This window comes from Siphateles boraxobius, unplaced genomic scaffold, assembly GCF_051911475.1.
Source record: "Siphateles boraxobius isolate OS27281-9 unplaced genomic scaffold, OSU_SipBor_1 54, whole genome shotgun sequence".
Lineage (NCBI taxonomy): Eukaryota > Metazoa > Chordata > Actinopteri > Cypriniformes > Leuciscidae > Siphateles > Siphateles boraxobius.
This window is the reverse complement of record NW_027509180.1, coordinates 2,342,717-2,414,805: the sequence shown is the minus strand read 5'-3', so window position 1 is coordinate 2,414,805 and position 72,089 is coordinate 2,342,717. Positions and strand designations below refer to the sequence as shown.

General features: G+C 41.2%; 1 protein-coding gene across 3 annotated transcripts; it reads right to left on the bottom strand.

The window, feature by feature from the left end:
• Positions 1 to 28,745: 28,745 nt before the first annotated feature.
• On the bottom strand, positions 28,746 to 50,305 carry LOC143714425 (GTPase IMAP family member 8-like). Of its 3 annotated transcripts, none has more exons than XM_077205605.1 (4): positions 50,050 to 50,305; positions 49,880 to 49,945; positions 32,867 to 33,514; positions 28,746 to 32,613 (listed from the first exon to the last, which is right to left on the bottom strand). In XM_077205605.1, the coding sequence occupies exons 2-4, from the start codon at positions 49,905 to 49,907 to the stop codon at positions 31,619 to 31,621; spliced, it is 1,671 nt and encodes a 556-aa protein (XP_077061720.1). In that variant the 5' UTR covers positions 49,908 to 49,945; positions 50,050 to 50,305; the 3' UTR covers positions 28,746 to 31,618. The 3 variants fall into 3 exon arrangements, with proteins under 3 accessions (XP_077061720.1, XP_077061721.1, XP_077061719.1); XM_077205606.1 differs by having other exon boundaries at positions 49,880 to 49,942; positions 50,050 to 50,280; XM_077205604.1 differs by having other exon boundaries at positions 49,880 to 50,280.
• Positions 50,306 to 72,089: the final 21,784 nt, after the last annotated feature.

The window sequence follows — 72,089 nt, the reverse complement described above, 5'->3', positions numbered from 1 at the left end:
CAGTAGGTCAGTCTGTACTTGGGTCAGTAAATTCAGGTGAATCTGATGCTGAAAGTGAAAATGAAAGTATTCCTGAACCTAGACGTTCTCAACGACAGAACAAAGGTACATTGCCTGTTAGGTATAGGACTGACTATGTTTTGGAATAATTATATGCAAAACCTGAATGTTTGAGAAGTTTCTTTGAAGGTGAATGTAAATTAAAATTTCTAGTTGATTAACCTTGAATCTTTTCACTGTGGTACTAATGTTTTGCATTGTGAAGAATGTTAACCTGCTATTCTCTGTTATATATTTGTCAGGGACTGAGTTGCTGAATGGAAGTCCGATGGTATGGCAGGGTTTAGCAGGGGGGAATGTAGGGGATCTACAAATTGTGATTGTGAAGACTTTTATTTTGATTTTTGACATGGGCGTGGCCATTTTGGGAGTATGACGAGTTGCACGAGGAGAGAAGAGAGAGCAGCGGTGAACTGACAGTGAATGTTAAACTCGGGTGTTTAATCTCGTTAAAAAGTTACGTCGAGATCCGAAATATACATCAGAGCCGTTGGACGTTGTCTACAAGTCTTCGTGGAGGTGAATAAGTTTGTGTAACGAGTGAAAAACGAGCTCTTGCCGTGTTTGTGTCAAGCGGGGCCTGTTAGTTTCCTAAAGTTTCAGCCGCGAAGGAGTTGAACACTCTCGCGTTTTCTTTGTTTAGACAGTTTTTTTTTGTTTCATTTTGCTCAAACGAACGTGAAACTGTGAAAACTGTCACTGATCGAGTGAAGAAGATTTGCTGTGTCGTCGGATAGAGTTATGTATTGTTAGTCTTCTCATTGCGCCCCATCAGCTGAGATTGCGGCCTCGTCGCGTAAAGCGGCTGTCACCAGGATCGCGAGGACAATCGCAGAGGGTTTAGTGAGTGAAGAGACATTACCCTGCCTTCCGTAGGACATCATTCAGCATCTAATCCCCGAGTTGAAAGTGGTGAAGTACACTATGTTTCCTTTTCTACTGAAAACTGGTAAGCAAATACCAAATTGTTGTCTATGAGTGATCGGAACTGAACTGTTCAATCATACAGTTATCTAACCTGAAACTGTGATAAGTGAATCTGCCTGCAAAGGGATTCATGGACGGTTTTTTCTACATATAACTGTCCATTTGAACACGTGAACTCATAAGTGGACCGAGCTTACTTTCCTTTTCTTTTTCTTGGATTCTTGAGTTGGATTTTTGGATATTTTTGAACCGAATTGGAGTGAACTTTTCTTAAGTGAACCTCTGAATCAGAGTGATCATCCAAGTGAACTTTATCTGTAACATTGAGCCAACTGAATGAATCTGTGAACTGTTTCAGTTAGGTGACTCTGTTGGAGATTGAACTGAAACCAATACAAATTTAGTGATTCTATTTCTTTCTTTATTGTTTTCTACATTTTTATTTCATTGTGATTTTACTGCATTTGAATCTGTTTGTTTATGCTTCCTGTGAAGGCAAGGGAAAGCTGAGAACTAAAATTCATGCAGCAACAATAAATGTTGTTTTTGTTATAACACTGTTATAATTTTTGGGTTATTTAGGCTATACTAAGGAGTGGGGGCGTCTGACCTATCCTGTTGGATCCGGGGACGGTGGGTTTTGTAGTTAATTAGAATTAACGTGAGTTTTCTATACACACACACACTTCAGGTAGCTGCCGTGCACTGAGTAAATCCTGGAGCCCACCTCGCCGCCTCTTGAGCATTACCAACCTTGCAGCACGATAGGCACAACCTACAACTCAGTAGTTGTACCCAGACCAAAAGCATTGGGTGGGGGGACACAGATCCTGTTGCTCACTCGATCTTCCTTAGGATATTGCTGAACATTTCCCCCACAAAGTGGCGGCATATTTCCCTCCGCTACACTAATTCATTTGCAAAATTCTTTAGAAGACCTGCACTACATCCGTCAGGACCAACAGCCTTTTTTGTATCAATAGACTGAAACGTTTTCCTAACATATAACACATAAAAAGGGTTTAAGGTCATGCCGAGAATTTCCCCATTTGGGTCACATATCTTATATTTCACTGAATATGCGCTGCACCATTTCTCATTTATATATGCACAGATGCCACCCCCTTTATTTTTACCTGAAACTTTGTGTCTATCAGCTCGAATTAATGTGAATCCAGAAATCTCAAACAGTGAATCAGGCATTGTAGACTGCAACCAACTTTCTGTGAAGCAAAGCAAGGATGCCTCACGAAATTCATTACAGTACCTTGTGTGTGATCTTATCATGTCCACTTTGTTATTCAGAGAGCACACATTTCTGAAGACAATTGACGGCAACAGTGGTCGTTTAAATCTCCTTCGCAGTCGACTCCGAATTCCTCCTCTCTTCCTCTTTTCCTTCGTTTTGTTCTCACCAGCTCGCGTGGAACTTTTTCGAACAGATCCTTGGATTGGCCTGTTGTCAGCTCTTGAGTTGTCTTGAGGTTAAGCTCCAGCAACGTCTCCCGGGTGTAAGGGCGTGCAACCATTGTTGTGACACCACATGTGTTGGCGTGCAACCATTGTTGTGACACCACATGTGTTTGAGGTTTCACGTGCGGTTGGACATTGCATCGTCAGACATAGTCCACAGAGACCAATCGTCCATAGAATCCAAATCAAGAGCACATTTTTCCCAGCCTTCAGCTTTCCACTTCTACGGGTCCCCAACCAAAGACTTGACAATAAACATAAAACAAACAAACAAAACAAACCACAAACACAGTATACTGAAACGCAGTGCTGCCGCTCAGCAGCGCACCGGAAGCTCGGTGAAAGTGTGTGAATCTCAAAGATTGTCCTTGACCACTAAGTGGCGCTATAACCATTGATTTACACATGTTATGAAGTGGACGTATCACAGCTCTATACAAGATATTACATTAATAATATTTAAATAGATACAAATGTGTTTACAAGTTAAAACAGTGTATGAATTTATAAAGCAGAGCTCAGGGAGTGGGCGATTTGACCAAAATCTTAAATCAAGATCGAAGACATTTTAATTCAAATAATAACAACAACATTGTTATTATCACAATGTAGATATTTTGGTCATTATAGAAATAAGAACAAGGAAGCAAATGACAAACAATAGGACAAACACAAGAGATCAGAGACAGAAATCATATTAGGTTTTTCAGGAACAGAAGGTTTCTTTAACATGTAGTAAGAAACACTGGCAGAGGTCATAATCATTTTTCAGGAAGGTCAAAGGTCATCTTATAGGTCACATGGGTCAGGTTACAGTTTTTCTTTCAAACTTCATATATTTCTGAGTTATCTAGATTTTACTGATGATGATTCGACTCAATCCTTGTTGTTTTTATCCTATCTCAGTTTTGTCAGAGTGTCACAGGCCGGAGGGTGCACAAATCTCCCTCTGCGCACCACTCCTACTAAGCGTACCACCTTAAGGAGCTAACCCCGGAACACCACTAGACAGACAACCAGATAAGTAGTAAATAGTTATTTTCTTTATTAAGTTAAAAATGTCGCAGATCCCAAGTTCCAACAGCAAGACGGGACTAACTCTCTCCTCCTTTACAGACCACGGTAGCTGTTTGAGAGAGCCTCTTCGGAATGGCCAGAAGAAACGTGAACACCCTGAGGATTCTCTTCAAGTCAGCCGATAGTAAGTGGTCCTTCAACGACTCCTCTTCAGGTTCAACCATGGTAGGTACTCACACATTGAATCTTCTTCTAGACAGTCAGAGGTACGTAATCATTCAGGAGGGCTTCTTCGGAACAGCCAGAAGGACGTAGATACACTGGGAATGCTCTTCGGGTCAGACAGTGCTAAGTGGTCACAAAACGTCTCCTTTTCAGATTAAATCATGACATGTACTCACACACTGAAACCTCTTAGGGACGATCAGAGGTACGTACTCGTTCAGGAAGGCTTCTTCGGAACAGACAGAAGGGCGTAGACACACTGGGAATTCTCTTCGGGTCAGACAGTGGTAAGTGGTCACAGAACGTCTCTTTTCCAGATTAAATCATGATATGTACTTGTCACAGGTCGGGGTGTGAGCGCCAGCGGGCCGCCCACCCCCTCAAACCGAAACACCGCCCCGAGGAGCATGACCGTGGAACACATGAGAGGCAGACAAGAGGGTCCAAATAAATAACAATGTTTCTTTATTGGAATGATTAAAAGTCTTTTTAAAAGTTGGCTCTGTAGTTCTTCTTTCCTGGCGACAGTGGCTGAACAGCAGAGGATCAGCAACAGCTCCTAGCTTCTCATTCGCTCACCGTTTCAATGGTTCCTCCAGCTCTGAACATCAGAGGGTCAGTAACAGCTCATAGCTTCTCATTCGCTCACCGGCTCAGTGATTCTTCATTCCCGGCGACAGAGACGGCTCAATGGTTCCTCCAGCTCTGAACATCAGAGGGTCAGTAACAGCTCATAGATTCTCATTCGCTCACCGGCTCAGTGATTCTTCATTCCCGGCGACAGAGACGGCTCAATGGTTCCTCCAGCTCTGAACATCAGAGGGTCAGTAACAGCTCATAGATTCTCATTCGCTCACTGGCTCGGTGATTCTTCATTCCTGGCAACAGAGACTGAACAACAGAGGGTCAGCAACAGCTCTTAGCTTCTCATTCGCTCACCGGTTCAATGGTTCCTCCAGCTCTGAACATCAGAGGGTCAGTAACAGCTCACAGCTTCTCATTCGCTCACCGGCTCAATGGTTCCTCCAGCTCTGAACAACAGAGGGTCAGTAACAGCTCATAGCTTCTCATTCGCTCACCGGCTCAGTGATTCTTCATTCCTGGCGACAGAGACTGAACAACAGAGGGTCAGCAACAGCTCTTAGCTTCTCATTCGCTCACCGGCTCAATGGTTCCTCCAGCTCTGAACATCAGAGGGTCAGTAACCGCTCATAGCTTCTCATTCGCTCACCGGCTCAGTGATTCTTCATTCCCGGCGACAGAGACGGCTCAATGGTTCCTCCAGCTCTGAACATCAGAGGGTCAGTAACAGCATATAGCTTCTCATTCGCCCACCGGCTCGGTGATTCTTCATTCCTGGCGACAGAGACTGAACAACAGAGGGTCAGCAACAGCTCTTAGCTTCTCATTTGCTCACCGGTTCAATGATTTCTCCAGCTCTGAACATCAGAGGGTCAGTAACAGCTCACAGCTTCTCATTCGCTCACCGGCTCAATGGTTCCTCCAGCTTTGAACATCAGAGGGTCAGTAACAGCTCATAGCTTCTCATTCGCTCACCGGCTCAGTGATTCTTCATTCCTGGCGACAGAGACTGAACAGCAGAGGATCAGTAATAGCTCTTAGCTTCTCATTCGCTCACCGGTTCAATGGTTCCTCCAGCTCTGAACATCAGAGGGTCAGTAACAGCTCACAGCTTCTCATTCGCTCACCGGCTCTGTGATTCTTTATTCCTGGCGACAGACACTGAACAGCAGAGGATCAGTAACAGCTCTTAGCTTCTCATGCGCTCACTGGCTAAATGGTTCTTCCAGCTCTGAACATGAGAGGCTCAGCAACAGCTCATAGCTTCTCATTCGCTCACCGGCTCAGTGATTCTTCATTCCCGGCGACAGAGACGGCTCAATGGTTCCTCCAGCTCTGAACATCCGAGGGTCAGTAACAGCTCATAGCTTCTCATTCGCTCACCGGCTCGGTGATTCTTCATTCCTGGCGACAGAGACTGAACAACCGAGGGTCAGCAACAGCTCTTAGCTTCTCATTCGCTCACCGGTTCAATGGTTCCTCCAGCTCTGAACATCAGAGGGTCAGTAACAGCTCTTAGCTTCGGATGCGCTCACCGGCTCAGAGATTCTTCTCACTCTGCCTGTGTCTTCCTCTGTTTACCTCGCCGTTTTTCCTCTGTGTTTTTCCACTGTGTTTTTCCCCTCTGTGTTTTTCCCCTCCTCCTTCTTCCTTCAACTGCTCCTTTTATATCCTTTCCAAACATACACTCTCGTTTGCCACCGTAATCAACTCTAATTTCGTTCAGCTGTGCACAGTCTCTCCGCGTTCTCTCCCGAGATCGGACATGACGGCAAACCGGAACTGGAGCCGGTGTTACCCCGCGAGTGCTCCCCCGGGGGAAAACGCGCCGAACTTCAGTTCCGGCTTAGTCACCCGGTGACATACTCACACAGTGAATCCTCTCTAGGGCAGTCAGCGGTGTGTAATCATTCAGGAGAGCTTCCTCAGAACAGCCAGAAGGGCGTAGACACACTGGGAATTCACTTCGGGTCAGACAGTGGTAAGTGGTCTTCCCCTGCACAGTATACTCTTAACATAGGGAGGTTAAGAAAAAGTAATTTTTCCTCTAGATCAATAAGTATACCAGCTGTGGTCGTGGGTGGAATTGGAATGATAATACCCAAACTTGTGCATATAGAACCAGACTTCAATCTTTACACGTGCTCACTTTCACACTAAGCACTGCAATCCACAATAACTCAGTGAAATAAGACCTCCACTCACAGTCCCAGCCGGCATCCTCTTCTTTGTTCAACTTAAATATCCAGCACTGCACAAGGAATGGACTACAGCAAACACAACTGGCTTGAAAGGATCAAACCAATGTTTTGATTAGCTTCAAGTCACTGGCCCTCAAAGTAATGCACACTAACAAGAACTTGAGGCATGAGGGATCATAGTGCAATACAAACATTGCACTTAACTGCTTTGTGGTGGTTGCATATAGGCGGCTACTCCTCGGCTTACGTTATCCTCTTTCATAGAGCGATCCTTCCTTCCGTGAAGCACTCCGTTCACAGTTCCGTCTGACATCCAGTTTCTCTTCCCCGCTGTCCCTCTCTTCCCCCAACTCTCCCTTTTTATATTACTTTTGTAAATACGCCCTCCTATCGCCACTCGCATCTCGTCCATCACACCTGACGCTCATTTCCTCGTCCATTTGCCCTGATCGGCCATCAAACACATGGGGTAAACAGGAACCGGCCTAGTGTCACACCGGAACCACTCCCCCCTTTGAAACACACTCTGACAAAGTCGTTCCTCTCCCTTGAGTCACCCCGTGACAAGAGTCTCAGGTCTGTAAATTCAGTTCTGTTCACGAGGAGGTTTATTTAATGTAAACTGGATTATAATAATTATGCTCATACTTTCACTGATCAAAGGATTACAGTATGATCAGATAACCTGGGTTTATATATTTTACATTTATTAATAACTGGACATTTCAATTATCAAATTTAACAATTTATTTTATGGATTAACACTGTGTGATCATGTCAATTCAAAGGTTATTTTGATAGTCATATAAAAATTATTTATGTAACACTACAGTAAGAACTGAATGTGTAATGATAATTTGTAATAAATCAAATAAAGTTTGAAAATACACACCGTCACCCATCATGACTCACAAACACAGACTGATCTTACTGTCTATATGAGGATTCATTACACACATTTATTCTGACATGTTATTTCACTGACAGAAGTTCAGCTGTAGAATTAATGTAATGAAGAGAAAATAAGAGACTCTATAACATCTCACTGTTACTGATTTATCATGCAGCTCAAAGCATTATGGGCAGAATCTCTCTATAGTCTGTTCTCATTCATCAACACAGTTTCACTGATGATCCAGGATAAACAGTAAACCCAGGATAGAGTGAGTGAGTGAATGTGGTCTGGACTGTGTGTATGAGGCTCATTGTGTCAGAGACGCTGTAGAAGGACAGAGTTCCTGCACTGTGATCCACACACACTCCTGTTCTCCTGCTGATGGGCTTTACTGGGAGTTTAGTCACCATATTATTATGATAGAATGAGTAACTGGAGGAAGAGCAGATCAGACTCTAGGACTGATCATTATATCCAAACAAACACTCATGACCCGATCCCTTCCTGCTGATGCTCTTATATGACACTGATATACACACACCATATCCACTCCACTCAATCTCCCAGTAACAGAGTCCACACACTCTCTCTCTACACAACACCTGAGGCACATCATCAAATCTGTCTGGATGATCAGGATACGGCTGCTCTGTGTCAGTGTTAGTAATCACTCTGTTCCTCTCAGACAGATGGAGGAGTTTATTCACTGTGTTCAGATCCAGAGTGAACTGATGGGAATCTGATGGAGAGAAAACACATCAGAATCAGGAATTATTAATCTGTCTGATCTTTTATTATAGACCCCTTGCACGTGACGTCACGCTCTTCTCGTGCGAATTCTGAACGCCATGACGGACGGCAGAAGAGCTATTCTGTAGATGGATGGCAAGCTAAACGAGTACGTGTTTGTTCTTGTAATAAAATGGTTATTTCGTGTTGTGACGGGTTGTGTTAATAGACGGTAAAGCCAATATATCTTTTATCTTTTCAATATATCAATATATTTTTTTATCGAATACCATTTGATGGGGAGAGAGGGCGGCGATGGGTTGCTGCTATCAGCCCTAAAGGACTGGCAGCCCTCCAAGTACTCCAGGATTTGCAGAGAGCATTTTTTACAAGGCAAGATTCATGTATTTCCCAGTTACGTGTACTTAATTTGTGTAATACCATACCTTCATCCATGTCAAGATGGAGACCCAGTCAAATTGTCATTTGTAACATGAGTAACCCAGCTATGTAATGAGCAAGTACCAGCTAGCGTGATAGGGCTGTGCTAACGCATTCTCATCCTTTGGCGTCATATGTGACGCCATATGACAAAACGGCGAAATACTACGCACATGGCACCCTTTATCGTCAATATAACACGCACTGTGATGGGTAGGTTTAGGTGTGGGGTAGGGTCTGCGTCTCATATTCACGCTAAAGGATGCCAGTCAACTTTATGACGCCTTGGGTTCGCGTGTTATATTCACGCTAAAGGGTGCCATGTGCGTAGTATTTCGCCGTTTTGTCAAATGGCGTCACATATGCCGCCAAAGGATGAGAACGGGCTCGCTGTGCAGTCTACCCATTCACACCGATCACCCGGCCGTCTCTAACAGTGTCATCTGTACCTGACACAAATAACAACGCAGATTTTGGTGCCACTTAAATGTCTATGCTTCTCTCTGATGCTCATAAACTTACATTAGAGGCAACGTTAACATTGCCGCATGTGAGGCTATTTAACACTACACTTGACAGCAGGTAACATTAGCTAGTAGCTGGATAAAAACGGTTAAAATGTTCTTGCGCTTTAGTATTCACCGGGAAAAGTAGATAATTTATCAAGAACTCCTATTTAGTCAGTATTGTGTCTACAATACACAAAAATTAAGCTGTCACTGCTGTTTTATTAACCTCTGTCATGCAGTTGTCATAAAATTGTCATGTGTCAGTTCCCCAACACATTCACACTTTGTATTTAATTGAAACATGCAGGACAAAGGTTATAAAAGAAGTTGTATATGAGTGTAGATTATGTAATTTAGGGTGGCTTTTATAAACGTGTTGAAAGATGTTTTTGTAAAATAAACCAAACCTCAAACTTTTGACCATGCTGTTGTCCTTTATAAAAGGATTTTAAATGTACGTAGAATTACGCACTGGCAAATCTTACTAAATAATTCAATTCAATTTTATTTATAGCATCAAATCATAACAAGAGTTATCTCAACACTGGAAAAAAGGCCACTCCAAAAATAAGCAAAAAAAAATTAATACAAGATATTTTTACTTGTAATAAGCAAAAAAAGCTGCCAATGGAACAAGTGAAAATTCTCTTGGTAAGATTTCTTAAAATAAGACATTATATTTAAGCCTTAAAAGATATGAGTGATCTTGAAATTAGCTGGGAAAACTCATTTTTAGCTATATTTTACTAGTCTTGTGATGTTTTGTGTCTCATAATAAGCTTGTCATGCTCAACAATAGTATTTTCCCCTCAAAAGTAGCATTTTCTTTTGTCATCCTGTTTGTTTCAAGTGTATTTAACTAATTTTTAGTTCTATAATGGTTATACTGTTCTAGATTTAAGTCACCACCAACTTGAAATAAGATTGGAAACGGGCATTTTGAGACAAAATGCCTTGAAGTTAGCATTCCTGACTCATATTAGGCAGTGCTCTTTTGCCATAATTTACCATCCTGTCATCATCTCAAGTGTATTTACCTTATTGTAAGCTCAACAAAAGTAATACTGTTCTAGATTCAAGACATTTTACCTACTAGATTCAAGACATTAACTACTGTTTACTAGACAGAAAAAGTGAAAAATAGACTTGCATTTAACCATTTTTTGTTTTGTTTTTTTAAACAGCAAAAAGTCCCAGAGGACTGCATAAAAGGGAAACAGCTTAATTTTTCTCAACATTTTGGCTCACAGTATTTATGGAACTGCAATATGAAAACATAGGAGAACATTTTATAGATTATAAATGTAAGATCCCTTTACCCTACTCCCACACCTAAACATACCCATTTTATAGAAAATATTAAAAGGATAAAACGTAATGAACAATGTGTAGGGAAATGGCAGTTTTATTAACAATAAAGCATTAAAATATAGTTTGAGCCACTAATCCTACCCCTAACCATTTCTTAAAACTATGTAACTAATGTTACAATTATAAAGAAAAACAACAGACATAACGTTACACTTTAATCGCAATAATTTATTTAGTGAGAAAATGTCAAAACCGGTACCAAAAGTCGTTCACAGGACGATGTGTCGCAGTCCTCTCTGGCAGTAGGCTATATAATATATTTGTATGAGGTAACGTTACAGAGCAGAATTTAAGTTATTAATCCATGAAAACGCTAATCCGGTTTGCTCTTTGAAGGCGCACGCGATTCTCCATTTCAAATGTAGTACACCAATTAAACACGGCATGTCGCAATCTGTGACGAAGCATGTGAGAGCCAATGAGCGTCTAATATCACTGCCGTAAAACATGTCGTACCGCTTCGGGCGCAATTTTTGAATTTGAATTCACCACGAGCACGGGATGCCGGGATTTGGCGTTTACGGTCTCTGCTGAGAGAAATTATCAAGATCACTGGATGAAGGGCTGAATTTGGATCTGTTTCTTGCAAACAACGCATGGATTCTAAAGATTTGGATTACACCAAGCTAATAAAATTAATGTCTTTTGTGAATTTATGTTGTGTTTTAGTGTATTATGGGTCTATAGGAGAAAACGCCTTTTGTGTTTCACGATAAATAAACCAAATATTACAAAATGGTTAAACAATTAAAGAAGGTATTTTTAACCCATATGAAAAAAACCTGCATGGTTCATATACAGCAACCATAGGTTCATATATTATCTTCCTTACTTAAATTGGCCAGAATTACCTTCTGTGTTTCATATAAGTTTTTTTCATAGTAGGAAAAAAATATACTATGGAAGTCAATGAGACCAGAAACTGTCTGGTTACTGATATTCTTCTAAATATCTTCCTTTCTGTTCAGCAGAAGAAAGAAATTCATTAAGAATTAAAACAACATGAGGGTGAGTATATGATGAAAATTTTCATTTTAAAGTGGAGTATCCCTTTAAATTGTACAGTGCAGATGCCGGTTAGAGGATTACTGTCAGAATATCACTGATCTTTATGAAGACTGTTAATTTTTCTACAGGATTTGAAAGAGCAGTTGAAAATCAATGATATTGTAAGATCGTGTATTAATTGTGAACTGTCTGGGCCTGTTGTTTGTGAACAAAATCATAACATATTATTGCAAATGAACAAAGCGGAGTCAAATATGTTTCTAGAACAGATATTAAAATTGGCTGGAATATGTTTTTGTATATGTGACATGAACTCTGGTGGTGATGCACTCTAAAAACATTTAATATGATTTACTCAATTTTTTTGGTGAAACATTTTTAAACTTAGAATATTGATTAGATTTTTAAGCAGTGAAAGCAATTACTTACACTGTATTAACTGAGTAAATGTTAGTAAAACAAATTAAATAGATCTCAGTAACTGCATTTGGTACATTAACAAATAAACTTGAGTAGAAATAATTAGGGGGAAACATTTAAAAACAAATATTTATGAGTAATATAAACTGTGTTTATATGGCAGTAATATTAACTTTTTTATTTCCTCTAAACCTTTGTAAAAATATTCCATACAACCACCGGTATAACTACATGACATTGGCCTTTATTGTCGATTAGTAGCCTAACATTACAGCAAAACAGCATATATTTTATACTATTTTTAACACGTATACAATATTGCCTACATCTAAACTAATGTAAGAAACATTTTCGAAGTAAAAATTAAACATTTAGACACTCGTTTAAGGTGAGTAACATTGCGTCTCTGTATGTTCCTTCGCATTAAATAAAATTATTTAAAGCACATTAATGATTATACAGATAAAATAAAACATACACACCTGAATTTCACAGAGGAAATGCACCAATTCTGCGAGGCTGAGGAGAGGAGAACTGTTCTGCACTGGAGAGAGAGTTCAAACAGCGCGCGCTCACTCAACCGTCGAGTTGTCGTCACGTCAGAGGGTGGGGGAGGGGTGCGTTGTTGTAATCATAGACAGTAAAATACATTTTAATTGAGTAAACTTAATCAATTTCTTATGCTTGTTAAATATTAATAATATTTATTTTATTTAAGTAATATTTGTGGTTCTTGAAACAGATTAGTTTAATTATCCATTCTCAAATATTGTGATGGAAATTTCACAAATAATTATTAGCTCAGTGTATTTTAAATAAATAATTGGTTAGTCAAATACTAAATTATTTTTGTGAAAAACTTCAAACTTAAATATAACTGTAAATTTCAGACAAAATTTATTGTTGGAGTTTTAGTCAATTATTTCGGTAGGCTATGTTCAACTCAAACTATCAAGTAAATGATATTCAGAGATTTTAGTTAATAAAGTTAATTATTACTGTGATATTTACTAAGCCACTGAATTATTTTTTAGAGTGATATGCATAAGAATCACTTGAACATTTAGGAAAGTTTTATGTTTGTAGGTTAAGAATAGAACTGTTGTATACCATAGTAGCCTAGTACTGTGATAAAGTTTAGAGAAATTGTCACAAATTAAAATGAAATCTGGTGATGCAGGATTTAAAATGAAAACTATTGATATGTGAAATATGCAACTGTATATTGCAGAACAAATTCTAATAAAATATTTTTGTAATTAAAATGTGTGCTTGTGTGTAGTTTAAATGTTTAAAACATATGTGGTTTTTGCAGCATATATGTCCCTTACAATATTCTGTTGGAACATATAAGAATCACAGGAGTTTTTAGCAAACCTTTTCCATATGGGGAGTAACATTAAACTATTAATAAATGCGACTGAACATTTAATTGATAAGACAATTGAATGCAATAGAGTCAAAACCACGATTTTAATATGCATAAGTTAAATAGGAATACATACAAATTTGTACGTCGGTAAAGTTATTTATACGTAAATAAATTACGTTTTTTTTGCCGTCAATATATGTCGTTGTGAGTTGGGCATGTTGACCTGCAGTTTTCAATAAAGCAGATTTGTTGTCTCAATTCAAGTCAAGTCTGTTTCTTGAAACAAGACGATTCATCTTCTACAAATAACACAGCAGCTTAAAAACCTTATGACATGTCAAAAAAGCTTGTTTCATCTGAGATATGACTCAAAACAAGATATTTTTAAGACAGTTTCACTTAACAAGATATCCAAGATGCACGGTCTAAAAACAAGCTCCTTTATCTCACTTAAATCTTGGTCTTTAGGTGATTTTGTCTTATATTAAGTGTGATGAGATATTTTGACTAGAAATTAGAAAAATATACTTGGCAAGATTTTGAGTTTTTGCAGTGAAGACATTTTACAAATAGAGTAGGTATAGACCACACTCCATAATTTACAAAGTAGTGATGTGTCGTTCATGAACGATTCGTTCATTTTAAACGAATCTTTAATATGACTCGGGACTACCGAGTTGTCTGAGAGAGTGATTCGTTCATTTTGTGTTGACCGCGCATGCGCATTGCGCAACATATGGGTTCTCAATCTGAATCTGTACTGGAAATGATCAGTTCATCTCTCTCGAGTCTTCGGGTTCGGGACGGGTCCGAGTCTTTCATTCTTCCTGTCAGTCCCATATTTAATTACTTTAAAATTACAATGTAATTTTGATAATTCAATAGTTTGATTACATCCAACAGACTTACATACAGCTTTATTAGTGTAATAATTTTATGTGGAAATTTGCCACATGATTAATACACATTCAACTGATCACTGATGAGGTCAATAATGGTCAATCATCACTCAATGAATCAATTAATTAGCTCATTAACTTTAACACTCTTGAATCTGGAGCCATATAAACTCCCAGGAGAGTTCATCTAACACTGGAGTTTTGCAATTAACGTTATGAAGATGTTCCATTAAGTGAACATTGTTCTAAGAACGTTTTCTCTCAACATTACAAGAACGCTAATAACGTTATAAGAACGTCCCAAACATTATTTTAATAAGGTTTTGTACTAACATTTGCACAACTCTTAAAGAACGTTAGTGAATGTTCTGGGAACTTTCTTTTTTTTTCTTTTTTTTTCTTTTTAAAATTTTTTTTTATTGAAGGTAACATTGGGTACAAACGTGTTAACCATCAATATACAAACAAACATTTATACAGACATACCAAACCAGAGACAAAAAAAAAAAAAAAAAAACATACTAAATAAAAGAGGAAAAATAAGACAATAAAGAGGAATTGGGAAATAGGTCATAATATTGACATAAAAGTTTTCCATTCTTCTTGTTCTTTACAAGCTTGTGTGATTTAAGAAGCATATTCAATTCCAAAATATAATGTTTAAAACATAAGGAAGACTTGTTAAATTTTTGCTTGTGTATAAAGAACTTGGCATATAAGATTATAAAGTTTAATACAAACTCCAGGGTGCCATCTTGTGGGAAACAAAAGTAACAGATAATATCTTTCAGGGTGAATGAGTGAGTTATATTTTGAGATTGGAGAAAGTGAGTACCCAAATCTTCCCAAAATCGTTTGGTAACTGGACAATTAAAAAATAAATGAGGAATTGTTTCAGTGTCCTGTTTACAAAAGCTACAGCATGTGTCAATGTCTAGAAACTTGGCAACAAAACAATTAGTGAGGTAAATGTTATGTAAAAGTTTAAAGTGGACCTCTTTGGCTTTATTAGAGATACAGTATTTGTGAGGAATCAACCATGTTTTTTTCCAATTTATTTCACTTATTAAGGAATTCCAATAAAACATCCCCCTTGGAGCAATGGAGTTACTCTTTTGCAAATGTCGGCGAATATGCTTATTATTACATTTTTTATCAGACAGTTCTACACCATCCAACATAAGTGAAAGCTGTCTGATATCTTTGTTTCCATAGCTCAGATGATTTTTAATTAATTGTCTGATTCCGGAAGGGATGGCATCAGTGATAGATTTAAACTCTTTAAAAGGTATTGGGAAATCATGAGCTACCATAAACTGTTCATAAGAGAGGATGTTGCCAACTTGCCAGAGTCATCAAATAAGCAGAGTACATGGTTAATTCCTCTATCGAACCACTTAGGGAAGAATACTAATTTATTCCTAATAAGAATGTCGCTGTTGTTCCAAAGGAGAGATTTGTGTGGTGAGAAGTTGTGATTGAAGGATAATTTCCAGGCCAAGAGGGATTGTTGGTGGAAATTGGACAATTTGATAGGTAATTTATTTGGTAGAAAATTACACTTTAGAAGAAATGAGAGCCCACCCAGTTTATTAAAAATAAAGTTTGGAATAAAGAAAAAAATAGAATCAGGATTTCGAATGCACCTTTTTAACCAATTAATTTTGAATGAGTTGACCACATCTATAAAATCCAAAATCTCTAGACCTCCCTTTTCTTTAGGGTTAGAGAGAACGTCTCGGTTACGTATGTAACCCTCGTTCCCTGAGTAGGGAACGGAGACGTTACGTCGGATGACGACGAATGGGGTTTCGCTTAGAACACCTATCGACTTCGAGTATTACAAAACGAGCCAATGGCAGAGAAATGCCATGGGGCTGCGGAATTTGCATAGCGTATCTCCGCCTTACGTCGTGGGTATAAAAGGAGGACGCCGGCAACAGGCAGATATGTTTCTTCGCTGAGGAGCCAAGACTGAGCTCAGGCGGTCCCCACGGTACAGCGGAAAGTGGCAGGAAGACGTAACGTCTCCGTTCCCTACTCAGGGAACGAGGGTTACATACGTAACCGAGACGTTCCCTTTCGTTGTCACTCCGAGTTACGTCGGATGACGACGAATGGGGTTACCAGTCTAATCACGCCACCTTCTCAGCTGTCTTCCAGTGCCCTGCGTAAATCTGAGATCCCTTTCGTGAGACTGGCACGGACGAAGGACTCCTATTTAGCACAGGAATACCAAGGTACACCGGGGAGCATATCCCAAAGTTTAGGGGAAATATGCAATTACTGCCAACCCAGAGGGGGGGACTTAGAGAATACACATATGACCCGAAGGAGACATATGGAGAACACTGGGGTGTCCAGCCGCAGGTGGAATATTTAAACCCCAGGGGTGGCAATGTGGCTTGCCAAGGGAAAGACACATGCTCAAGAGGCTTACAGTGGAAATACACATGTGGGGGTCGCTCAGAGGAGGGACCATGCACACGGGAGGCACCTAGCCAACATGCAGGCAATAGACACTGGGGCCCTAGTCAGGAGTGCTGGAGGAGCTCAGGGCTTTCGGGAAAGCTCACCTGAGGAGAATATCGCACGTATCCAGTCCGTGGAGTGGAATGGCGAGCAAGCGAAGACACCTGAGCAGGTCCGGTACTAGCTGGTTGAAGCGAGTACACGAGAGGACACTGGCTCCACTCAGAGATTATAGAATCTGGCGAATGTGTTAGGTGTCGCCCAGCCTGCAGCTCTGCAGATGTCTGTTAGCGAGGCGCTATGCGCTAGAGCCCAAGAGGATGCCACACTCCGGGTGGAGTGGGCAGTCACACCAAGGGGGCGCGGTCGACCTTGCTGCTGGTATGCCAAAGCAATGGCGTCCACTATCCAGTGAGACAACCTTTGCTTTGAGAGAGCCTTTCCCTTCAGCTTCCCACCATAACAGACAAAGAGCTGGTCTGAGGTCCTGAAACACTGCGTCCTGTCTACATAGGAGCGGAGAGCGCGTACTGGACAGAGCAGCGCAGGGCTGGGTCTGCCTCCTCCAGGGGCAGCGCTTGCAGGTTCACCACCTTGTCCCGGAAGGGAGTGGTAGGAACCTTGGGCACGTATCCAGGCCGGGGTCTCAGGATCACGTGAGAGTAAGCCGGCCCGGACTCCAGGCACGCTTCGTCAATGGAGAATGCGTGCAGGTCCCCTACCCTCTTGATGGAGGCCAGTGCAACCAGGAGCGCTGTCTTCATAGACAGGAATTTAAGCTCGACTGATTGCAGGGGCTCAAATGGAGGACTCTTCAGGGCAGTTAGAACCACTGAGAGGTCCGAAGAGGGAACGAGAGGAGGGGGACGGATTTAGTCTCCTCGCTCCTCTAGGAACCTGATAACCAGGTCGTGCTTCCCCACCGACTTACCTTCGATGAGGTCATGGTGTGCGGCAATAAGGGGCAACGTAGACCTTGAGGGTGGAGGGAGACAGCCTTCGCTCCAGCCCCTGTTGAAGGAAGGAAGGCACAACGCTGATCGAGCATCTCCGGGGGTCTTCTCGGTGAGAAGAGCACCAGCTGACGAAGAGGTTCCACTTCAACGCATAGACGTGTCACATGGACGACGCCCTAGCGGAAGTGATGGTAGCCACCACCGCTGGTGGTAGGGTACTCAAACCTGCCTCGTCCCATCGAGGAGCCACACGTGGAGGTTCCAGAGATCGGGACGAGGGTGCCATAGGTGGCCCCGTCCCTGGGGAAGAAGGTTCTTCCTCAGAGGGATCGGCCAGGGAGGTGCTGTCGCGAGGAGTACTAGTTCGGAGAACCAGGTCTGGGCGGGCCAGTACGGCGCGACCAGAATGACCTGCTCCGCGTCCTCCCTGACCTTGCGCAAGGTCTGCGCAAGAAGGCTCACTGGGGGAACGCATACTTGCGGCCCCGCGGCCGGCTGTGCGCCAGTGCATCCGTGCCGAGCGTGCCCTCGGTCAGGGAATAATACAGGTCGCAATGGGTCGAGTCGTGAGAGGCAAACAGATCTAACTGTGCGTCCCCGAACTGGTCCCACATCAGCTGAACCGACTGGGGATGGAGTCGCCAATCTCCCGGGAGGGGCTGAAGCCGTGAGAGCTCGTCGGCTGCACAGTTCAGGGCTCCGGGGATATAAATGGCATGAAGCGACCTCAGATGCTTCTGACTCCATATGAGGAGGTGGCGGGCGAGTTGCGACATACGGCGGGAGCGTAGACCACCTTGATGGTTGATGTACGCTACAGTGGCGGTATTGTCTGAACGGACTAGTACGTGTTGGTTCTTGAGCACGGCCCGGAAGCGGCGCAAAGCAAGACGTACGGCCAGCAACTCGAGGCAATTGAACCCCGCGGCAGCACGTCCATTGCACATGGCACCCCAGCCCGTGGAGGAGGCATCTGTCGTTACAACAACATGCCGCGAGGCTCGTTCCAGGGGCACTCCGGCCCGTAGAAACCTGAGGTTCGACCACGGGGTGAAGGTCTGACGGCAGGTCGGAGTAACTGGTACTCGGAGGGTGCCGTGTTGCCATGCCCACCTCGGGACTCGGTCGCGGAGCCAAAGCTGAAGCGGTCTCATATGAAGCAATCTGAGCTGCGAACCGCGGCTGCAGATGCCATATGCCCCGGGAGCCTCTGAAGAAACTTCAGTGGAACCGCACTCTTGCGCTTGATAGTCTCAGGCAAGTCAGCAATGGCTGAGTGGAGAAGGCGACCAAGTCCATACCGAGAAAAGAGCTCCTCTGCACGGGGCAAAGTTTACTCCTTCCCCAGTTGACCCGAAGGCCCAGACGAGCTAGGTGCCGGAGCACTGGGTCCCTGTATTCGCAAACCTGGCCTCAGGAGTGAGCTTAAGACAGCCAGTCACCGAGATAGTTCAGGACGCGAACCCCGTGTTCCCATGGAGGAACAAAGGCAGCCTCAACAACCTTGTGAAGGCGCGAAGAGACAGGGCTAGCCCGAATGGGAAAAACAGCGTACTGATATGCGCGCGCCCTGACAGCAAACCGTAGGTATGGTCTGAGTCGAGGGAGAACGGAGACATAAAAGTAGGCGCCCTTCAGGTCGACCGCTGCAAACCAATCCTGTGGCCGCCACATCCAGAAGTGCGTTTGGCCAGGAGCATCTTGAACGGCAGCCTGTGAAGGGAGCGGTTCGGACCAGGATTGGCCGTAACCCACCAGACTTCTCCGGGACAATGAGGTAGGGGCTGTACACCCGGACCTCCTTTCGGCTGGAGGGACAGTCTCAATCGCAGCCTTCGCCAGTAGGGTAGCAACCTCCGCTCTCATGATAGGGCATAGCCAACGCCCAAAGTGGAGCGGACTCCCCAGAAGTGGGGAGGAGACCGTGCGAACTGAATCGCATAGCCGAGCCGATGGTTCGCGCGACCCAGCGGAACAGAAGGGAAGCTCTAGCATCGCAACAGAGCGTTCAGCCGGGGGAACCCCAGTGTACCCAAGGGCAGCGGCCCCATCGAGGGGAGGAAAGGCGGATGAGATCAGCGAGCGGTCCTGAGAAGACAAGGGGGTCTTCTAGGACTTCGAGATCTCATCATGCACGTCCGGGAAGAGAGGTATTGGGGTTTGCCACGGACGAGGGTCGGCGGCCTTACCCAAAACCAATCGTCCCAGGAAAGCATGGCCTTCATCTCCGGATCAGACTCAGGCACAGCCGTATGCACACCGGAAGGTGGCAGCTGTGACGAGCCCTCACTTCCAGAAGACTCAAGCCCACCTAGTGATGCTGCAACAGACATGGCATCTTCCTCTCTAGCTTCAACTGAAACACGCGGGCCACCAGAGGGTAGACTCGCGGGAATCAGCAGTTCACTAGCGGGCACCGTCATTGAAGAGTTCACCGAGTCTCGACCTATAAATGACGCGATGATCACGCTCCCTTGCGAGAACATGAGTCACCCACGAGCGCTGCTCAAGCATGATCAAACACACTAGACAGCGCTCGTGCCCATCAGAGTCCGATACCAGTCCGCTGCAACCAGAAATGCACGGGCGAGCCGTCTTTAAAAAGACGTGCCGCGTGCGAGTTCTTTTATGAGAGGAGAGAAAAAACTCCGGGATGTTGAAGCGCACAGGGAGACACACACAAACTGGCAGATTACTGCACAGATCAGCAGGCACTGTGAGCTCGCTGCAGATCAGCCGACACCGGAGAGAGAAGCTCGTCTCGTAGAGCGAAGTCAGAGATGACTGTGGAGTGAAGAAATACTCTTGGCTCCGAAGCGAAAACATATCTGCCTGTTGCCGGCGTCCTCCTTTTATACCCACGAGGTAAGGCGGAGATACGCTATGCAAATTCCGCAGACCCATGGCATTTCTCTGCCATTGGCTCGTTTTGTAATACTCGAAGTCGATAGGTGTTCTAAGCGAAACCCCATTCGTCGTCATCCGACGTAACTCGGAGTGACAACGAAAGGGAACATTCTTTTTAAGCCTTTGAGACTTGTTCTTCCAAATGGAATCTAAAAAAGTCTTGTTGACTTGATTAGCAATTGAGTCCTTTACAAAAAGAGACAAGGAAGGGTAAACAAAGCGAGAAAGGCCTTCTGCCTTGGAGAGTACTACTCTACCTAAAACGGACAAGTCTCTTTGTAGCCAGCAATTATAGGCAGGCTCCCAACTGTGCCAGCGGCGTTGAGAACCACAGACGTCCCCCTGGTGGTGCAGCGAAGCGGAATGACCGGCCCAGACGTGGACGGCATAGCGGCCCGGTGTGGGGGCAAGGTCAAAACCGCACCCTGACAGAGGAGGCCAGGGAAGGACCAGCGTTCCAGGGGGGCCTGCTCTGTCAGGGGTCTGGCGACAGAGGGGGACAGGGGCGAAGCGGTCGTGGACGGCACGCCGTGTCAACCACCTCCGGGACAGAGGGGGACGAGGAGAGCACGGCATGTGGGCGGCGCTCTGTGACGTCCGAACTCTCTGTGCTCAGAGACGGGAGAGTCAGTTCTGGAGAATAAGGATTCTTCCCCGGCCCTCACCCGGGGAAAGGAGTGGTCCTGCTACCAGCTCCTGGAAAAGAACTGAGTCCCATCTCTGAGGAGCCCATCTCAAGAGCGCCGCTTAACCCGGCGTGTAGCGGGGGGCGGGGCTGGAGAGGACTGTTTTGGCGTCCGACCGCGGCCTCCAGAGCCGGCCCGGGTGAACGGGCGGGGTGGGAGCCGCGGGGGGGGGGGGGGGGGCGCCTTCGGCGGTGGGCAGACCGAGGGACCTGGGCGGACGGCGGGGCCGTCGGGACAGAATCAACGTCAGTCTGCTCATGAGCGGCCGAGAGCTGTTGGTCAGCCCTCAACCGCACCGCCGGAGAGGCCAACCTGGGATATGGGAATGTCGGACAGACGGGCCCGCGCGACATCCAGCACATCAGACAGGTTCAGCCACAGAATGGTGAGCATCACCTGACCCAGGGAACGTACGGCCACTTTCGTCGCTCGGAGAGCAAGGTCAGTGACGGCGCGCAGCTCAGTGAAGAGCCCTGGGTCAGTCCCGCCCTCGTGCAGGTCCATGAGCATCTGTGTCAGGTGGACCAGCAGAATGACCATGGCATGCAGTGAGGCGGCTGCCAGTCCCGTGGCACTATAGGATCTCGCCACAAGCGTAGACGAAAAACTACAGGCCACGGGCGGGTGCTTAGGATTGCGCCGAGAAGAAGCACTCTGAGGACACATAGCATCGCAACAGAGCGTTCAGCCGGGGGAACCCCAGTGTACCCAAGGGCAGCGGCCCCATCGAGGGGAGGAAAGGCGGATGAGATCAGCGAGCGGTCCTGAGAAGACAAGGGGGTCTTCTAGGACTTCGAGATCTCATCATGCACGTCCGGGAAGAGAGATATTGGGGTTTGCCACGGACGAGGGTCGGCGGCCTTACCCAAAACCAATCGTCCCAGGAAAGCATGGCCTTCATCTCCGGATCAGACTCAGGCACAGCCGTATGCACACCGGAAGGTGGCAGCTGTGACGAGCCCTCACTTCCAGAAGACTCAAGCCCACCTAGTGATGCTGCAACAGACATGGCATCTTCCTCTCTAGCTTCAACTGAAACACGCGGGCCACCAGAGGGTAGACTCGCGGGAATCAGCAGTTCACTAGCGGGCACCGTCATTGAAGAGGGGGGCTGGGGTCACGGACACATAGTCGGCGCCTTGTTCCAGACCGTAACCCTCAGGTCACCCTGGCCACCAGCCGAAGATCGGGGGGTGGATGAGGGGACTCTCACTCTTGCGAGTTCACCGAGTCTCGACCTATAAATGACGCGATGATCACGCTCCCTTGCGAGAACATGAGTCACCCACGAGCGCTGCTCAAGCATGATCAAACACACTAGACAGCGCTCGTGCCCATCAGAGTCCGATACCAGTCCGCTGCAACCAGAAATGCACGGGCGAGCCGTCTTTAAAAAGACGTGCCGCGTGCGAGTTCTTTTATGAGAGGAGAGAAAAAACTCCGGGATGTTGAAGCGCACAGGGAGACACACACAAACTGGCAGATTACTGCACAGATCAGCAGGCACTGTGAGCTCGCTGCAGATCAGCCGACACCGGAGAGAGAAGCTCGTCTCGTAGAGCGAAGTCAGAGATGACTGTGGAGTGAAGAAATACTCTTGGCTCCGAAGCGAAAACATATCTGCCTGTTGCCGGCGTCCTCCTTTTATACCCACGAGGTAAGGCGGAGATACGCTATGCAAATTCCGCAGACCCATGGCATTTCTCTGCCATTGGCTCGTTTTGTAATACTCGAAGTCGATAGGTGTTCTAAGCGAAACCCCATTCGTCGTCATCCGACGTAACTCGGAGTGACAACGAAAGGGAACATTCTTTTTAAGCCTTTGAGACTTGTTCTTCCAAATGGAATCTAAAAAAGTCTTGTTGACTTGATTAGCAATTGAGTCCTTTACAAAAAGAGACAAGGAAGGGTAAACAAAGCGAGAAAGGCCTTCTGCCTTGGAGAGTACTACTCTACCTAAAACGGACAAGTCTCTTTGTAGCCAGCAATTGAATATTAATTTGGTTTTCTGTATCCTATTCGAAAAATTTAAGTCCTGTCAAACTATAATATTTTTACATACATGTATACCTAAATATTTTACATTCTGTTTAACTGGAATGTTATCAATAGCAGAGTCACTACAACAATGAAGTGGCAACAGCTCACACTTGGATCTATTAAGCCTTAAACCAGACGCAGAAGAGAATTTCTCCACCAGTTCAAAGACAATGCTCAACTGCCCAGTGGGCACCTTGACATCAATTTAACATCAATATGACATCAAACATTATGTCAAAATGACGTCACGAAATAGGTCAAAAATGAAAGTCATATTGATGTCAAAGTGTCTATGTCAATTTGATGTCAAAATGTTGTCAATGATGTCAAAAATGATGTCAAAATACACACTTGTTTTATCAGAACAACTTTGATAAATCCTTTGGATTAAATTTAAAATTCATGATTATATGCTATAGAATACAGTGATGCTATAATTACCAATATAAATCTTAATCAGAGATTAGACTCTAAATGAGTTCAATAACACAGTTCAAATGATGATTATGTCAAAACATAACCAACACCACCAGATAACCTTTACTCTTTGTTCATGCGGCTGTTCACCACTCAGTTTCAGCAGCCAAACAAACTCTAATGTTAAACACTTTAGGGTCAAGAGTCCAACTAAAGCAAACATTGATCACCAAAATGGTGGCTTAAAATTGTGATTTTCTCCTTCAGTGATTCTGCTTGTTAACATCAGGTGTCTTCAATATTGGCCAATCATCACTCAATTAATCACATCAGCAGAGGTCAAAATCTTGACATCAAATTGATATCGACACTTTGACGTCAATATGACTTTCATTTTTTACCTTTTTCCTGACGTCATTTTGACATAATGTTTGATGTCATATTGATGTTAAATTGACGTCAAGGTGCCCGCTGGGATTCCAATACGACTGACCCAACTTGCTCCAATCCGCCGGTAAATAAATTCTAAACTATGATCTATGATACAATTTTGAGCCTATATTGGCTAGTGTGATAATGGGATTAAGGAAATTATTGCAAATTCCAATTGTAAATCTGTAACATAGCCATGTTCAATTTACAAAAAAGGCTAAAACTGGCAGGAATATTAATTGGACAAGTTGTAAAAAGCCCTAGAATGAAAACCAATTTTGGGACTAGAGGCTTAATAATTTCGGAAATGATCAATGTAATGCTTGCCATGTGCACAATGGTACAGTATTATATTGTCATTAGATATAGGAGATACATAGGACTCTCCTCTACCCTGTTAGCAATCTTGCATCTGATGTTTTCAACTGCTAAGGGGGTAGAAACAGGAGAAACAAGAATGGTCATGTATATTATAGGAATAATGACATTAGGAGTTATGGTTATATCAGAACCCTATAATGATCATAAGATCTTCTGTATTGTCATGATGATAATCATTAATGTCTGGTTTTCATAATGAAAATGATGAAAGCTATCAAGATGTGTTGGAAAATATTGAACTGACAATCACTTCCGTAACATTTAACTAGGATGCTGAAATTACTGCTAAAAGGACAAAGATGATGCATCTAGATGGGACCTTAAATGGGAAAAGAAGCCTGAGAAAAGGATATGCAATTAATAGGAATTGTTTTGGATGTGATAAAAATAATAGAAAATTAAGAATAAGATGTTATTTGAAAAATCAATGGGTTAACATGTGTCAACAATGTACTGTGAAATTTAATGTGAAAATTGATGAAATAGGTGAAGTATCCATAACCAATCCAAGAGAAAGAATGGATGAAAATGGACCATGGGTGTCCAGTGACTTTCTAGCATGGGGTAGTCTAGCACGACTAAAGGATAGGCTCTTTAGTTACCGCGAAGTTATACAAATATTCTAAATGGGAATATAGTATAATTGGGAACGGTATTAATCGTGACAATCCATCGCAGTCACCATTGTTGAGATGCATAGACTGAATCTGTGAGTGTCTATAAGAGGATTTTTTTTTAGAAACAACTTTTAAGAACTCTTTTTTATTATCGCTAAAATTCTGGATTTTTATTCAGAATCACAGTTATGCTGTAACCAACAACATAAATCAAAAATATAAAGTTCATATGATGATTGTCATAAAATAACCTAATAAAATAACAACATCAGATCACTTTTTTTCGTTGTTCACCTGACAGTTATAACTCAGATAAAGAAACCAAACAAACTCTAAAGTTAATAATATAAAGGGTCAAGAGCCCAACTAAAGCAAACACTGATCGCCATAACGGTGGCTTACAATTTGAGTTTTTCTCCTTCAGTGATTCTTCAGGTGTCTTCAATAATGCTCAATCATCACTAAATTAATCACTTGATTATCTCATTAACTTCAACACTCTTGAGTGGACTCATATACACTTGCAGGAGTGTTAATTTAACACTGGAGTTTTTGCTGTGTACAAAGAGCCGTAGTTAACTGACAAGCTGAGCCATATTGCATTAATTATCGCTGGCGATACGTCCGTGATATTGATGCGATATGGCTCAGCTTGTCAGTGAACTACGGCTCTTTGTAGTAAATGCCGCTCCATCTGAAAGCAGGTGAAGGTGATTTACTACTAATCAAGGAACCGGCTTTACTGACGAGATGCGCATAACAATATCGTGCGATATATCGCCCAGCCCTAGTCTGGGGCCAAATGAACTCTTAGGAAAGTTAATTTAACACTGAAGTTTTTGCTGTGTGAGTTCATGGGTGGAATAAACATATGGCAGGACTTTTACTTTCTGACCCTGGACTTTACACCTCTGCTTGATGGTAGGGACTTGAGACTTGACTTACTCCCATCTCTGCCTTCTACCTTATTTTGTTTATAATCTCAGGTAAGGTAAAGTATAGGTCGAATTCTAGATAATAAGTATTCAAATTCATACTCACAGTCTAGAAGAAAGGCCCCTCCGTGGTTTAGTTCTTTATAGAAAACAGAGACTTGTGGCAGGCAATCTTTTTTATAATAATTATAAGTAATTTTATTACATTTAGTTTTTCAAAGTTTCCATACAAAGTAAAAAGTTAAAGTATAATAAAATCAGTTCACAGGTTCCACCAGCAGGTGTCAGGCTTGGATCATCAGACAATGGAGAGGCTGGCTCATCTTCCAGCGTCTAACACATACATGGAATACTGTACTTTTTATAATGCATATTACATATCACACCTCTTTATTGCATATTCAATCTCATATGCACAATTTATCCAATCCCAGATCTTGAACAATGATTAACTCCTTTAGTCTTTTCACAAGACATTCACAGTGAGAAAGAGAAATTTTACATCTTGTCAATATAAAAAATTAAAGGTGCTTTACATAAGAATCAATGATATTATTTATTTTAGAAACCTTTGAGTTTAAAGGTTTTGAAATTTTCTTAAAAGAAGAAAAAAGGGACTTTATATCAGAGGAGAATATTCTTAAATCAGGATCATTGAATGGTTCTGTCTTTATAAGGATGAATCTTGCCCAGAAGACAAAGTAATAATACCGTATAATCAAGATTTTTATCGTTAGAATGAAAATCTGACAAAAAATTATAGATTCTGTCATTTGTGTGTTAAATAATCTGCTAAAGTTATTGTTGTTTAGCAATGATGCAACATTTATTATTAATAAACAATTAGCTTGGTATAGGTAGCCTATCAATTCATTTCTATATCAATGGATGGGTCTATAATTTATTTCGAGAGACAAAAAGTACTTGACGGTCAGGTTTATGTTCTATCTGGCTTAAACTCAGCTATACCACGTGTAGGTTTAGTTGCCCCTAGTCTTCTCTACTCACTTTAAAATGCATTTTCTTTTTAATTTTCTTTTGTTGCCTGTGTTTAGCTTGTGTGAGATCGCCTCTTCTGGTAAGACCCTGTTTACTCCTTACATTAAAACACACTCCACATGGTTTCTGGGGCAACATTACAGTAGATATTGGAAATATCTGAACTTGTTTTTTTTACAGTCTATGATGTGAACACACAAAAGACACATTTATAATAGGCATGTATACATGTATGTAAATCTCTCTCTAAGTAAAGAGTTGAACTGCACACTCCCTCAAATATTTTGATTATTTCCAACATCATTTTTTAAAATAGCTTACTGGTCGGGACTAAAATGTAGGCTATGTGCACTCAATGTGGGTTTTATCATACTCTGTCTTTACCAAATTATTTTTAACTTGCATCTCATAAAGGTGTGTTTGCTTTAGCTATAAGAAAATGAAAATCTATCTCTAAACTTATAAACACTCATTATTTTGTATGCCTTACAAAATAAACAACTTACAGAGACATTCATGGACATGGTTTTAATGTCATTTTCAATTTTCTCTGCACAGTCCATCATTGGTGGCCAAAAGAAATCAAAGTGGCTTGACACTTTTTTCACTATTGTTCCATCAATAAGTGCTTGTGTCGCTGTACTTTGAAGATCAGGAGCAAATTCACACACACACACACACACACACACACACACACACACACACACACACACACACACACACACACACACACACACACACACACACACACACACACACACACACACACACACCATGGATGTCCTTTTAAAAAATAGTTAAAAAAGAGGGGTAAACCATAGGGGAGTCATCATAATTCATAAATGGTGTCAATAAAAAAAATTGTGAACAACAGTATTGTGTCTTTCTTTAAAATTGCCCTTGGAATTTTAGAAAAGGGATAAATTGTGTTTGTCTTCATAAAATGCTGTGTAGGATACTGTTTTGTAGCTGTACAAAACATAACGACCAATAGAGAATGGTACTACAGCTAATCAAGGATCCATATGATTACACGGTACTGTATGTCTAATGGGCTAAATTTGGTTAATATCTGAATGTAACTATAAATTCACAACAACATATTGCACTCAGTCTTCCATATAAAAACCTATGGTGAATAGGCCTATAACTGCATTAGGTCATATACTTTTCATAACATAGTTGATCCAACTGTGTATTTTTAAATTTTCAATTCACAAAAACACATAGTCTTCTGTAGGCTGAGTGAAGAGAGTGAAGCCCAACTGAATAGCTAAAGACATTTTAATCCGTGCAGATCTAAACTGTAACGTTTATATTTAAATGAACAAAAAACAAATTCATGTGTAAGAGTCGATTTAATTATGTTATTTTGAAGTATATTCCCCTATTGGACGCATCAGGAACAACAGGGACGTAAAACTGTCAGGGGCGTATATCTGCCGGCTCCAGGTCTGCAGCCTCCCCATATAGGGTCTGGAACACAACACTAAGGTAATACTTGCTTTTTCCTTACTATATGCATGCCTTGTAAGGCCGTCTAACTCGATCCAATGGCGGTATTCAAATTAGCGGTGAAGGTCTTTGCGTGTTACTGTCTTTTCTCGCAGCAAAGTATTTTTGGTTAAATGCAATACATTTTATCTTATGTATTAACTTGTTTCTTCTGACTCCATAAAATGAAAAGGTTTTTCAATGATATCTGTGCATCATTAAATATACGTTAATGTTTGACTATTCCTTTTAACTCCAATGAAAATAAAGTCAAAGTCTGTTAGAATAATCAAGTATAACAATTTATTATGTCAGGTAAATGTATTATTACAATTCCATAATCAATTGAAAGATAATCAATGCAAACCATCAAATGTTCTAGAACAAAGAGGAAAATCCTTTACCCGACACTGTATGGCTACGTGAGCTGAGAGTCGCGAGAACCTCAACCACACGGGCTAATCTGAATACAGAAAACAGCCCTGAGCTCTCGCTGCGTTTCATAATATACCCAGACCTCATTTCAGATCTAAACATCATCCACAGTGGAAATTTACCTGTAAGTCACCATTTGCTAGCAGTGGAAAATTAGCATTCAGTCAAATGGTCAGAAGGTGTTAACTCAAAGACACACCCTCCAGTGTGGAAGATATTTCTAAACTTCCTAAGTACTTTATTACCTTTTGGGTTTACTTCTTTGGGAATGAGACATTTGTACCAGTCGCACCGAGACATTTCAAATAATACCAAACATGTATGATAATCATTCACATGAAACCATTTAGATTCTTGTGTGAGTTTGGGAGATCTCTGCCAGGATGAAGAATGGGGAGAGAAATGTAGATTAGGATGAGGGAGGTGAGACCTTCGTCTCAATAGTGCATGAGGGGGAGTTCAAATGTTAATTCCCTTTGTTTTCTCAGAGAGTGGCCGTCTCTTAAAGTCCTTCCAGTTTTTCCAGTCTTACACCTAATATTTGTTTCTTAATACTGGTTACATTCCATTTATTTACTCCTTGCCTCAAAATAAATTTCCCAAACACGGCTCACTGTGTTTTCTTTTATCATCTTCCAATACATTTTGTTCTCACATTAAACCAGTCTCTGTGTAGTCTTTATGAACCCAATAAAATATTTTTATCAAATTATGTATAAATTTGCATCATATAGCCATGAATGTGTTTTGTGTGCTGGCATGAAGAACGTCACCATCATTGTGTTTCATATACCGAATGTTGATGTCTGTGAGTGTTTGACTGACTCAATCTAGTTTTAAACCGAGCTTTACCATATACAATATTTCACAAATCAACACTTAACAGCTGAAACAATAATATTGTTGCAAATTATATATTTTAGTCCTTTATCAATTCCTTGAGTCATCAATCACAGAAAAATCAGACGTTTTGTCTGTTATTTAAACAGGCATGTTGATCTGCTTTATCAATGCAGAAATGTTCTTCATTAACACCTGCAATTGCTGATAAGCAATGACTAAATAAGATTCAAGGGTCAAGAGCCCAACTAAAGCAAACACTGATCTCCATGATGGTGACCTCAAACTAAACATTTTCAATGTTTATCCGACTGCGCCACTGTTTGTCCGACTGTTTGCACTGTATTTTATTTTATGTTTTAATTATTCTGATTTCATTTGATTATTTCTGTATTTTATCTTTTATTCTAAACTGTTTTAATTATTCTGATTTCTTTTGATTATTTTAATTTCTTCTATGTAAAGCACTTTGAATTACCATTGTGTATGAAATGTGCTATATAAATAAACTTGCCTTGCCTTGCCTTGCCTATAAGATCTTCTGTAGACGTGACAGAAATAAAGTGAGTCTAGTCACACATGCCAACCCTCCCGATTTTTCCGGGAGACTCCCGAATTTCAAAGCCCCTCCCGAAAATCCCCCGGACCGACCTTTCTCCCGAATTTCTCCCGATTTCCACCCGGACAACAATATTGCTACACCATCCGTCACTGGGCGCCGTTTCAGACCGAACAATAATAAAAGTTACACCTCGAAGTCAAGCGCGGCAATCAGAACAGAAAAAGAAGCAGAAGAAGAAGGGGAAAAGGAAGAAAGAAGAGACCATGGCGAATAAAAAGAGAAAATATGCCTGCTAATTCTTAACTGAATGGAAAAAAGAATTCATGTTCATCCAGGACAGCTCGAAGGGGAAGGGATATGCTGCCTGCAAATTTTGTAGATCAGACTTCTCCATTGAACACGGTGGCCGAACGGATTTAATTACACACATAGGGTCAGAAAAGCACAAGGCTGCGGCAATGCAGCACCGGTCACAGCCCAGTATTTTGGGCCATCTTTCCAAAGGTAGACCCGATGGTGTTATTTATGCCGAGACAAAGATGGCTATGCTGTTAGCTACAAGCAACATCCCGTTCACATTTGCGGATGTTTTCAACAAATCCGTGAAGAATGTGTTCCCTGATTCAGATATTGCTCACCAGTACGCAAACAGAAGAACAAAGGCTACTCAAATAGTGAAAGGTGAGTGTATATAAAATAATACTGTTTTCTAAGAGTTAGGGTTGAGACTTGTCCCTTCATAATACGGATTTGTCCCTTATTTTAAGATTGAATTGTTAAAGAAAAATAATAAATGAATGTAAAATAAATGAATTACATATTTCTTTGCGTTTGTGATATATATGGGAGTCTTATATTGGGAATAACTGACAAAAAATTGCATGCTTTCCACAACAATATATATATATACTGGCATAGACTCCTGCTGTACATAATGCAAGATTAATTTGATATTGTTTCAAAGTAAATGAAATTATTTAACTTAAGTTGAACAAATATTAATTTTATGTTGATCTTGATCTATTTTTCATCTGATGAAAAATCAATGTTAAGTTTCAACCTTGATTCAATGTTGGTCTACTATCAGGGGTATACTATGTTTTCACTAGGGAAGGTTTACATCTATCTTGAAATTCTTGTTTAAAAATAACAACATGGATTTGAAAAGTAATAACATAAAAAATATGTGGGTGGACGATGTACAGGATGGATTCAGAGAGGAGGTGGGCCTAAAAAAAGGTTGAAAATCACTGATATACTTCATTTCATTCACAGTGGGGTAACTCAAAGTTTGTCTTGTGTGTCTGATCAGTTCCTTACTGAACTGTACACATTTTCTGTTGTGCTAGTTTCCGTGTGGCATTGATTGCAAGTTTAACAGCCTCAGCATGTCTGAATCCTTTGCTCTCAGCCTCCTTTATTGTGCTCTCCTTCTCCTCAAGGGTCACCATCTTCTCCAGTACTCTGCGTATATCTGATACTGTTACAAGAGGACTCATAAGAAGCTCTGCCATAAACGTGTCAGTAAAAGATTTCTTAGCTTCATGTCGTGACTGCTCTGCTAAACGCCAGTATATTTCCTGCCATTCTGTTTGAGTGACTCGTTTGTTTTTCTGTTTGAACTGCTCCACTTTCTCATCCAAGTTTGGCTTCTGGATCTCCTGAATGCATTTCTCTGTTCCTCCAAACATCTCATTTGTAAAGTGTCCATTTTCTTCCATCATCTTCTCTATTTTACTGATCAGATCTTTGAACTGTGGGAAACTGGCAGAATCATTATCTAAACAGAAGAATCGATTTCCACAGTTCCGTACAAGGGTTAAAAGATCTGGATCACCATTCTGTAGAAACTGCTCAATGGTTTTCCTTTTCTTCTCTAACTGGTCTTTGTGAGTGAAGAGGATCATGGAATATTTTTCCATCTGTTCTCCAAACACTTCTTTGAGCTCCTTTATTGTATTCTTCTCCTCCTCAGTGAATCGACCCACTTTTATGACGATAATAAAAGCGTGTGGTCCAGGAGACGTGTAAGTTATGCATTTCATTATTTCGGTTTTAACCTCCTTTTCATTGAGTTTATTATCATAAAGTCCAGGTGTGTCGATCACTGAGATCTGTTTACCGATCCTCATTGTAGTTTTTGACTGACACTGTTTCGTCTGAGAGTTTGAGCTGGCTGAAGATTCAAACACGTTTCTGCCGATGATGGTGTTTCCAGTGGCACTTTTCCCAGCTCCAGTTTTTCCCAGCAGAACCAGTCTGATCTGGTCTTTCCTCTCAGGAATCACATCTGATGGAGACTCTTCTGAAACTACAGCAGAACAATCACAACACTCATCAACATCAATGTGCTGTTTATTTAAAGCTTAATATTCTCAATAAACTCTCTTTTTAGCTCAGTCGTACAAATTTTTAGAGTTTTTTTTAAGACATTTTCAAATGCCCTTAATTAATTTTAGCATGAAAAATCATATATTGTTGAAGTAATTTAAAACATAAAAATAATATCTGTCTCATTGCTGTCAATTGCTGATTGTTCTTTTTTTTTTTTTTTTTTTACTTACAATTGGCATCAGGCTCATATTTGCTTGATCTCCTTTTCATTTTTTCCATGACAAATTTCCCTCCATTTTCTCCCATTAAAACTTCAATCTTCTGCAGTAGAGCTTTTACAGTCTTCTTTTTTTTTAAACAATGAAACTTTCCTCCACATTCTGTCACCAGTTGCTGGAGATCTGCATGATCTTTATTTTGTAGATGTTCATCAATGGTCTGATTCTTGTCCAGTTCATCTCCGTGTGTGAACAGAATCATGATGTATTTCTGAACTTCAGGACCAAATAAACCTTTAATATAATCCAAGATCTCCTCCTCATTTTCCACAGGTTCCTCTAGAGGAACGGTGAGCAGAACTGCACTGAGACCTGATGAACATCGAGAGATCAGCTCATCCTTCATCTTCTCCAGCTTCTCTTCTTTCAGATCTGGATCCAGTAGATCTGGACAATCGATCACACACACCTGCTTCTCTCCAATCTGAGTTTTACCCTCACACACTTCAGACTCATGTTTCTTCTTACGTTTTTGGACTTTAAATGGTCCTTTTCCCAGTATAGTGTTTCCTGATGAGCTTTTTCCAGAACCCTTCCTGCCCATCAGAAGAATCCGGATCACTGGATCATCTGGACTGGAGCTGCTATTCGCTGAAATCTCTGAAATTAAAATATAAAATAAGACATAAGGTCATGTTGTCATTCTTCTTAATACAGGCCCCACCCCTGTCAACACTTTAATCTCACAGTGATGTCACCATGTGGTCACAACGTCCTCAGAGTGAGTCAGAGTGAGCTAAAAGAGTAACTCGCAGCACTCTCAGTGTGTGCTCAAACTATGGCCACAATATGAGCTCATCCCAGCTAGAAATGTTATTGGACGTGGACTCCAACATCACTCAGGCATCAAATTTATATAAAAATTGCTTTTAGATACGCTTTTGGATCACTGTGAACTCACATTGTGATCATATGGAGAGAGCACTGTGAGATCAATGTGTTGATGGGGGAACCACCCATATGCAGTAACACATTGCAACTTTCAAGGTCCAGAAAGGTAGTAAAGACATTGTTAAAGTAGTCCATGTGTCTCCAATGGATCAACCTTACTGTTATGAAGCGACAAAAATAATTTTAGTGTGCAAAACAAAAAATGATATGTATATGAATGTCACATTAGATGAGGATTTTGTTAATGTATGTCGTATCTTTTCTTCCTTAACAAGCAGTAATGACCACTGACGACTTGAATTAAATAAAACGAACTGTTTACTGAAGTTAACGAACAGGATTACACATTGATACAGCGCACAAACATGGAGTCATTTTTTTTCTCTTCTCTACCTAGTTCTATCTGCGCGCTCAGCCCCCTAAGCATTTTGGGTAAACTTTTCTTAAAGCTGAACAACCTTATAAATGACAACACTGTTTCTGTTATTATTAAAGATAATTATTTAAACATTTCTATTCTAATTAATTCACAACATCCTCCCCCCATGAACAAATGTTCATCAACTTAAATCTCTAATGCATAAAGCAATTGAACGGGTCTCTTTAACACAGTCCTTGTGGATGTGCGAACAGCACAGGATCTAACTTTGCCATCTCGGCCTGGAAACAGTTCTTCAATTTTTCCTAATTTCCAGGTTTGTCTCGGCATGTTGGCATCTCCAATGAGAACAATGTCACCCATCTTCAACTCAGTAGGTTTCTGTGTTTTGCAGGAATGTGCAGATTTCAGGTCCAGTAGATAGTCCTTCCTCCAGCGATTCCACAGGTTGGTCATGAGTCGGTTCCTGTATCTCCACCTCTTTGTCATATCCTCTTTACTCACAGTGGGATGATCATAGTCTGCTGGAAATGGTTTTGGAGGCAGTGAAGTGAGTCGTTCACCAACCAAGAAGTGTGCTGGTGTTAGTGGCTGCGGCTCGTCGATCTCATTGTGTACAAAGGTGAGGGGTCTGGAATTCAGTGTGGCCTCTACTTCTGCAAGGAGTGTAGACATTTCTTCAAAGGTAAGCGATGCTTTTCCTAGCACCTTTCTCAGGCTCGTTTTCACAGACCTTACAAGCCTCTCCCAAAATCCACCCCACCAGGCTGCTCGTTCTACAATGAAACGCCAAGTGATGCCCTTCCATGAGAAGTATTCCAGAATTTGTGGATCTTTGATGGCCTTCCACAGCTCACTAAGGTCTTGATTTGCTCTCTTAAAGGTTTTAGCATTGTCTGAATAGATGACCTTGCACAGCCCTCTTCTGGAAACAAATCGCTTGAGTGCTAACAAGAAACTTTCTGTTGACTGACTTGAAACCAGCTCCAAATGCACTGCTCTAGTGATAGCACATGTGAACAGAGCAACATAAGCCTTGCATAATGCACGATCATTCTTCACATACAGTGGACCTGCAAAGTCTATGCCAGTTACTTCAAATGGGGGGGGTCTCTGATATTCTGTCTCGGGGTAATGGAGCCATGTCCTGCTGTGCGGGCTTTGCTTTAAATCTTTTGCACACAGTACATTTTGACACAATACTTTTCACAATTTGTCTGCCTCGCAAAATCCAATATCTACTTCTAATTTGTACTAGTGTGTCTCTCAGACCAGAATGCATGATAAATTCATGGTTGTGCTGAACCAGCAGCTCACAATATCTGTCTTTGTTGGGCAGAATCCATGGATGTTTTTCTCTGTAACTAAATTCTGACTGTTGCAGTCTGCCTCCAACACAGAGCAATTCATCTTCGTCGAGGAAAGGTTTTAGGTCTCTGATTTTTGAATCTGCATTCAGGGTCTTACCAGCTTTCAGCAAATTGATTTCATGACTAAAGCTGCTATCTTGTGTCACCTTTATCCAGTACTTCTCGGCCTCAAACATTTCATCAGCAGTCAACTCACCTCGCATTTTGGAGCTTGAACTTGTATTGTACACAAACCGCTTGATCCAAGCGGTGACTCGCAGAACTCGCTTCAGCTTACTGTACTTCAGTAATTCCAGCACAGGTTCCATTCCCTTTTCGTCACTGCCGCTACTGAGTTGCACGATGACCTGCTGACCTTGCTTTAGCTCACTAGTCACATCTTCATCGCTTTGATCTTCATCTCTCTCTCTTCCAATTGATTCAGTGCAGTCAGAAATGAAGGTCCTTTCCACCACAGTTCACTTTCTTTCAGGTTAGTTGCAGTCTGACCTCTGGTGGGAAGGTCCGCAGGATTGAACTTGCCTTTACAGTGAGACCACATAGCAGGATTAGTTAAAGACTGGATTTCTGACACTCGGTTTGACACAAACTGTTTCCATTTGTGAGCTGGACTGCGAATCCACTGCAGCACAATCATCGAATCCGTCCACATATGAACTTGATGTAGCTCCAGATTCAGAGGCTTTAACAGACTGTTTCCTAGTCTTGCTCCAATCACTGCTCCCATCAGCTCAAGACGGGGCAGTGAGATCTTCTTCAGGGGGGCTACCCTGGACTTAGAAGCAACAAGGCATGTGGTCTTTGCTCCATCCTCAGCTACTCGCAGCAGGTAAGCGACAGTACTATAAGCTTTCTCGCTTGCATCACAAAACACGTGGAGTTGATGTGCGTCGTGTCTGTGCACTGATTTTATTCCATACCAACGAGGAATGTGTATGTGGTGGATCTGTGGAAGTTCTGAACACCATCCTTTCCATTCTTGTGCAAGATCAGTGGGCAGCTCCTCGTCCCAGCCAAGGCCTCGTATCCACATCTCTTGGAAGAGGCATTTTACTCGCACAGTGAATGGGGTAAGAAAGCCTATTGGGTCGAATATGCGAGCAGAGAGCTTTAGAACACTTCTTTTAGTATTCTCTCTTTTAGCTACAGCATCCAGCAGTGCAGCCAGGTCAAAGACAAATTCATCTGTTTTTGTTCTCCATACCAAGCCTAGTACCTTCAGCACTGATCCATGCGTTTCTGTCTCCTCTGAAGGTTCACTCATTGTCGTCTTCCATTTCTCCTTCAATGCAGCACAGTTGGTTGTCCACTTGCAAAGGTCCATGCCAGCTGCAGACATAATCTCCCTTGCACCAGTAGTTATGGAGAAGGCATTTTCAACATCACTTGCACTTGAGATTAAGTCATCAACATAAAGTGATTCTTTTATTATCTTTACTACCTCAGGAAGTTGGTCTTCATATTCCTTCAGATGCTTTCTCACTGTAGCTGCCAGGAGGAATGGGCTGGGGGACACTCCAAACACCACTCTCGTCATCCGTAGCACACGCAGCGTCTCACCTGCGTCTTCATGGGGTGGTGCAGTGAGCCAGAGGAACCGCACTGCATCTCTGTCCTTCTCAGCAAGAGAAATCTGCAAGAAGGCCTTCTTGATGTCTGCGGTAAATGCAATCTCATTCAGTCTGAATTTTATTAGTATGCTGAGCAGATCTGGATTCAGGTTAGGACCAGTAAGTAGACAGTCATTCAATGATGGAAAGCCAATGTCATGTGATGAAGCATCAAACACTACTCTGAGCTTTGTTGTTACCTTGTCCTCCCGAAGAACAGCATGATGAGGCATGTAATACTTTACAGTGTTTGGAGCTGATCCATCCTCCATCACGTCTTCGACGATGCCTTGCTTAAGGTATTCATTCACGACTTCATTATATCTGTGATACAACACTACATCTGACCGCCACTTTATTTTAAGTCCTTCAAATCTTTTTCTTGCGATTCTGTAGTTATCTGGGAGTTCTGGTTTGTCAGGTCGCCATGGCAGCTCAACTTCATATCGCCCGTTTTTGTACTGAGTAGTTTTTTCAAACATGTGAAGAGCCTCCTCTTCTTCAGGGCTGTCTGTCTGCTGCATGGTAATGCCAAGGGACTCTATTTCCCAGAAGGCTTTCAGACGTTCTGAGACCAGCGTGTCTTCATTAATTTGTATGTGCATGCATGCTGTGTCGGAAACACTGGACATTGTGACTGGGCCCTGCACTGACCATCCAAAAATGCTCTCAATGGCCACAAGTGCATCTGTGATTCTTTCCACTTGGCCTGACACTATATGCCAATAATAGTCTGCACCAATCAGCATGGACAACTCTGTATCACAAGTGCTGGGGTCTGGGTAGTCTGCCAACTGCAAGCCTTTTCGTTTCAACTCTGCTTGGATGTGCTCACCTGGAATCTTCATCACAGCAGTGCACACTTGGGGGGTCTCGAGCGCTTCTACTTCCACCTTCTGCTCTTTGTTCCAGATGCTTTGTAGAATGACCTTCACTGTGTTGCGCCTTGATGTTACTGGTGCTGCAGAGCCAAAAGTATGAAGAGTGAACGTTTCTTGCTTTGTCACAGGCAATTTTAAAGCTCTTACTGTGTTCTCACTGATGAAGCTTCTCTGACTGCCCCCATCCAGTAGGCAGCGAATGCTTTTACGTCCACCAGGTCCTTCTGCCCATGCTCTTACAGTCTGAAGAAGCACAGTGTTCTGTTTATTGGGCTGTATCTTAACAGAATGCGAAGCAAATGAAGAAACTACATCATCTTTGTTGTCAGTGTCTGAAGTGTTTTTTTCTCCTTTCTCACACACAGCACTATGATGTCTGCCTCCACACAAATTACAGCACACCTTGGCCTTACAGAATCTTGCAATGTGTTTCGAACCAAGACAAACAAAGCATCGTCCCAGTTTCATCAATTTTACTTTTCGAGCAGCAATATCAGTTCCTGGACACAGTTCTGTTTTGTGTGCTGCACTGTCACAGAAAAGACATATCTGTAATCTTTGACTGGTGGTTTGCAGTACTGCAGCTGACGGCATGTGATGCTTTTTCTGCTTCATTTCAATTGATGTGTCTGGTCTTTTAAATGGTTTTTGATAGCTCTGGCTGTCTTTGGAATTACCTGGCATAATCAGTTGCATGGCTCTTTCTCTGCTCAAAATCTCTTTCTGTAGAAATTCCATAACTTCCGAGACCTTCCATTCATCACTGGTTCCTCTTTGGCGACTGTACTGGAGAGTAATGTCGTCTGGAATCATCTGTAGCAGAACAGGGCATAGCAGGCTGCCGTATGCCTCTGATGCAACACCCAGCGATTCTAAGCTACGGATCTGTACTTCACATTCATCATAAAGTTGTCTCAGAGCACTCACATCGTGTGATTTCTTTACTGGGCAGAGATTCAACAACTTGGTCATATGCGTATTAATGAGCAGATCCTTTCTTCCGAACCGGTTCAGAAGCAGATCGATCGCGTGATCGTAATTACCGTCTGTCAACATCAATCCCGCTATTGCCTTTGAAGCAGCGCCGGTTACGTATGTCTTTAAGTAATTAAACTTCTCTGTTTTGCTCAGCGCGTCGTTTCTGTGAATAGCGGTTTCAAACTGATTCCAAAAGTCTTGCCACAAGCTAATTTCACCGCTGAACTTGCTGATAATTAACTTGGGTAACTTAACTGTTTGTCCGCGCTGCAATGGCACTGTTTCACACGGCCCGCTGTTAGTGCTTTCCCGGATTCTCTGCGTCACGTGCTGCACGCGAGCTTTCGCGCTGACGACTCGCTCTCCATACTCCTCCGCATTAACAACTTCATTTTCCAAATCATCCATTTCTGTACACTCCTGTATTTCGCGATTCAACTCCAGTAGCGTTTCCTCTTTTGCAGATAACAGGGCTTACAGTTCACATAATCTGTCAACGATCGGATCTTCTTTGCCAACCTCTGTTTCTACGTCTTGCAAAAGTCTCGTCGTGGAACCGCGTACAGCTCTCCGTTTTCTGAGTAGTCTTTCAAGTCGCTCCGCCATTTCGGATGTTGCCTGCAAGTTATCCCGGGTTTCGGCACCAAAGATTGTCGTATCTTTTCTTCCTTAACAAGCAGTAATGACCACTGACGACTTGAATTAAATAAAACGAACTGTTTACTGAAGTTAACGAACAGGATTACACATTGATACAGCGCACAAACATGGAGTCATTTTTTTTTCTCTTCTCTACCTAGTTCTATCTGCGCGCTCAGCCCCCTAAGCATTTTGGGTAAACTTTTCTTAAAGCTGAACAACCTTATAAATGACAACACTGTTTCTGTTATTATTAAAGATAATTATTTAAACATTTCTATTCTAATTAATTCACAACAATGTATAACAGAGGAGTCAAATCCAGGGTCAGAAAGTAAAAGTCCTGCCATATTTTTATTTCACCCATGAACTCACACAGCAAAAACTCCTGTGTTACATTAACTCTCATGGGAGTTTATTTGACTCCAGACTCAAGAGTGTTAAAGTTAATGTTACAATTAAGTGATTGATTGAGTGATGACTGAGTATTATTGAAGACACCTGATGGAGAAAGGCCCATTTTTAAGTCTCCATTATGGTGGTCAGTGTTTACTTTAGTTGAGCTCTTGACCCTTAAACTGATAATGTTCGTTTTTTTGTTTGACTGTTGTAACTGAGTTATAACTGTCAGATGAACAACAAGAAAAGCTGGTCAGGTGGTGTTGGTTGTGTTTAGATGAAACTACATGTTGACGTTGACCTGAATCACAGAACTCATTAAGAAAAATTTACCTTATTGATTACAACAGAATATGATTATACAGTATACTATTTTCTGCATTATCAATATATCTTAAAAGTTGTTCTGATCCAAAAACTTTTATGAACTTTGGACACACAGACATCAAGAATCACCCTGTGATTCTCACCAATGGTCACAATTATAAAGCATGTTGCAGTGCATTCTGGGTGCAACCAATCAAAACTCATCCATGGCTCCCATCATGCATTGTGGTATGAATAAATTATGATCTGAAGTTTCTTAGTAATTTCCTTTACCTAATTGAATATTCTGTTTGTCAACATGGTTGAGACTCATACACTGAATACTGATGTCTGTGTGTGCCTAAAATAAAGAGTTGCTTTTTTTATCAGAACAACTTAAAATAAATCATTTAGATTATACAGATAAACTTGGAATATTTTCTTTAGAAACTTTGTGATACTGTAATGACCAATATGCTTTTAAGATAAGAGAAGGCTCTAAACGAGTTTAGTGACACTGATCAAATGATGATTATGTGTAAACATAACATCATCTGATCACCTTTTCTCTTTGCTCATCTGGCTGTTATAACTCAATTACAACAGTCAAACAAAAGATTGATTAAATATTTAAAGGTCACCTGCCCAACTAAAACAAACACTGATCTCTCTAATGGTGACTAAAAATGGAGATTTTCTCCATCAGTGATTCTGCTTGTTATCATCAGGTGTCTTCAATAATGCTCAATCATCACTCAATTAATCATTTAATTAGCTCATTAACTTTAACACATTTGATTGTTAATTTAACACTCATATTTTAACACTTTAACAATATTGAGTCTGGAACCAAATAATCTCCCATGAGAGTTAATTTAACACAGGAGTTTTTGCTGTGTGAGTTCATGGGTGGAATAAAAATATGGCAGGAATTTTACTTTCTGACCCTGGATTTGACACCTCTGATGTATAACTGTGAATTGAAAATATTAAGAACATTAAAAAGTGTATGCTCACAGATAGGGCTGGGCGATATATCGCACGATATTGTTATGCGCATCGCGTCAGTAAAGCCGGTTCCTTGATTAGTAGTAAATCGCCTTCACCTGCTTTCAGATGGAGCGGCATTTACTACAAAGAGCCGTAGTTCACTGACAAGCTGAGCCATATCGCATCAATATTGCGGACGTATCGCCAGCGATAATTAATGCGATATGGCTCAGCTTGTCAGTTAACTACGGCTCTTTGTACACAGCAAAAACTCAGTGTTAAATTAACACACCTGGGAGTATATATGAGTCCACACTCAAGAGTGTTAAAGTTAATGAGATATTTAAGTGATTCATTTAGTGATGATTGAGCATTATTGAAGACACCTGATGTTAACAAGCAGAATCACTGAAGGAGAAAACCGGAATTTCAGGTCACCATTATGGAGATCATTGGTTGCTTTAGTTGGGCTCTTGACCCTTATATTATTAACTTTAACTTTTGTTTGACTGCTTTATCTGAGTTATACCTGCCAGATTTACAAAGAAAAAAAATGATCTAACGGTATTGGTTATATTATGACATTCATCATTTGAACTAAATGTTTGTGATTTATGCTGTTGGTTATAGCATAACTGAGATTCTGCAAAAATATCCAGAATTTGAGATATAATATTAAGGATTTCTTAAAAGTTGTAAAAAAAAAAAAAAAAATTCTTTCATTTAGGCACACACAGACTTCAAGATTCAGTCAATGCATCTCAACAATGGTGACGAGCAGAATATTCAATTAGGAAAAATAAATTACATAGACAATTCAGATCATAATTTATTCATACCACAATGCATGATGGGAGCCATTAATGAGTTGTGATTGGTGACAACGAGGATTATTATTGTCACCACGGTTGAGATTCACAGGCTGATTATTGATATCTGTGTTTCTAAATAACTGCATTTGAAAGTGATTTGATCAGAACAATTTTTATCAAATGTTTTGGATTATAAGAAAAATACAATTATCATTTTCTTTAGAACCACTAAACTGTTGCCATCGAGTTAAACCAGATCATCTGATTGAGTTACATTTTTCAGATCACAGCTTGATTATGTCAAAACATAACCAACACTATCAGATCACACTTGTCTTTATTCATTTGACTGTAATAAATCAATAACAGCAGACAAACAATATTTAAACTTGAAGTATAAGGATCAAGAGCCCAACTAAAGCAAACACTGATCGCCATAACGGTGGCTTACAATTTGTGATTTTCTCCTTCAGTGATTCTGCTTGTTAACATCAGGTGTCTTCAATAATGGTCAATCATCACTAAATTAATCACTTAATTATCTCATTAACTTTAACACTCTTGAGTGTTAATTTAACACTCATATCTGCATCATATCGTCCATCTGAAAGCAGGTGAAGGCGATTTACTACTAATCAAGGAACCGGCTTTACTGATTAGATGCGCATAATAATATCGTGCGATTAATCGTGCAGCCCTAGCTCTTTGTACACAGCAAAAACTCCAGTGTTAAATGAACACTCCTGCGAGTGTATATGAGTCCACACTCAAGAGTGTTAAAGTTAAAGAGATAATTAAGTGATTCATTTAGTGATGTTTGAGCATTATTGAAGACACCTGATGTTAACAAGCAGAATCACTGAAGGAGAAAATCTCAAATTGTAAGCCACCGTTATGGCGATCAGTGTTTGCTTTAGTTGGACTCTTGAACCTTATTTTAATAACTTTAGATTTTGTTTGGCTGATGTATCTGAGTTATAATTGACAGATGAACAAAGAAAAAAGTGATCTGATGGTATTGGTTATATTATGACAATCATCATTTGAACTTTGTTTTTGACTTATGTTGTTGGTTTACAGCATAACTGTGATTCATTTGAAAGTGTTTTGATCAGAAAAAACGTTTATTAAATATTTTGGTTTATAAGAAACATAGCTATATTAATAAATGCTGTAGAATCATAGAGTTGTTGCCAATAAGTTAAACCAAACTATCTCAATAAGACTCATTTTCAGATCACAGCATGATTATGCCAGAACATAACCAACACTATCAGATCACACTTTTCTTTGTTTATTTGAGTGTTATAAATAAATAAATAACAGCAAACAAACATTTAAAGTGAATGTATAAAGGTTAAGAGCCCAACTAAAGCAAACACTGATCGCCATAACGGTTGCTTACAATTGAGATTTTCTCCTTCAATGTTTCTGCTTGTTAACACTGGAGTTTGTGCTGTGTAGTAAATGCCGCTCCATCTGAAAGCAGGTGATGGTGATTTACTACTAATCAAGGAACCAGCTTTACTGATGAGAAGCGCATAACAAAATCGTGCGATGTATCGCCCAGCCCTACTGAGATCATTTTGAAATTCCAGATCAGTGAGACACACACAGACATCAAGAATCGGCGTATGAATCTCTACAATGGTGACAATCAAAAGTTTCATGCTGCAATGCATGTTCGGTACCAGTGTAGTACAAAAAAATAATTTATGACTCTCAGCATGCATTGCAGCATGAATAAATTATGCAGATGAATTGTCTGGTTATTTTGTTTAATTTTAATTTTTTGCTTTTATTTTTGCTGTTGGTTTTGTGTTGACTTTTAGTACACAGCAAAACCTCCAGTGTTAAATTAACACTGAGTGTGGACTCATATAAACACTGAAGCGGTGTTAAAGTTAATGAGATAATTAAGTGAATTATTGAGTGATTATTGAGCATTATTGAAGACACCTGATGTTAACAAACAGAATCACTGAAGGAAAACCATTATAGAGATCAGTGTTTGCTTTAGTTGGGATCTTGACCCTTAAATTGTTAACTTTAGAATATGTTCGGCTGCTGTATGTGAGTTATAACAGCCACATGAACATATTGAAAAGGTGATCTGATGGCGGTGGTTGTGTTTTACATAATCATTATATCACAGTCATATTATCTGAATCACTGTACTCATATATAGGCCAATTTCTAAGTTATGTTCGCATTAATTGATTATAACAGCACTGTCCTTATATGGCATCATATTTTTGGCCTTTTCAATTAAACCAAATGATCAAAAAAATAAAACTTCAAATAAATGTATGTTGGCACACACAGACATCAAGAATTAGTGTATGAATCTCAGCAATGGTGACAAACAGATCACCTCTGAACATAAGCTCATTATTTATTCATGCAGCAATGCATGATGGGAGCCATGAATGAGTTTTGATTGGTGGCACCCAGAATACATTGCAACATGCTTTAATTTTTTCTATTGTTGAGATTCACAGGCAGATTCTTGATGTCTTTGTGTCTAAAAAAAACTGAACCGATTAAAAAAAAATATTTTGTATTTGAGACGTGTATAAAAATTTATTTGGATTACTTTGTAAAAGTTTAAAACACTATGCTGTACAAGAATAGTGCTGCTATCAGGGATTAAAGTGAAAAAAATTCTTCTGACTGAAATTTTTTTTCAGGCCAAGTCATATTCCTTTAACTTTATTTAAATAGTCGAGACCAATATCGTTTTAAGGGGAGATGTTTTAAACCGCTTTAATATTGCCAGTTTGCATATTTTAAAAGCTATTTTAATCTATGAAAAAAATTACTTAGCTTGACAAATAATCAACCATCTACATAACTTTTCAGTGCATGTTTTTATTTATCTTATAAGACCAAACAATGCTAAATTATATTAATATATAGTTTGTTTAATGGCAAATGGTTTTGGCTGAGGGCAAAGTGAAGTTTCATAACTTTATATATTTAGGCTATTTAACTTTAACTGTGTAGCTTATTAGAGAGCTGACTAATGTTTGACTGAATTGTTTGCTTTATTTCTCATTGTATAGCTTCTTATAGCCTACATATTAGGCTACTTATACTTTTATGGATATTATTGATAATTAAAACTGACATTTAACAAAAAGCAACAGGGTTGTGTAATGTTATATATTCTAAAATATATAAAATATTCTTTATATATTTTACTATGCATTCTCTTGTATGTGTACATGCATAATAAAATAAAATGATACAACCCTGTCTCTGTTTGTTAAGTTTGTCAGTTTTAATGATCAATAATGTTTCATATTTTTAAAATGAAAACAAAAAGAAGCAGGGTTGTGTTTTATATTTCGTGTTGTTATAAATATATGGAGTGAAGATAATCAATGTGCGTTGTCTGAACCACATTTGTGTGGCCATATAGGCCTAATATGTTTATGATAATATTTTCATTTATAAATGAAAAGAGGTGTTTTGTATATATTTCGTTTTATTGTTGATGAAAAGAGGCAGAGTTGTATTTTATACCATATTACATTTTATTGTTGCCTAAAATTTACATAAAGAGATAACCGGAGTAGCCAGAGCGAGCTGAGTGACGAAACCAAGATCGCCGCGGATCCGTTTGCAGAATAACCGGACTCGCGTCCTCGGGAGTTCGTTCTCCCGAGTCGAACTTGCCAAGTCCGAACTATCAAGGACGCAAGTCCGAGGTTTGCGTAGCCTATTGGTATTGAGAAACGGCCAATATTGACCCGCGTTCTGTTTTCTATCATGCGCCGTGCACGTTTGCGTTGACGTAATATGCACGCAAACGCACCAGGGTTCGATAGAATTAAGTTGAACGTGAAACCAGACCAACGCTGCGGGGGGCGCCGGGAACAAACTCGCTCGGATTCGGACCGCAGCAAACCAGCTGTAGCCTGACATGCACTTCTCCAAAACTAAGATTAATTGAGTGAACACGGAGCAGTTTTTCCGTGAGCGGGAATTGAAAACCCCGACTGGACCATAAGCGAAGTGATTACAGAATGTTAGAGTGGAGAGAGGAACGTGCTTTCGCTCCAATCCAGGCTTTATCACATCCCCCTCAGCAGGGTGAATACACCTCGTCTTTCCTTAATTTAAGACCTATTCAAACTAAAATTAAGACATTTATCACACTATTTGAGAAATGAAAGCCTATTTACGGCCTTAACATTATGAAAAGTGAATTTAAGACATTAAGGACAGACGGGAACCCTGCAATTGACGGAAATCCGTCATAGACTCGCTGCAATTAACGGAAATCCGTCGTAGCGACGGAGAACTTTAATCCCTGTGCTATAATTGATAAAGTAAACCTAATTTAGGCTCTCTATGAGTTCAGCTCATATGATTGTTAAATAATGATCATGTTAAAACTCAACCAACAAAATCAAACCACCTTTTCTATTTGTTTATCTTGCTGTTATAACTCACGTACAGCAGCCAAACAAAATCTAAAGTTAATGATTTTAGGGTCAAAGAGCCCAACTAAAGCAACCACTGATCACCATAACGGTGACTTAAAAATTACGGTTTTCTCCTTCAGTAATTCTGCTTGTTAACATCAGGTGTCTTCAATAATGCTCAATCATCACTCAATAATACACTTAATTATCTCATTAACTTTAACACTGCTTCAGTGTTACTTTAACACTGTTTCAGTGTTTATATGAGTCCACACTCAGAGTGTTAATTTAACACTGGGGATTTTGCTGTGTAGCGTGTTTTGTGTTTTTGCAATTTGATGTTATCTTTTTTGTTGACTGACACCATTGTTGAGATTCATTGGCTGATTCTTGATCTCTGTGTGTGTCTCACTGGAGCCATAGATCACTTTTTGTTCCTTTTTTTTTTTTAGAGAATGATGAGTTTAAAATAAAGTCCTTCATATCTGTTTGTGCAGCACTGCTTGAACTTTTGCTGAAGTTTCACAGTGTAATAATAAAAAACGATGTATTAAAACAGTGGTTCTCAAACCTGTCCTGGCGCACCCCCAACACTGTAGGTTTTCTTACCCATAAAATCCACTGGATCCGTCTACGGTGCGGAACGTCAGCGTCGCGGATGCCGCAGCTAATCGCGGCCATTATAGTCAATGCTCTAAAGTCCGCCAGCTGCGGACGCAGCGCGTCTCAGAAGCGGCCCAGAAGCGGCTTTCCGCGCCGCTTCGCTAAAGATAGGCGCCTAGTCTATTTTTGACGGACCCGCGTCCAAGCCGCACCGTAAATACAAAATGAAAGTAAAAAAAACACTGTCAATTTCAAAATAAACACCCTGTGCAGAAATCCCAATTGTATTGCACACCAATACATCCTTGGTAGGAACCATAGACTGACACACAACACAGAACGGCATAGAGGATCCGGTCGATTTTCAAAATAAAACACCCTGTGGAAAAATTAAGAAGTCACCAACGCTCCGCTGCTGAAACGCGTCTGAGACGCTTCCAGTGGACTTTGACGCCGAGCTAGGGACGCATCAAAAACGTGGCGCTGACGTTCCGCGCCGTAGACGGATCCAGTGGATTTTAGGGGTTAGTCTCCCTAATCAAACACACCTGATTCAACTCATCAGCTATGGAATATGGGTAGCAATATTCAATTTGAAATGCAATATGCAAAATGACAATGCAATATGTAAAATGGCAATGCATTTCTGTATTTAAATTTACATTTTTCCATTACATTTGTGCAACGTTTGGTGCAAAATGAAAATGATAATTCAATTATATAATTTACATTTGCCATTTCATACACTAGTTTTAATATGTAAATTGAATACATATTTTAACGCTTTATAAGTTGCAAAATTTAAATTAAAATGTATTAAAGAAATTATTAAATCTGTTTAAAATGTTCAAGCAAAAACTGTAGCAAAATTATCATTTAAATGTTATTTTTATTAATTGCATTTACACTCACAGTTAAGACACTTGCGTTTGCATTAATGTCCCGCAATGAATGTAGCAAAATTCAATGTGCAAATTGAAAATGCATTCCGAGCCGATCACGTGCACGCCCCACCCCGTCGTGTAAAGCGAAGTAACAGCTAGTAGTGGGAAGTTCGGATCATTTTACTGACTCGGATCTTTGAGTCTCGTTCAGCAAAGAGAACGAATCTTTTTTAGAGTCATTTCGTTCATTTCAGCATAATATAATTAAAATGGCATGTTAAATATCCCAACACATCTAGTACTTACGAAAATATTGATTACATTTGTAAAAAGAATAAAAATAAACTATAGGGTAATGCAGCCAAAGCCAAATTATAAGAAACCGAAATGTTTTATTAATTGATTAGTTGTTGGGTCTTAAGTTCAGGCTATTGCAGTCTGATTCTGTTAGTTCACCTCACCTCCTGATCCGAGACCTTCTTTCCTTTGCAACTTCATATTTATCAGGTTAGTTTTCCTCTCGTGTCTCGAGACATTAGCTGTCGACTCGTCAGTGTCTGACTCGGATCTGTCTGCTGGGCCGACCGTGCCGTGTGTGTGATGCAGCAGGGCCGGAAATAGAAATGATTAGTTCATCTCTCGAGTCTCGAGTTCGGGTTCGAGTCTTTCGTTATTCCTGTCAGTCCATAGAGACTATGCTGTCAGTACCGGACAGAGAAATGATTAGTTCATCTCTCGAGTATCGAGTTCGGGTTCGAGTCTTTCGTTCTTCCTGTCAGTCCATAGAGACTATGCTGTCAGTACCGGACAGAGAAATGATTAGTTCATTTTCTTCGAGTCTCAAGTTCGGGTTTTATAATCCTTCGTTCTTTTGTCACGTGACCGCTGGTATCTCACATCAAATACAACATTATATTCGTATTATTGACTGCGTCTGAATGTATATTGTTTTATATTTAGGAATTAAAATACAAAATATGTGCAAAACATTATCTGTAAAATAAAAGTTCCATCTTATATTGTCCCTGTCCTTCTCTTTTCTAAATGTTTCTTGTGCATCTGTGGTATGTTTTATTATATATTATACATTAATTAAGTACTATTATATTTAATACCTTAACTATACTTGTTTGTAAAAAGGTTGTAAATTAGTAGGCTATTCAATACGGTGACAAGTCACGTGACAAAAGAACGAAGGACTCAAACCCGAAGACTCGAAAAAATGAACTAATCATTTCTCTTTCCGGTACTGACAGCATAGCCTCTATTGGACTGACAGTAAGAACGAAAGACTCGGACCCGGCCGAACCCGAACTCGAGACTCGAAAGATGAACTAATCATTACTCTTTCCGGTACTGACAGCATAGTCTCTATGGACTGACAGGAAGAACGAAATCATCGGACCCGTCCCGGACCCGAAGACTCGAGAGAGATGAACTAATCATTTCTGTTTCCAGTACAGTTTCAGAACCCATATGTTGCGCAATGCGCATGCGCGGTCGACACAAAATGAACGAATCACTCTCTGAGACAACTCGGTAGTCCCGAGTCATATTAAAGATTCGTTCAAAATGAACGAATCGTTCATGAACGACACATCACTAGTAACAGCACAAGCGAAGTAAAAACGATTGAGCCTGTTATTTTACAGCGCCTTTTCCTTGAAACTCAAAGAAACATGTAAACAATAACTAACAACATCTTCCAATCTAATCTTAAAAGGATCAATTTAGCAACAACATTTGTTAAATACTGTGATTGCTTGAGTTCGTGTGAAGACATTTCTTACCTGTAGATGAGGAAGGCTTCTCTGCCATCTTCACTAAAAGTGACTTCACAATCCAATATAATGCTTCTTAGAAAAGAAATAAAGCACATTAATAAATCACACTCTTTATGTGAAATATATTGAGTATTTCGCCAGCAAAACCCTGAGAGAAAAGCAGCTGGTGTGGTTACATTTATTTCCGTGTTGACACGCTCCTCGCTGCAGTTAAACCTGTTCTACCTGTTACCTGTTAGAGGAGGAGACTGATTCACCCAAAACTATGGCGTTATTTTTTAGTCAAAAGTTATGAGCGTGTAAGACATGCTCACGAGCACATTATGTTGGGTTTCTGCTCGCGGACTGCTGTTTTGCTCGCGCAGTGGATTCCTGCTCGCTCAGCTGATTTCTGCTCCCTCGAGTCTACATGACTTTTGACAATTTGGGGGCGGAACTAAGGAGGGCACTGACCCTCTTATGATTGGTCACTTTAATCGTAATCACAACCATAGGGACATCTTTGTACTTTGATTGACAGCTCTCATTACAGGAAGCACGGAGTCAAAGTATCTGACGGAGTTTTTTTTTTTTTTTCATTTTTATTGAAATATCAAGATTTACAGACAAACATGGCTGCATAACTTCCTTTTCTTTAGAATAGGATACAAGGACGATATAGTCATAGGGAGCAGCTCTTAATACAACAAGAATATAAATGCAGTCTTAGTACAAAAATAAGGATATTTGTAAGCAAAATAAACATTTTAATAAATAAACGGTAAGGAATTATAATATAACATGACATAAGGGGAGAATTCAGTCTTTGTTCATCCATTTATCTTAGTTGGGAAGTGTTTTAGGGTATCATATATTTTTTGTGCTTTAGGAACTTTCAAAGTTTTTAAGGACTTTATATACAGTTTAAATTCATTTAAAAAAAAAAAAAAAAACTCAGTCAGATCCTTTGACTCTGACTTCCTGTAATGAGAGCTGTCCATCAAGGTACAAAGATGTCCCTGTGGTTGCGATTACGATGAAAATGACCAATCATAAGAGGGTCAGTGCCAGTACCGCTGCTAGACATTTTGGTGCCCTAAGCATAATTCCTTTATGGTGCCCCCCGCCCCCGGGAAAAAAAATAAACGTTTATTTTTGCCGGTTTAACTTTAACTTTTTAACGCGCAATCCAACGGAACACTGAGGCGGCGGCGGCACCATCGTTACTTTCTAGAGCAATTAAATACTCTTGTTCCGCCTGTATTGTTATATACATCCCTAAAAAGTGCCTAATAATATTTCTATAATGAAATAATATCGGCACTATAATTATTATGACTATGATATGATGATTGATTTTTCATTAGGCTATTTTTGGTGCCCCCCTCAGCACTTGGTGCCCTACGCACAGCGCGTGATGCGCGTGGTGGGAGCGGCGGCGCTGGTCAGTGCCCTCCTTGGTTTCCGCCCCCAAATTGTCAAAAGTCATGTAGACTCGAGGGAGCAGAAATCAGCTGAGCGAGCAGAAATCCACTGCTCGAGCAAAACAGCAGTCCGCGAGCAGAAGCCCGCTGCGCGCGAGCAGGATTCCACTGTACAAGCAGAGTTAACCTATGAGAGTATGCCAGGCGCTCGCTCGCAGCTACCTGTACACCTCTCGGTTGTTGAATTTGTGCGCGAGTACTTTTATCATGCCAGCTGAAGGTTCATTTTTGCGCGTGTGAAATAACATAATGTGCTCGTGAGCATGTCTTACACGCTCATAACTTTTGACTAAAAAATAACGCCATACCTAAACCCTGAACAAACTTTTAAACAGAAGGCTGCGTCCTAGTAAGGTTGCATATCTCATCTGCCACGTCATCACGAGGCCATCTCAATTTGAAGAATCTTTGGATTGCATCAATCCTTCTTTCTGTCACCTACAATCCAATTCACAAAAAAGAACTGATGGAAAACGGGTCGGCACTGAGCTTTTCTGATATCATTTTGAAATGTAAGACAATAATAATGTTGTTGGAGATTAAGGCATATCTGTTATCTTTTGTTTTGGTGTAAATTAATCACTTAATATTAACTGCCAATAAGCCATAAAAAAATCCTAATTTTACAGAGAATGACTTCTGTTATTTTAAATTACATTCAAAACTCTGTAAAATTACAAACATTATCTGTAAATTAACAAACGGTTGTTTTTTTTTTGTATTATATAATTAATGACACATTAAAGTAATTCTCATTTTCTATACAGGAAATTACTGTATTATTTGTTTTCTTAAATTACATACAAATGCATGTAAAATTAAAAAAAAAAATAACCCGTAGCCCATTATATTTAAGGTTTATGTTCATACTACAATTGTTTTATTTAGGTGCATTTTTACATTCAAGCTCAGATACAAATATACCAAACATTTTTTAATACATCAAACAATGCATAGTCTGTTTTTAAAGTGTTCAAATCTGCACTGCTCTCTGCTCTCCTCTGCCCACACACCACTTCCACACACAGGAGATTGTGAATAGAGATGAGAAAAGCACACTCATTCTTTACACGTTCACCAAAAACTACCTACCAACTTTCACAAACACACTCATGGCAAACAGCCATCCTGAAGTATTGGTTATATGTTATCTGATCAGAATGTCCATTTGTTATTTGTGTGAGAGAATCCCTACTGGAGAAATTGGAACTAGAAAAATCAGAGCATTGAGAAAAGGGTCTGAAATGACTGGAATGCATCCTAGCATGCAATGTGTGAAAAACATATTCAAATATAGAAAATGATGAATCCTCGACTTGTCAATTGTTCATGTCTGTATTATGGAAACACCTTGCTGTGAGGTCACAGTATTAAGTGGCCATCATGCTACAGTGTTGAAAAGAATGACAATACATTAATTATCAAAGTGCTCAATTATTGTTGATTAAGTTGGACAGCATTTCAACATTTTCAGTTTACATGGTCCCATACCACGAATGCTATTACGGCCCAACCGTCAGTCAACAGCTTGAAGTATCGTGCTGTCAAATAGTCTGTTGTTGTAACTTCACTGTCAGAAATAGGGGTACAGTAGGAGTCCATTTTTGTCCCCCAAGGTACAATCTACACTAATGTACCCCATAGGGCTTATTATTGGACCTCAAGGTACATATGCAGGGTTTTTCCTGCATAGACAATTATGAGGCGGCCGCCTCCGTCAAATTTCGTGCCGCCTCCGCCTCTCGACAAAACTCGGACAGACAGTCACGTGCTCATATACACTTTTTCCACCGTGACAGTTCTGTCGCGATTCCCACTTGTGTCCATTCTCTAACCGTGTAGTTTGCCGATAGTGCTGCACGGATCATAATCCGCGGGTCGAGCGGGTCGAGTAATAAAAACATTCCATTCAATCGAGGGTGGATGACAGCTAAATGAGTGTAATAAAGACACGGAACTCCCATCATGATGTACGGACGGTCATGATGTACGCAATCACTGAACTTACATTACATTTACAAGACAGAACTATTAACCCAAAACGAATACTAAACATCAGCTGCCAAATCAAACACAGAACCATGTTTAGCACACTGTAAAAAAAAATATGCCTCTCCAACATAAACATTTCTAGTGACCCGTTGCAACTAACATTTTTAGTTGGCCCAATTGAAGTTGCGGAAACCAACTTTTTTGTGTTGTGCTGACTACCCCTGCATGTAGACTGAACTTGAAATAGAATGTTGTGTCAATTAAATATTTTCTGTTGACTAAACATAGCTTGTTGGGTTCAGCCAACTAAAGTTAAGTTTTCTAAACTACATCCAATAAGTTCAGCCAACTAAAGTGGTGTTTTGAAAATCAAATTTTTAAGCCACCATTATGGTGATCAGTGTTAGCTTTAGTTGGGCTTGTGACCCTTAAACTGTTAACATTACATTTTGTTTGGCAGTTGTATCTGAGTTATAACTGCCAGATGATCAAAGAGAAATGACTGAACACAAGATTTTGGTGAAATAAACATATACCCACAAAAAGGAAGATTTTTACAGTAAATTGACCACATAATCATGAACTTACCATGAAGAACATGCAGAAAAACATGTGCATCAGTTCCTTGAAAGTTTATTCCTATCCATTGTTGGCAGGTGTAAGATCCATAATCTTCGTCTGTGACGTTCTTGATGTTCAGAGAGCAGTCAGACTCCAGACTCAGTCTCTCAGGTCTCTGTGTTTTCCTTCCTAATTTCCCCTCCAGTAATCAGTTCAACTGTCCCTGAATGTTTGAAGCTGTTATAGTAGGTCCATGTAGTTGATTTGCAGTCAGAAAGAGCTTTATTACAGGACAGAGAGACATTTACACCAGATCTGATGAACACTTGAGCATCATCCACTCCACTGGTACCTGAAACACAGTATATCTCAGTGATCATTATGATATATATTATTGAATGAAAACATACCAGCATAAAAAGCAGAAGTTTCATAGTATTTTAAAGTATTAAAGCAAACAACACACTCTCCAGAATAAACTATTAGTCTTTATCAGAGAGCTCAAATCACTGACACACTCTTAATATGAAGATAATGCTTCATCATCAGATGTTGGAGTGACACTATGTCCAGTATCTGGAATAATACAGTATGATCTGTGTGTCACGGTACACACACACACACAAACAGGTAAGTTCCAATAGCAGTAATTTATTTGGGTAATCCGTACTCACAACAGTTCAGGCAGGGGTCAAAGTCCATAATATCAATCCAAGACAGAACAAAACAGAAACAGGCAGACTACAAGATGGTGTGACGAATAACAACGACTCCATAACAAACAATAAACAGGCAGGGTATATATACACACAGAACATGACAATCATGATGGGGAACAGCTGAGTGCAATGAACAGTGATGAGCGCAGACAAGGATTGTGGGGAATGTAGTTCCAAAAGTGGATGACACCGTGGAGGAGGACCTCTAGTGGACACCAGGGAACACAAACCCAACTCTGTGACATAACCCCCCCTCTACGGAGCGGCTACCAGACGCTCCAAGACCCACAAAAAAACAAACAAAACAAGAGTCCAGGAGGGAGGTGGAATGGTGGAATGATGGAGGATCAGGGGGAGGGATGAGGGGCCAGGTCCATGGAAGGGAACAGAAACAGGGGGTGATGGTTTAGCCGGCGGCCCAGGCAAAGCAGACAGTCCATCGGGCGGCCCGGGCGAAGCAGACGACCCATCGGGCGGCCCGGGCTCAGGAAGAGCAGACACTGGCCCGGGCTCAGGAAGAGCAGACACTGGCTCCGGCTCAGGAAGAGCAGACACTGGCTCCGGCTCAGGAAGAGCAGACACTGGCTCCGGCTCAGGAAGAGCAGACACTGGCTCCGGCTCAGGAAGAGCAGACACTGGCTCCGGCTCAGGAAGAGCAGACACTGGCTCCGGCTCAGGAAGAGCAGACACTGGCTCCGGCTCAGGAAGAGCAGACACTGGCTCCGGCTCAGGAAGAGCAGACACTGGCTCCGACTCAGGAAGAGCAGACACTGGCTCCGGCTCAGGAAGAGCAGACACTGGCTCCGGCTCAGGAAGAGCAGACACTGGCTCCGGCTCAGGAAGAGCAGACACTGGCTCCGGCTCAGGAAGAGCAGACACTGGCTCCGGCTCAGGAACAGCAGACACTGGCTCCGGCTCAGGAACAGCAGACACTGGCTCCGGCTCAGGAACAGCAGACACTGGCTCCGGCTCAGGAACAGCAGACACTGGCTCCAGCACAACGGACACGAAAGGTCTGAAGGGCATCTCCAGGATCTGGGCTAGATGTTCTAAATAGTCGGTCAGTGCCCTCGTGGCCACGAGAATGGGCATCTCCTGATCCGTCTCCGACTGGGCAGACGTGGCCTGAACAGTCTCTGGATCGGCAGACGTGACTTGAACAGTCTTTGGATCGGCAGATGTGACTTGAACAGTCTCTGGATCGGCAGACGTGACTTGAACAGTCTCTGGATCGGCAGACGTGACTTGAACAGTCTCTGGATCGGCAGACGTGACCTGAACAGTCTCTGGTTTGGCAGACGTGACTTGAACAGTCTCTGGATCGGCCTCCGGAAGAACGGCGGGCTGCTGGGGCACGGCCTCTGGGCACTTGAGGAGGCTAGAGGTCTTCCCCCTCCTCCGCCGTCTCTGATGGCGATGTGCCGATTCTGTGCTAGACGAGATCAACGGCGGATGGACATCATCAGCCCAGGGTCGAGGAGTGACCGAAGCGGAGAGTGGTTCCGGAGTGGTTCCTGGTTTCTGGCACCTACTCTCCTGCGACCTCTGCGGATCCCCGAAAACCTGGCCAGACGAGTTCCCTTAAACGATCCTCCTCTCTCGAAGGAAGGGGCCTCGGGGGACTTTCCCGCCACGGTCTCCTCCATGATGTGCAAAACACTCGAAAATGTTCATTCGAGGTGGCACTTCTCCAGATTGCGACCTCCCCCCCTCGGTGTCTGGGGAAGAGGCCCGGAACCCCATACTGCTGGAACTATTCATGACGGAGTCGTTCTGTCACGGTACACACACACAAACAGGTAAGTTCCAATAGCAGTAATTTATTTGGGTAATCCGTACCCACAACAGTTCAGGCAGGGGGTCAAAGTCCATAATATCAATCCAAGACAGAACAAAACAGAAACAGGCAGACTACAAGATGGTGTGACGAATAACAACGACTCCATAAAAAACACTAAACAGGCAGGGTATATATACACACAGAACATGACAATCATGATGGCGAACAGCTGAGTGCAATGAACAGTGATGAGCGCAGACAAGGATTGTGGGTAATGTAGTTCCAAAAGTGAATGACACTGTGGAGAAGGAGGACCTCTAGTGGACACCAGGGAAAACAAACCCAACACTGTGACACTGTGTGTATCAATACAATACACAACTCTGAGATCACAACGTGAATATGTGCAAGAATAAACTGAGCATGTTCAAATTAACTCTTTCCAGACTAATTCCACTAAATGTCTTTAGAGAAAATACAGATTTCTTTACCTGTGAGAAGTGAAGAGAGAATGATCAGTCCCAGCAGACACAGATCACACTTATGAGACATTTCTGTTTCTGTTAGTCTTTCTCTTCATTATACAGGTCCTTCTCAAAAAATTAGCATATTGTGATAAAGTTAATTATTTTCCATAATGTAATGATAAAAATTAAACTTTCATATATTTTAGATTCATTGCACACCAACTGAAATATTTCAGGTCTTTTATTGTTTTAATACTGATGATTTTGGCATACAGCTCATGAAAACCCAAAATTCCCACCTCAAAAAATTAGCATATTTCATCCGACCAATAAAATAAGTGTTTTTAATACAAAAAAAGTCAACCTTCAAATAATTATGTTCAGTTATGCACTCAATACTTGGTCGGGAATCCTTTTGCAGAAATGACTGCTTCAATGCGGCATGGAGGCAATCAGCCTGTGGCACTGCTGAGGTGTTATGGAGGCCCAGGATGCTTCGATAGCGGCCTTAAGCTCATCCAGAGTGTTGGGTCTTGCGTCTCTCAACTTTCTCTTCACAATATCCCACAGATTCTCTATGGGGTTCAGGTCAGGAGAGTTGGCAGGCCAATTGAGCACAGTAATACCATGGTCAGTAAACCATTTACCAGTGGTTTTGGCACTGTGAGCAGGTGCCAGGTCGTGCTGAAAAATGAAATCTTCATCTCCATAAAGCTTTTCAGCAGATGGAAGCATGAAGTGCTCCAAAATCTCCTGATAGCTAGCTGCATTGACCCTGCCCTTGATAAAACACAGTGGACCAACACCAGCAGCTGACATGGCACCCCAGACCATCACTGACTGTGGGTACTTGACACTGGACTTCAGGCATTTTGGCATTTCCTTCTCCCCAGTCTTCCTACAGACTCTGGTACCTTGATTTCCGAATGACATGCAAAATTTGCTTTCATCCGAAAAAAGTACTTTGGACCACTGAGCAACAGTCCAGTGCTGCTTCTCTGTAGCCCAGGTCAGGCGCTTCTGCCGCTGTTTCTGGTTCAAAAGTGGCTTGACCTGGGGAATGCGGCACCTGTAGCCCATTTCCTGCATACGCCTGTGCACGGTGGCTCTGGATGTTTCTACTCCAGACTCAGTCCACTGCTTCCGCAGGTCCCCCAAGGCAGAGATGGGGACTCGAGTTTGAGACTCGGACTCGAGTGCGACTTAAGTCGCACACAAAGTGACTTCAGACTCGACTTGAGACTCGTCCTTGAAAGACTTCAGACTCGACTCGGACTCGAGCTGCGGGACTCGTGAACAATGTTTATTTTTTGGAAACGTCTGATGAGCACGCTGTTATTCCCCTCCCTCCGACCCGTTACCTAAAACCTGCCTACATAACACGTACTTTGTGCGCGCGGCCACACATGAGAGGACAACAAACAAACATGTCGACTGCACCGGCCGCTGCTGTGCCATTCATCGTAAGCTTTGGGTTTAAAAACTTTAAACAAGACGGGCCAAACAAAAGAAGTGCTCAATGCAAAATAAGCGGTATCTGCGCGCGTGCACCTCATGGTGTTCCATGAGGGAGAGAGAGCGCGAGAGGTGGGTGAACGAGAGAGAGAGAGAGAGAGAGAGAGAGAGAGAGAGAGACGTGTGAGAGGAAGTGCGGCGCGAATGCGCTACGGCGCTCTGCAATCAAATACGATTTTAAATAGGCTTAGTAAAAAAAATTATTAAAAAAATCGAAAATCAATGTGTGGCGGTCAGACAGTGTTGATATTGTGGCGGGCCGCCACAAATATATGAACGTATGAGGAAACATGTATTTCACATCATTTGGTTGCAATAGTGTTTTGCATTTAGCTACTGTGATGTTTTGCACTATGTCAATTTTAGTGCTGTGAGGTAGGCTATAACATTTTCTATATTTGGTCTAATGGCTCCACAGAGTCAGCACAATAGGAGCCAAGGCCTTTCATTATAATTCAGCAACAGACATGAGAGTCCTTTTTCTTCAGAACCTCAATTTTTACAGATAAAGATATTAACTTAAAAGTAAAGCATTCTTGGTGTTTTTGTGATGTTGAAATAGCCTGTTTACACTGATTATATTCCCTAAATCAAAGCTGATACCGTATGCTAATAGATAAAGGAGTCATAATAACATATCACATGCTTTGAATTCCTTATATAGGCTATAGCTATGCAGTGTTCTAAGCAGCCTGGATGGGTCGCTGTACGTGATGCAAAACTTATATCCACAAGAGACTTGAGACTTGACTTAGACTTTAGCTCAAAGACTTGAGACTTGACTTGGACTCTAGCTCAGAGACTTTTGAGCATCTCTGCCCCAAGGTCTGGAATCGGCCCTTCTCCAGAATCTTCCTCAGGGTCCGGTCACCTCTTCTCGTTGTGCAGCGTTTTTTGCCACACTTTTTCCTTCCCACAGACTTCCCACTGAGGTGCCTTGATACAGCACTCTGGGAACAGCCTATTTGTTCAGAAATTTCTTTCTGTGTCTTACCCTCTTGCTTGAGGGTGTCAATGATGGCCTTCTGGACAGCAGTCAGGTCGGCAGTCTTACCCATGATTGCGGTTTTGAGTAATGAAACAGGCTGGGAGTTTTTAAAAGCCTCAGGAATCTTTTGCAGGTGTTTAGAGTTAATTAGTTGATTAGGTTAATAGCTCGTTTAGAGATCCTTTTCATGATATGCTAATTTTTTGAGATAGGAATTTTGGGTTTTCATGAGCTGTATGCCAAAATCATCAGTATTATAACAATAAAAGAGCTGAAATATTTCAGTTGGTGTGCAATGAATCTAAAATGTATGAAAGTTTAATTTTTATCATTACATTATGGAAAATAATGAACTTTATCACAATATGCTAATTTTTTGAGAAGGACCTGTATATAGTTACAGCTCTTCCTTTTCATTATATATACAAACAGCTCCTCCTTTAAACATCATCAGCTCCTCCTGTGGTCATTCACTTCCTCTGATCTCATCAACTGAGTGTTTAAATCCGGCTAGAGTTGCTATAGTGACACGATGTCACAGTGAACTGTTGCTCTACGTGTGTGTGTGTGTGTGTGTGTGTGTGTGTGTGTGTGTGTGTGTGTGTGTGTGTGTGTGTGTGTGTGTGAAACGTGTGCATATACTGTGAGGAACATTTTTGCATTATTCTTTCTTTTAGCAGTTTCCCACATGACGTTAAAATCTAGAAATAAAATAATTGCATTATTAGTAATTAGTGTGATTACTGTAATTGCCTATTTTTGAAGGTATGGTAATGTATAATAATAATGCATTAGATTGTGACATTCTGTTAGACCTACTTGAAAAAAACATTGGTCCATGTAATACAAGTTACATTTTACTCAGTAAGTTTGACTTTCAAGGAAAATGACATCCGTTCAATGTAATACAGTTAAGGTAAACTTTCAAGAAAATTACATTAGGACAATGTAATACAGTTAAGTTTTATTTTCAAGAAAATTACATTAGGACAATGTAATACAGTTCAGTTTGATTTAAAGGAAACTTCCTTTAGGTCAATGTAATTTTGATAATTCAGATAGAAATAGTTTGATTACATCCAACATACTTACATACAGCTTTATTAATGTAATAATTTTATGTGGAAATTTGCCACATGATTAATACACATTCAACTGATCAATGATGAGGTCAATAATGGTCAATCATCACTCAATGAATCAATTAATTAGCTCATTAACTTTAACACTCTTGAATCTGGAGCCATATAAACTCCCAGGAGAGTTCATCTAACACTGGAGTTTTGCAATTAACGTTATGAAGATGTTCCATTAAGTGAACATTGTTCTAAGAACGTTTTCTCTCAACATTACAAGAACGCTAATAACGTTATAAGAACGTCCCAAACATTATTTTAATAACGTTTTGTACTAACATTTGCACAACTCTTAACCTGTTAACCTTCAAGGCCACTTTTGAAAAATCCCCAGAAATGGCACACCCAAACTTAAACAGATACAGTTCATGAACCCTTTGCACTAAAAGCACAAGTATGATCTCATTTGAAAGCTGACACCTAGTAGTTTATTGTAAATGTAGAAATAATTATTGTCATAATGAAAAAAAAATGTTTAAATAGCTTCAAAGTTTTGTAAAGTTATTAGAAATTTACTTTTATGAAACATCTTCATAAAAATAAAATTGAAGTTGGCCCTGGAGCAATCTAGAAATGCACTGCAGCTAAAGCCATATGTGTGACCATTTTATATTTAAAATCTGAAAATGATAAGTCTAAAACTCTGTATTTAGTTAAATGTTTTTCAAGATCATGTCAAATTACTTTATTTTGATTAGACTCTAAAATGCAAACTGATGTTTAGTCATCTTCTGAGTCATCTAATCAGTCTATTGTCTCTATTATTTTGTGGTGCAAACCAGCCCCATTCAGAGTCAGTCTCTCCCTGCACACATTTACACCTCTCCAGACTGGTTATGGCTCTAAATATGCATTTCTTTTGTCTGCATTATAGCTACTAACGACTGGCTATTCACAGGCTATTCATAGGGTTTCAAACCCTAATTTCTTTTATCAAAGTTCTCACTAAATATTTGAAACTGGTATCAAATGCACTGAAACATTTCAGTAAGCATTCCTATTTAGAAAAAAATCATAAAACAATAACTGCTGGTGGCAGGTGCACCTGGGCTAGCTAGCATGTTAGCTTAGCACACCATCAATACACGACCATTTATGAGATTAAAACCATGTTTGTGCTCCAAACTTACTTTATAACGCAAGTCGAGTGTTTTAAATAAACTTCTGTGATCTAATTTGGCTTCAGATAAAAAAAAATTCCGACAGAAAATGTATTATTTATAGTGTTCTGCACGATGATGAAATCTATATCGATTAGCATTACATTATAAATATAATCTATTATTATGAAATACCTGGCATGGCTTGAAGAACACAGGTAACTCAAATATCATTGCAATCATGTTTATTGTCTTCAAAACATCTTTATCTGCATGTTACAGCGATCTCTATCAGCTACTTTCTGTATCAGTGACGTCCTGGAATGTCACATGACTATGGGTCTTCTTCGTGATCCATATATGGACTGTTGTTGTGCATATAGCGCCCTCAGGCTATTGGTATGAATTGAAAACACAGCACATCTCAGTAAGAAGCGATCATAATGATTACATCGACGCATTTGGGTATAAATTCAACAAATATTATTCCTGTCTATAGAAATATGATGTGAATCTATGAGAATATATCAATATTTCTCCAAGTCTGCACATTTTTGAGCTAAAGCCCTGAGGGACGATGTTTTGCGAATCGCTGTCATGACGACAGCACGGAGTGTTTTTTATGAATGGACCAGCTGACGCTCATAATTCATATTAAAGGTATCGACTCATTTTTCCATTTCATAACTCCTGACACAAATTAAGACATAACTGTCACTATAAGTTTCTCAGAATACAATAGTGGTCAAATACTGAATCTTGAGTATTATATCTTTTTAATGATGTATAGTTTGTCAAGGTATAACATTAAATCTGATAGTAAATTTGAACTAAATAAAAAAAAAACCGCTTCAGTGCGCCGACGCTCTGGAAACGGTTAACAGTTCTGGTAACGTTCCCTGTTAGCCATTAGCTGCCGGTGACGTCACCGCTCGCTCGCGCCTTCAGCGTCGAGTCTTCTGAGGCGAGGAGAGCAGTTCACGGTATTTCTCACATTTACACAACCATCACACACACACTTTATACAGTTTGATTAAGCGACAGACTAATTTCTGTATTGTTTTCATCGATCACAGCGATACTTGTGCGTCTTTTCTGCTGAAATAAACATTTGGTGCTGCAGCAGCGAGCATGAGGAGAATATGTAGAGTTCATTCAGACCTGAGCGAGTTTATGTTCGTTCGTGTTATTGTTTCGTCAAATCAAACGTCAAAGTTTAAGATCTGTGAAGGGAATTAATGTGAATCGATCTCAGGTGTCATACTGGAACAGAGACCGATAAATGCTTTACATTGAGCCTATAATGCGTCACGTGAGACATTAAGCGTTTTACTCTAAGTAAATTGAATTGAGTAATAAGATCAAACTTAATTTGGACATAGTATGCTGCTGTAATTATTTATCTGTAGTGGTTGATGAAGATGACTGTCATTAGTGATTGTTTTTGTGTTATTGATGTTTTATCCATGTCATATTGTGAGAAATAACAGTATTGTTTTTTCAATGGATCAGTTTAATAGGCTTTTGCCATCTTTCTGTCTTAGATAATGTGTTAATAGCGTATTTCAGTACTTCAAATTAAAAGGTGAAACTAATATATTTACACATACATGATTATACTTTTCAGAGGACTGACATTTGTGTATTTAAAATCCTTTTTTTATTGATTTCATGTAATATTCTAATTTTCTGAGGTTTTGAATTTGCGGTTTTCATAAGCTGTACGCCATAATCATCCAAATTATAACTTTTGCACGATATTCTAATTTAACGAGTTTCACCTGTAGATAAACAGTTAAACTGGTACATAATGTTCTGGGTTTTTCTTCAACAAATGGTGAATAAAGGGAGGTTTGAGACTTCTTTATTTTGACTGTCAACATCCGATCAAGCTTAATACTATTTTAACTGTTTTATTTTACATATGGTTCACAATTTGCAACAACGTTACTAGAATTTTAGTCATTTTCAACAAATATTTTTTTTTAGGAATAATCAGTAAACACCAAGTTACTGATAAAGTTGTATTTGTCAAATATCATTAGGGGAGCTCCGATCAGGATTTTTGGGGCCGATCACCGATCCCCGATTACTGGAAGCTGTATCACCCGATACCGATCACCAATTACAGGGTCTATTTGAAGCCTTCTATTTATCATGTAGCATTACTTATTAAACTACATTTAACAACAATGTACATTAAGTACTACATTTAAAAGAAGACAATGTATCATGAATTGACACCTGTGTATTTATTTGCATGCAACATGTCTAGCATATTTCCTTAGCAGCCTGTGCTTGGTTATTGGGAACAGCTTAGGGCTTGACAATTACAACTTTCCTGTAGAATATAAAATAAAATAAATAAAAGACAGAACACCTGAGTCTTTAAATTTAGCTTTACTTTAAACTAAAAACTGCAACAAAAAAGGCTATAGCCAAAATATTGTTTTGTGTCAGTCAGCCAATACACTTAAAGGAGCACAGGTAGTAAAGTGAACAGCAACAAAAATACAAATAACTAACAACTTCCATATCTGTATCTGTCTATAACTTTGCTTTTTTCTGGGATGCTCAATCAGATTTTGTGGGCATTTAGAGAGGTAGAGAAAGAGAGAGGGGGGATAGAGATTATTAGATTCATTTCTCTCAATTTTTTTTTTTTTTTGTTGCAAGAACCCTTGCAAAATTATTTTAAACAGATTAAGAAAGCCACCACTACTGGTCACATCTATGGTTAGATTGATTTGTTTAGATCCAGTGAAGTCGTGTCCCACCACTTTTTCTAAGGATAGATATTGTCCCCCACCACTTTTTGTAACATTGAGGCACGGATGTACCTAATACAAATAAATAAAACATCTCCAGTTAACTAGCAGAGCATTAATTTAGTTCGCTATTAAATAAGAGATCTAGCGCTAAACTGTGTGTGTTTTTTTAACTCAAGCTGAGCGCTCCTTGCCGCTGCTATCAGTGTCATGGATACAGTTGTTCTCTGTGGCTCGCGGAGTCTTCACTCGGACGCGCGCTTCAATCTATTGCCGTTGCGGACTCTATTCATTCCGGCGAAATCACAATATACTGTAACCACTGATGGACATATTCAGTTTTGATGAGAGAAAAAAAACTATACGAGTGCGGATTAGAACCCGTAACCTCTGACACGCTTGGCAAAAGATCTACCACTAGACCATTAAAGACCTCAAACGAAGTTTGCGGATCGATGGATTTATTTACGGGTTGAGCAGAGAGGCTGCACAGTTTGACAAGTGGCCGCGGTACACACATTGCAGATTGCTGAATGAATTGTCTTTTTGACACACCTCGTAGAATTGCCAGACCGGTGAAGCCATTTTTACCAGGGCGTAAAAAAATTGTCTATTGTAATTGTCTGGATCGGTCTTTATAGAGACCGCCGATCACACATCCCAAAGCAATTATCGGCCGATTATGATCGTCGACCGATCAATCGGAGCACCCTTAAAGGGTTAGTTCACCCAAAAATGAAAATTATGTCATTAATGACTCACCCTCATGTCGTTCCAAGCCCGTAAGACCTCCGTTCATCTTCAGAACACAGTTTAAGATATTTTAGATTTAGTCCGAGAGTTTTCTGTCCCTCCATTGAAAATCTATGTACGGTATACTGTCCTTGTCCAGAAAGGCAATAAAGACATCATCAAAGTAGTCCATGTGACCTCAGTGGGTTAGTTAGAATGTTTTGAAGCATCGAAAATACATTTTGTTCCAAAAATAACAAAAACGACGACTTTATTCAGCATTGTATTCTCTTCCGGTTCTGTTGTCAATCCGCGTTCACGAGGCCAGTGACGCTGCTGACGTAAGACGAGCTGACGTGTATCTGGTGCGTCCGTGTATTCGGGTTCAAATAAATATGTCTGGTTAAAAAAAATGCAAGTCTTCCCCTGTGTGGAAATCCTTAGACATGTTTGCAAAGATTGTTTTGTTTACAGCGTGCGTCTCCCTCAGACTGTAAACGAAGCTCGGGCGCACCAGACACACGTCAGCTCGTCTTACGTCAGCGGACTCATGAACGCGGATTGACAACAGAACCGGAAAAGAATACAATGCTGAATAAAGACGTCGTTTTTGTTATTTTTGGAACAAAATTTATTTTCGATGCTTCAAAAAATTCTAACTAACCCACTGAGGTCACATGGACTACTTTGATGATGTCTTTATTGCCTTTCTGGACAAGGACAGTATACCGCACATAGATTTTCAATGGAGGGACAAAAAGCTCTCGGACTGAATCTAAAATATCTTAAACTGTGTTCTGAAGATGAACGGAGGTCTTACGGGCTTGGAGCGAAATGAGGGTGAGTCATTAATGACATCATTTTCATTTTTGGGTGAACTAACCCTTTACATATCATATAAGTTATTCATAGTTATAGAGATTCTTCTTACAGTAACTTTGGTAACAGGGTTGATGAATACAGTCAATGCTACAGTTTGTGTAAAAACTGAGACAATAGATTGAGATTATTTTCTTGTCTTCCCATCATGCAGTAGAAAGAGCCCAGATGATGTCACTTCCTGGGTGTCACAATTTTAAGAAATGCTCTGCTTTTAAAAGGAGGAAAATCATGTCAAGAGTAACAGGGTTGAGTAAAACATGTAGGACACAGATAATGCTGATAAAAATGGTTAATTTAAAACTAGTTAAAGCCACTCTACACTTTGAGCGTGTGAAATTTCTACCGACACTGCAACGGTCGTGAAATCCTGTCACATTCTTTGGCAGCTTTTTTACAAACATAAATTCAACATATAACAAATAATAATAATTCAGTATTTAAAAATAAACAATCCACTCCACTTAAATGCTAAACGTTTATGTTATTTAGGGCCCTGTAAAATCCGTTTTATTTTTTTCAAATTTCCGTTTTATTTTTTCCAAAATTTCGCTTTTCCGTTTTAATTTTTGCAAATTCCGTTTTTTCCGCTTTAATTTTGGGGAATTCATTTTTTTTTTACCCTTTACTGATATTTTAGTCATAAAAAGAGTGTGCTTTTAATGTTAATGATTAAAATGTAGACAAATAAAACAGGAATGACCTTAAATTTATTGAGGTAACAAACATCACATTTACTTTTCAGGACATATACTGCATGATGCAAACACTGCACTCGAAGTACTTCAGGTAACAACAAAATATTAATGGTTATGAGCTTTAAATTGTCCAGTAAAATAAATTATATTAGTTTATATAAGTTTAAATAAAAGTCACACTCAGACTCTCTCTCGTGCACTGTAAATCGCGCTCTCAGACATACTTGGTCTCTCTCTCGCGCACTGTCGAGCGCGCTCTCGGACACACTCGGTCTCACTCGCGGAGTTCGCTTCGCTTTTTTCCAGTCCGGAGCGCCTCGGTGTGCACGGAGGGGAGGGGTTGTGTGTGTGTGTGTGTGTGTGTGTGTGTGAGAGAGACGCGTGAGTGACAGAGACGGAGGGAGAGCAGGGAAAGGAAATGCAACTGAAAGAATACGCTGCGTGTTTTAAATAGCCTTAAAAAATAAAATGAATAACGAAACGCAATATGTGGCGGCCGGTGTTGATTCTGTGGCGCAACGCAACGAATTAGTCTCCGTGTGGGAAACACTGCTTAAAAGTCACGTGGAGAGCAGCTTCGCTATGCTTTAATTGTTTTGAAAAGGGAGAGGCAGCTGAAATGACGGGAGGGGTTGTGTCGCCCAGATTTTCTTCCCCTGGTCTGCATTTCCCCCAGACGTACGTTCTTCACCCACACAAAAACAATTTCATTCCAAATAATGTAAAATTCCGTTAAATTCCGCACTAGATTCTGCTTTAATTTGCCAATTCTGTGATTCCGGAAATTATAGGGCCCTAGTTATTTCTCACAGGGTTATTCACTTGGTGTCCCACATCACAGGCGTAGGGCTGGGCGATATGACCAATATCCCGATAATGATGTATATTAAAAGTCAAACTGAATTGCTCGTAAATACTTTAATTATTCATATTCGTCCGATTTTTAAATATGCTTATAATGCTTATAATATGCAGGGAATAGTTGTGGGAAAGGAGAGGGAGGACTCAAATGCAGAGAATGAGTATTTAATTAAGACAAAATAAATCCAGGTATAACAAAAACAAAGCAGGCACGAAACAGGTCATTACTCAGAACACTGGTGAACATCAATAACGAACAAGCACAGGACTACAAACACAGGGAGACTAGATAGGGAACAAACACAGGAGGGTAACGAGCAAGGCAGGTGGGAAAGATTAATTAATTAACAGGAAACGAGATGGGAGGGGCTAGACAATTGACAGGAGAGCACATGGCACAAGGAAATAACATGACAGCCATGTGCTCACAACAAACCAGACTAAACACAAACACATGACAAACCGGGAGTGTCACAGCTCTGTCACTAAACCACTAAACCCCCCCCCCCCCCCCCCCCCCCCCCGCAACCCCAAAGGGACGCCACCTGGCGTTCCCAAGGAGGGACACCAAAAACAAGACAGGAACATGAAAATACATAGCACCCAAACACAACAATGGACCAGACAGACAGATCAAACGGGCCACAAAGTCCTTGGTGACCAGGGAGGGTTGAGACAGGGAGACTCCAGCAGGTCCAGATTCCTGACTGTGAACCCGGGTGGCTCAGACAGTCCATCGGGTGGCCAGGGCGGATCCAGCTGTGCAGACGGCCAGAACGGATCAAGCTGCTCAGGCAACGAGGGCAGAGCAGGCTGTGCGAGTGGCCAAGGCAGAGCAGACCCTTCGGGCGGCCATGGTGGTGAAAACCCTTCGGTCGGCCGTGGCGGTGAAGACCCTTCGGGCGGCGGAGAAGACCCTTCGGGCGGCCGCGGCGTAGAAGACCCTTCGGACGGCCACGGCGGAGAAGATCATGGCGGAGTGACCTTCATGGTCCTGGGACCTACTGCCCCCCGCCAAAGTTTGCATGGGGGCAGCTACGGGGTCATAGGCTGGAACAGACCCCGGCTCTGTACAGACAGCGTGGCGGCGGCCATCACTGGTGATGGATCAGACGACTCGGCGGTGGCCATCTTGTCCGGAGACACTGGGTGCTTCTCATTTCTTATTTGTGCATCCTCGTTTCCTTTCCTCGCTTCCTTTCCTCGCGTCTTAGCTCCTCCCCCTGTAGGATGCGAGGGAAGGCTGCGAGGAAAGAAAATGAGGATGGAGGAATCGAATGAAAGCTTTTTTATACATTGGAATACTTGATCACTCGAGCGTCACTTAACGGCTTCATCAGCAGCGCTCAAAGGATCTGCCCTTATGTTGTTGAAGTTTGGTTATTTAAGAAATTCATAATAAATAATCATAAAGCAAGATGGGTTTCTTGCTTTATGATTATTTATTATGAAACATATATGTGTGATGAAACATATATGTGTGATGTGTCGTTTATTTAAACTGCAAAGGTAAAGTATAAATTAAACCGATTGTGATCGATGTGAAGGGAGAGGAGAATTTATATGTGCGTCACGTTTAGCCGACAAAACACTTCCGCATAGGATACACCTGTGTATCCTCGCTCATAACTCCTCAGGAAGCCTCCTCACTCCTCGATCCTCGACGACTCGCGGTGCAATTAGAGAATTGAGATGTCCTACAAGATGGCTGAGCTCGATCGGTTTCCGGGTCATAGGATGGAGGAGCGAGGAGACGAGGAGGGATATTGAGAAGCACCCACTGGCTTGGCGGCGGCCGACTTGTCCGGAGACACTGGCTCGGTAGTGGGGCAACGGATCATCATTGATCCGTGATCCGTTCGGATCAATATCTTCGGTTCGGCACACACGTGATCCGCGGATTGATTTATGAAAAAAAAAAAAAGTTGTGCGCATGTTCAGTCCACACACAGCGTGGTCATGGCGAGCGGAGGAACGGAGGAGCTTGAACGCCCCGTGTCATTTAAATCCCCTGTATGGGAGCATTTTGGCTTCCCTGTCAAATATAATGATGAAGGAAAGAGGTTAGTGGATAAAACCGTGACAATGTGTAGGCACTGTGGCAGCATGGCCACGCATTTGAAGCGACATCACCCCGATGTTTCACTGACAGGAGTGAAAACTAAGGCTGCTCAACAACCGCTTATCACTGCAGCATTTAAGCAGCCCCTTGTTGCACAATCAGACTGGGCTAAAGCCATCACAAACGGCATTCGCGCAGCACTACCCCTCGCTCGTCCCTCTCTCTCTCTCTCTCTCGCGAGCGCTCTCTCTCTCCCTCATAAGGTGCCATCTAGGGCTTAAATCAAACTTCATTCACGCACACATATATGAAACACTTGCATACACATACTAAGTAGTCAAACATACATGTATACTGCTGAATGCTCAAACAACATATGAAATGCACAAAGACACACCTAAAGTCGCTCACGCACATACACGCAAACTCTACACACGCGAGATGCGCGCACACAAACTCTCCACGCACATAATCATATGAGAGACGCACGCACGCACACAAACTCGCGCACATACTCATGAGACGCGCGCGCGCACACACAAACTCTCCACGCACATACTCATATGAGACGCGAGCACACACACACACAGAAACTCGCGCACAAACTCAATGAGACGCGAGCGCACACACTCACAAACTCTCCGCGCACATACTCATATGAGACGCGAGCACACACACAAACTAGCGCACATACTCATATGAGACGCATGCTCACACAGTACATGATGCATATGATTCTCAGTGTGAACGTAAGTCACACATTGGTAAGACAAGACATGCATTTTTTGTTAACAGAGAATGAGAGTCCCTTGCTTTTATTGTTTTTGGTTGTTTTGTTCATTTATTGCGGATATTTAAAATGTTTTCAGTGTTAAATAGTCTTTAGAAATAAAAGTTTATTGATCTTTGAAAAGCTATACCTGCATTATTATGCCATTATCATTATTTTAGATGAAAATGGTCTCAGAACGACAATATTATCGTTTATTATCAATATTATCGTTTATCGCAATAATTTCTTGGACAATTTACCGTCCAGCAAAATTTGTAATTGTGACAGGCCTAACTATCGGTGTGTTTATAGGTGCAGACATGAGGCCATTTTTTTTTTTTTTTTTTTTGCTGATCCGAAAAATGATCCGATCCGTTACTCTGATCCGAGAAACGATCCGAACCGTGAATTTTTTGATCCGTTGCACCCCTATGGCTCGGCGTAAGTGACGTGAACAGTCTCTGGATCGGCAGAAGTGACGTGAACAGTCTTTGGATCGGCAGAAGTGACGTAAACAGTCCCTGGATCGGCAGAAGTGACGTGCTTGGGCGGCGCTGGCAAGACAAGGAGCTTGGGTGGCGCCGGCAGGGCAAGGTGTCTGGGTGGCACCGTCAGGGCGAGATGCTTGGGTGGCGCCGTCAGGGCGAGACGCTTGGGTGGCGCCGTCAGGGCGAGACGCTTTGGTGGCCCCGCTGCAGGCCTCACTGGATGCTTCGGGGTCTCGACTGCAGGCCTTGGAACAATCTCCGGGACTCGTGGTTGACCGGAAGCTCTCTTCCTCCTCTGCTTTCGTGAGCGAACAGGCTTTATATGCTCCTCGGCCACCACTGGGAGCGCTGTAGGGAGAGTGAACCGCATTGGGACAACCGAACATGGGACCTCCGAAGTCAGGTCCTTCTGGATCCCCGGGCTTGGGACCCCCGAAGTCAGGATCTCCTTGGACCACCAGGCTTGAGACCACCGAAGTTGGGTCCTTCAGAGCCCCCTCACTAAGTTTCAATCCCTCTGCCGCTGCAGTGAATTTCTGGGCAAAGTCCCTCACTTTAGTCCCCAGTTGCCGAAGAGAGGAAAATTCACTGAATTTCACTATCCGATCATATAACGGGCATTTGACAATTGGACATTTCTTAAAGATCTTGGAAAAGGATGTTGACGTTTCCTTTGAGTGTCAAACATTGAAGTTGCAATCGTTTTCTTCTCCGTTGGATGGAGATATGATGAACTTGCATGGGGAGTTCGACTCTGTTCTGGATGAAGGTTTTCTCTCTCTCCATGAGCACATGGCTGAGCACATGCAGATTGTGCCACGCAGGCAACCAAGGAGTGAGGAAGTCGGAAGAGTTGGTTGCCCATTCAGTGATGGTAAAGTTGCAGTTTTCTTCTGAGTTGGATTAAGGAAAATACAGTCTGACTCTGTTGGGAGAGTGAAGGCATAGCAGGCTGTGGTCACAGGGGGTCCCCACAGACATCAACCCGAAGAAGCAGCAGTGAAGGCCAGAGGAAGAGAGGACTAAGAGGACGATCTTGTGGTCAATGATTTGGGTCCCACTTTATATTAAGTGGCTTTAAGTACTGTGTACTTACAATGAAAAATAAGTACAATGTACTAATTGTGTTCATGTTGTATTGTAAAACACTTTTGCTGCTTTTGAGGTGTGATACGGGTAAGGTTAGGGCCAGGTGTGGTGGTATGGGTAGGTATAAGGGTGGGTTAAGGTGTAAG

Coding starts and splice junctions, on each gene's coding strand:
- LOC143714425 (XM_077205605.1), bottom strand. CDS start 49,907: ATGGCAGAGAAGCCTTCCTCATCTACAG. Junction 33,515..49,879: donor GAAGCCTTCCTCATCTACAG/GTAAGAAATGTC, acceptor TTTTAATTTCAG/AGATTTCAGCGAATAGCAGC. Junction 32,614..32,866: donor ATATGAGCCTGATGCCAATT/GTAAGTAAAAAA, acceptor GTTCTGCTGTAG/TTTCAGAAGAGTCTCCATCA.